This window comes from Pyrgilauda ruficollis, unplaced genomic scaffold (assembly GCF_017590135.1).
Source record: "Pyrgilauda ruficollis isolate IOZ18807 unplaced genomic scaffold, ASM1759013v1 scaffold30, whole genome shotgun sequence".
Taxonomy (NCBI): Eukaryota; Metazoa; Chordata; class Aves; order Passeriformes; family Passeridae; genus Pyrgilauda; species Pyrgilauda ruficollis.
Genome location: NW_024524378.1, coordinates 3,335,794 through 3,407,882, shown reverse-complemented (window position 1 = coordinate 3,407,882; position 72,089 = coordinate 3,335,794). Strand labels below are relative to the sequence as shown.

General features: G+C 37.8%; 2 protein-coding genes across 4 annotated transcripts in view; one reads left to right on the top strand and one right to left on the bottom strand.

The window, feature by feature from the left end:
• LOC121356842 (syndecan binding protein) overlaps positions 1 to 12,737 on the top strand; it is a 15,948-nt gene extending 3,211 nt beyond the window's left edge. The window contains exons 2-9 of the mRNA XM_041473668.1: positions 1,864 to 1,945; positions 4,823 to 4,901; positions 7,409 to 7,518; positions 7,831 to 7,989; positions 8,982 to 9,157; positions 10,358 to 10,529; positions 11,089 to 11,180; positions 12,019 to 12,737. Coding sequence (XP_041329602.1) covers positions 1,864 to 1,945; positions 4,823 to 4,901; positions 7,409 to 7,518; positions 7,831 to 7,989; positions 8,982 to 9,157; positions 10,358 to 10,529; positions 11,089 to 11,180; positions 12,019 to 12,073 — 925 coding nt within the window. The 3' untranslated portion in view covers positions 12,074 to 12,737. The remainder of the gene's footprint in view (positions 1 to 1,863; positions 1,946 to 4,822; positions 4,902 to 7,408; positions 7,519 to 7,830; positions 7,990 to 8,981; positions 9,158 to 10,357; positions 10,530 to 11,088; positions 11,181 to 12,018) is intronic.
• A 3,807-nt stretch (positions 12,738 to 16,544) lies between these two features.
• NSMAF (neutral sphingomyelinase activation associated factor) lies at positions 16,545 to 55,930 on the bottom strand. 3 transcript variants are annotated; one of them, XM_041473684.1, is made up of 32 exons: positions 55,603 to 55,930; positions 50,169 to 50,234; positions 45,688 to 45,777; positions 45,519 to 45,597; positions 45,362 to 45,429; positions 45,240 to 45,276; positions 42,386 to 42,436; positions 40,067 to 40,138; positions 39,655 to 39,702; positions 39,477 to 39,529; positions 38,841 to 38,970; positions 36,965 to 37,036; positions 36,038 to 36,146; positions 33,815 to 33,991; positions 32,783 to 32,862; positions 31,293 to 31,383; positions 31,136 to 31,199; positions 30,964 to 31,015; positions 29,886 to 30,006; positions 29,368 to 29,499; positions 27,558 to 27,600; positions 26,958 to 27,121; positions 25,401 to 25,509; positions 23,910 to 23,968; positions 23,392 to 23,459; positions 21,745 to 21,812; positions 21,390 to 21,513; positions 20,571 to 20,654; positions 19,404 to 19,554; positions 18,910 to 19,012; positions 17,832 to 17,941; positions 16,545 to 16,898 (listed from the first exon to the last, which is right to left on the bottom strand). In XM_041473684.1, coding segments are annotated over exons 2-32 (2,706 nt in total). In that variant the 5' UTR covers positions 50,171 to 50,234; positions 55,603 to 55,930; the 3' UTR covers positions 16,545 to 16,803. The 3 variants fall into 3 exon arrangements, with proteins under 3 accessions (XP_041329618.1, XP_041329617.1, XP_041329619.1); XM_041473683.1 differs by lacking the exon at positions 50,169 to 50,234; XM_041473685.1 differs by lacking the exons at positions 50,169 to 50,234; positions 55,603 to 55,930 and adding an exon at positions 48,991 to 49,167.
• Between the last annotated feature and the right edge of the window lie 16,159 nt (positions 55,931 to 72,089).

Genomic DNA, 72,089 nt, shown 5'->3' with positions numbered 1-72,089 from the left:
ATAACAGACCACGTGTTTACAGTTTAGATCTCTGTCACATTTAGAGCACGCTTTTTTTAAGTTTTAATTGCAGTTTGACAAGATACTGGAGCTGTTGGGCACTGCTGAACAAACATAAAGGCTGTTGATGAATTTAGTGTAATATGAAGAGATGTCTATTGTGTTACTGCAGTATCACATTAGGCATTTGTGTGTGTGGTGCTCATTTAGAAATGGACGTTGTGTCTGCACTTAAAGAAGCAATAGCTCAAGGATTTATGCAATGGTCACTTTTAGTCTGAAATTTTTGCTAAATTGCTGCTTTAATAAGAACCTCTTTTCTTTGAATGAGAAAATGAATCCCCAAACCAAAAACTTCTATTAAAACTTCTGTATTAACTATGTTCTCAGTACCTTCTGTGACTTGTAAAACTGTATCACATTTTGTTGTCTTCTGGTTATGTCCCTGTCCATCCCTCTCACTAAAATGGTCCCATATACTGATGTGGAATGTTTTATTGTGGGTTTCAAAAGTTCAGCTGATCTCAGTGAGAGTGTGAGTTAAGGAGCTCTGGAAAAATGGGCTTTCCTGCTTTCCTGAAGCCTCAGGTGACTGGTTCTAGGAGAGCTCGATGTCAGCATGGTGCCTTTTTTTTTTTTTTTTTGGGTTTTGCTTAGGGTTTGGGGAATTTTTTCCCTTTCGGTTTTTTTTTTTAATTACTTCCTGATAAGTTGTCACAGGGGCTCTCTGAATATCACATGACAGCCAGCCTGGAATGTCTGTGTTTTGAAACTCACCACTGACTCAGTCTTCCTAGTTTATACAGGTCTCTTGCTGCAATTAATGTGTTGTAAATGGAGGTGGGAAGCCAAGGTCTCTTTAGTGGCTTCTTGCTGGATCTCATGATTTAGCTCCAGCCGAAAACTGAGCACCACAAAATTGCTTGCTGAGTCCCTCTGCCCCAGCAGGATGGGGGGAGAGAATCTGAAGAGTAAAGTGAAAAGTCATGGGTTGGTGTAATTAGATAATGTGACAGAAAAGGAAGAAAAAAAAATTAAAATAGTTGGACTATATAAAATGTGTGATGCACATTGCTACTGCTCACCAGTTGCTGACCAATGCCCATGCCTTTGGCCAGGTTTTCCCCCAGTTTATATACTGAGCCTGATGCCACATGGTATCCCTTTGGCCAGTTTGGGTCAGCTGTCCTGACTCTGTCCCCTCCCAGCTCTTTGTGCCTCTCCAGCCTTCTCACTGGCAGGGCATGAGAAACTGAAAAGCCCTTGACTTAGTATAAACACTTTTTAGCAACAACTAAAACAATTAGTGTGTTATTAATATTCTCATCCTAAATCCAAAACACAGCACTAGGAAGAACATTAGCTCTATCCCAGCTAAAAGCAGGTCAGTGGAATATTAGAAGTGTTGAAAGTGTTTAAATATTTTAGACAATAGAGTGGAAGCTTCCACAGTTGAATGTAAAATACTGTCCCTGTTGGGATGGGAGTGATTAGGATTTTCCTCTTAACCCTCATCGTATTTGCATCTTGGCCTCCTAAAGTCTCTCTTTGCTTCCTGTGAAATGTTTTGCTCTGTGTAGGTTTTCTCTTCATTGAGACATAAACTTTGACAGTGCTAAGTATATTAAATAAAGCCTATTAGCCAAAGGCTGCTATTGATAACAGATTAAATGGGTAGTCTTAATGGAATTCATCTGTAGTGACAGATATCTTTACTGCTGACTGGCAGGTCACAGAACACTTGTTTAGCACTTAGTCTGGTTAATTTATTTAAAAGAAAAAAAATTAAGAAGTTAAACTCTGTAAATATCTGAAAGCTAATCCTGTTGTTTGTTTGCTTTCCCATCTGATTTTTCTTTCTAGTCTGCCCTTTGCCCAGGAGGACTTCATCAAAATGTCTCTCTATCCTTCCTTAGAAGATCTGAAGGTGGACAAAGTTATTCAGGTATGGTGGACTTAAAAAAAGATGAGTTTTGCTGACAACAATGTATTTGGTATTTAATCTAGGAAAGGGGAGACTTGCTTTAGTTGAGAACTTGTTTTATTATCTCACTCTGAAAGGGAAAAGACAACCTGTTTACTTTGTAGCTTGATCTAATGTGATTAATGCTTATTTTACCACCTGGATATATTTATTTTGCTTTATCTATTCATTTGTGTTCATTTGTCTTTAATATGTTTGGGTTCTTTGAAGTATAGATACATGGTCTTAAGTAGACAAATACAGTCAGTCTCTTTACATACTTCAGCTCTGACTTGATGACTAAACTAATAAATCTGCTGCATCTCATTCCCAGTGTTCAAATCTATGGCAGAAAGTTTCTGTGGTCATTTGAGCACAAAAAAAAAAAAAAAAAAAAGTAACTGGAATCAGACTTGTCCTTTGGCTATTTCATGGTAGTGACCAGTTCTCACAGTACATCCAAGATTATCACCTTTGTGCAAAACCCTTTATGTGTAAGAATATTGTTAGTTTTATTGTTAGACATGATGAGGACTAAAAATTATCTGTGAAACAAAATAATGAAAAACACTTGGATGGATTAACAAGTCTGTGAGAAGCTTGATCTGGATGTATTTCACAAGGAGTTTCCTTACTTTCTTCAACATTTTTCAACTTTTCCTGAACTTAACCTGCATTCCTTCCTGGTTTAAACAACAGCAAGAAGTTGTGGTGTGTTTTAAGGTGGCTGGTACTTCTGTCCTTGCTGTTTTCATTGGGAAGCAATCAAGCAAACTACAAGAACATCTTCTTAACTCTCCTGTGCTCTCCCAAAATGCAGTGCCCTCGCTCATCTGTGTTTGTATGTGTGGGGTGGGGCTTTTGAAGTTGTGGGTGTTATGTTGGGATTGCTCCTTGTTGTGTCCTCCCACTCAATTCTTCTTATGTAACCGCAGTCCTTTATCTACAGTCTGGTAATGTTGTACTCAAAACTGAGTAGCCTGGAGCCAAGAACGTGCTCCTTTGGCCTTTTATTGACCAACTGCTAGAGTTTATATATTACAGTTGAAAATTGTCATAAAATGTAATCAGGAAGCTGTTCCATTTTCACTGATACTTTTCATAGAATCACTGAATATTTGGGTAAAAGTCCTCTGCAACAAGCAGGGACATACTCAATTCCATCATTTTGCTCAGATCCTTAAATGTCCCAGCCTGACCTTAAATGTCTTCAGGGATGGGGCATCTAGCACCTCTCTGGACAACATGTTCCAGTGCTTCACCACCCTAATTTTGAAAAACTTGTTTCTCATATCTGGTCTAAATGTAAATCTAACCCTCTGTTAGTTTAAAACCTTTATCCCTTGTTCTATTGCAACAGGCCCTGCTAAAAGGTCTGTCACCCTCTTTCCTGTAAGCCCCCGTTAGTATTGGAGGCTGCTGTAAGGTCTCCCCAGAGCCTTCTCTTCTCCAGGCTAAACAGCCCCAGCTCTGGCAGCCTTTTCTTGTAGGAGAGGTGTTCCATCTTGTGATTGCTTCTGTGATCATTTCTTTGGGACCTGCTCCAACAGGTTCATGTCTTTCCCATGCTGGGGATCTCAGAGCTGGACAACATTCCAGGTGGGGTCTCACAAGGGCTGAGTAGAGAGGCAGAATCACCTCCCTTGACCTGCTGGCATCAAAGGCTGGATTATTTCTTTCTCTCAAATAATGCATTATGAAAATGCTGTCTCTTTAAATAAGTCTGAGAGCATTCTTAGGAGAAGAGGGGGCAGAGTGCTGAAAGATGTCTGTATCTGCAATGAGTGACTAAGATTCAAATGACTGCTGGCTAAAACAAACAGACTTGTTACATTGAATATTATTCTAACCTGCTCTTTTTGTCCATCATTTGAATTGGAGCCTGTGCTTCTAAATACACGTGATATTGCTAAATAATGACTCATTCTTGCTGTGAAGCCTTTTTTTAAAGACAACTTCCTGGAGTGAACAGGACTGAAAAGTTTTCTATTTTTAAGTGTTTCCTTAACATCATGAAGTAATTTGACTGTTATGTTGTGTTAGAAAATTTCTGTCCTGTTCAGGATTACATTTCAGTATGCATTGAGTACTTCCTCCCCCTGCCCCCCACCTTTGACATTCTACCTCAGGAAAGTTACTGGAATAGCTATTTCCATCATGCTTAAGAGGCCTCTCTAAGGCTGTGTTTTTCACTGGTCATGAACACACGAGGCCGAAAAATAGAGCTGAGGTATTGAGAAGGAAGGAAACTGATTCACAAGTATAAGAGAACTTAATAAAGTAAGCCAGTCAGCAATACAGAAATAAAGCTTAGTGTGTTCACTGTAGTTGCTGTAGAAAAATCATCTTGGAAGGTCTGATTCAGAAAATATACTAGTAGCACTGGATTGCATGGAACTTGACACCTGAAAAGAACTATGTATCTCACTAATAATGTCTGTAAATGGTGTGAAGAAGTAAAACTGCTAGCTAGCTGAAAAGAGTAATTGCAAAACACTCTGCTAAAGGTGACACCTTAAAACTTATTTGGTAAGCTTTTTTGGACAAATGCTTCCTTTAAGGCTTTTTAACTTTCTTGATGACATAAATAGAACAGGTTGACAGGAAGACCTTTCTGCATTATCACTGTAGCTTTGTCTCTGTGGAAGATAGGAGCTGATCTGCCAGAGTAGTTTTGATACCATCACAGCATGTTGTATTGAAGCTATTTATTTAATATAAAAAGTTTGATTTCATTACTTCAAGATTAATAGTAATTAGCATGTACAAGAAAAAAGAAAATACTGAGTTTCCTGCCTGCATAATTAAGATTTATTTTTTCTTATACAAGATAACATTTGTGAGTTTCTTTGCTTTTAGGCTCAGACTGCCTTTTCTTCAAATCCAGCTAATCCAGCAATCTTGTCTGAAGCTTCTGCTCCAATTCCTTGCGATGGAGGTAAGCTCATGTACTGCATAGTATCCTATGGGTAATGTTTGGAAAGCAGTTATGAAATCCTAAAGTTAACATTACAGTCAAAACCAGCTGTAAATATGTTACTTTATTTACAAAGGGAAATAAATGTTAATCTGTTTATATTTCCATTTTGGAAATGCTAACACCCACCTCTGTAAGGTGCTATAGGAGTCAAAACAACAGTGTTTGCTTATAAAAGGAAGTTGTGGCAAGCAGTCACCCGTCTCTTTTTGCAAACTTTTCCAAGTGAGCCTAGCATAACAAGATTTGATGTTGGTGCCTTTGGGCTCTGTTGGCTCTTACCTCAGACACTCAGTTGTCCTTATTTGTATTATATATGTATTTGTAAGCTTTAGAGGACAGCATGAGTCAGAGTCTTTACACTGAGTTTGCTCTGGGACAAAGACAAATCTCTGTCAACAAGTGCCCAGGAAGCTGGCACTTAATCTTGTTGTGCAACCAACATAAAGCTTGCAACAGATTTTGGAATCAGATGTGTGGTTGGGAAATCCACCAGATCTAAAGCTGAATTATTTGTACTTGTACTTTCTCCTTCTTTTCTCCCATGCACATGTACATCCACAAAGGTGCACAGGTATGATCGAGGTTAGAGCTCTGCTTTAGTAAATTACTCCTGGTCTAAAAGGCCTAAAGCCTTATAACCAGCAAGACCAGCAGCAGTGCTGGAATGGTGGTCAGGAATGCTGGTTGATCAGATATTAAAGGTTGGTGGATGGAACTTTGTCTCCAGTTCTCCTCTGGCTGCTTCTATGTCTAAGACAACTTTAAGGCCGATGTTTGCATAGCTCACCAGAGTTGCCTCTGGTAGATCCTATCTGGATTAGGTACCTGGCCTAACCTCACCAGACCAGATTTGAGTTTGGTTCAGCAGTCTTGGCAGCACTTTTACTGCTGTCCATAGTTTGAATTCTCCTGCATGTATTTGGCAAGCAGGAATCCAAACATAATTTTGACATCAGTTTGTGTGTGAATTGCTCTGGAATTCTGTGTCTGGAGAGTGATTAATCATTCAATATATCCCAAATGAAAGAAGGCCTTACATCACCTATAGGATGTGCCAGACACACTGGAAATGCTTCTGTTCTGACAGAAACAGGAGACTATACAACAACAAGAGTTTTGTGTTCTGCTATGTGTTCCATTATTTGGAGCACTGTTTTAAATGAGAATTTAATTCAACCAGCAAAGATGCATCTGGTGTAGTAAAGAACAAAAGGGAAGAATTGGGTAGCTGCAGAAATCTTGTGCTATGTTGTGTATAATCCTAGGGGCTTGCTTGAAAAACCAAGCAAAAATAGATCATTTATTCATCAAAAGCTTTTTAATCAATATTGATGAAGATAAAAGCTTCTGGATTAGTTGAGAAATATGATCAGACTGCTCTCATGCAAAGCAGCATATTAAAGAGCAAAAAATCTCTTGTTTATACTGGCATTCACCTTGCATTGACCTTTGCTCCTTCCCAGAAAAGTTTCTGTTGCTGGTCAGACATGGATTCTTAAAATAGCTGTTTTTATACATTTATACCCATAAATGAACACTAGAAGCCTAAGCCTTGTGTACTGGGGAGTCTGGTTGCTTCAGAAGCCCTTCTTTCCACTGCCTGTCTGTACAAGCAGCCTTTTCTGTCCCCAGTCATTTAGTGAGAATGTCAGGGAGACTCTTAAGAGTTCTCATAACTGGCACTTGTTAGATGGCAGCAGTTAACGATCTGTGGAATGTCAAGAGCAATATCAAGTTTATTTCCAAAGTTGTTCAGCTCAAGGTCTGCCAAGTCTGTCAGTTCAACTTCCTTTCCTCCCACTCCTTGTGCCTCCCTCTGTTTGGGTATAGAGGGATGTTTTAAAGTCTGTTTTTTGTCTTGTTGAGAGGCATGTATAAAGCCCCTTCAGTTTGAAGCTGTGACAAAATGACAGCTACTTTCTCATGAAAACTCAAAGCAGACTGTAGTGTGAACCTTAGAACCAGGAGGCTTCTGCAGAAACCTTCCCATGCCCCAGATCTGGAATACCCTTGGCACTAATGCCACTTGCTGTTTTGAGTTTGGTAGAAGGCCTCTGTGTGTGTTCTTCAGCACACCTGGTTTGGGGGTGGGGAAGAGAGCAGTTCTCCACTAATTGCCCAGAAGTTCTAGAGTTTAAGGGTGTGTCCTTATGCAGTGCAGTACAGTGTTGGTTTTGGAACATGTCACCATATGTCTATTGTTTGTATTGTAAAGGGTGAATAGAGTAACTGAAACTGAAAGTTCTCCTGTAAGTTCTTTATCTCAGAAGTGCTGCTTGTCTGGTTACTCTTCTGAACCAGGCCAGAACAACAGTTCTGATTCAAATGGATCTTCTGCCATAATTTTCCAATTAAATGATTACAAAAACACAAGATTTGTTGAAGTAATCGTGCATGTGAAACCAAACTCCTTCTCCTTTTAAACCAACTGTTGTATTGATTTTTGTTTTGTTTTCCTCCTGTAGGCTTGTACCCCAGATTGTATCCAGAACTTTCTCAGTATATGGGCCTGAGCCTCAATGAGGAAGAGGTGCAGAGAAACTTAGCAGTGGCAGCATCTGCTCAGCCACAGGGTGTAGGTACCAGTCATGCATATTCTAGAAAAAGTGTAAAGACTAAATTTGTATCTAGCCTTCTAGAGAGCAGATTATTATTTGCCTTAAGTACCGTACTTGACTGAGAGGTGACTTGTCTAAGTTGCAGTGCCTGTTTTAGTCTGTTCTGAAACTGAGCAGTCCATCTGCAGTGTTGGGAGGGGGTGGGGGAGACTTGGTGTTGTGGTTTATTTTGTGTGGTTTTTTTTTCCTAAACATCAATTCATACAAACTGACATATAGCTATTCTTAAAAGTTGAAACTAAGTTGTCTGGCTGTTTTGTTTTAATCAGCAACTGGTAACACGACCTTCTACTAATTACATGGTAGCTCCAGTGACTGGAAATGATATTGGAATTCGCAGAGCAGAAATTAAGCAAGGCATCCGTGAAGCAATTCTGTGTAAAGATCAAGATGGCAGAATTGGACTTCGCCTTAAGTCTGTTGATAATGTAAGTGTAGAAGTTGCTTTTTCCTCTAGAGATTTTACTGCTGGACTATATTAGTAGTGAAGTTAAGATGTGGTCACAAAATAGTCTTCTGTATAACGGTTTCTTATCTGTTACCAGAATTTTAAAGTCCTTCATTAGACTTGTAACTAGATTTCCAGCTTTCTGAACTAGGAGCTGAATTTATAGCTGCAGTTTAATGCCATGTGTTTTATAAGACCTGAAAAATACATACAATATTTTTTGTTTCACTTTAGAGTGTGAGCTTGTCCTTGCATACTTGCTGTGATACTTCTTATCAGTTCAGGACTGCTTGTTTTTACCTTTATGGGAATACTGGGCAGTACTTAATGTTCAGCAGTATGTAATAACTGCCCACAGTTTAGAACTAGCTCCTTTTTTTGTAAAAGGTGCTTAAACCATTTAATATGAATGTTTTAAAAAATTGTACTGAAGGTAGCATATAGGGTTAAAATACTTTTCTGTAGTTCTTCTAATGCAGAAAATGGGATTTTCTTAGAGTAGCATGGTGTAGTGGTGTTTTTTTTTTAACAACCCTCCTTCCCAGAGATATTACTTATAATTTGCTTTGATATGTTTTACTTTGTTTTCAGGGGAAGTTTCACTAGAAATAATTTTGTAACACCTGTTAAAACAGACAAGTATTTACCCCTTTGCTTAAGACTTCAATGTTATGCTCACGTTTTTTTATGTTTAATATTTAGAGATCTAGACAGATTTGCTTGTTTTTAAACTTTGTTCTAGCATTATCTGTCAGACTTTTAAATACATCTAGAAACAGACTGAAATTTCAAAAGTGTCCCTTAAGAACAGATAATTAACAAGTCCTTCTCTCTTGTCTGTTTGGCTGATGTAGAATGTTTCCATTGTGTAGAATGGGAAACATTAGGGGCTGTGTGTTCTGTGACTGATCTTCATCTTTAAGCAAGAACTTCCCCTTCTCCTCCCCTCTCTTTTTTCCCTCTCTTTTGTAGGGTATATTTGTCCAGTTAGTTCAGGCAAACTCTCCAGCATCCCTTGCGGGTCTGCGGTTTGGGGACCAAGTTCTGCAGATCAATGGTGAAAACTGTGCAGGATGGAGTTCTGATAAAGCACATAAAGTTCTCAAACAGGCTTCTGCAGAAAGGATTTCAATGATCATTCGGGACAGGTAAAGCCAGCTGCAGACATGGATTTGCCATTATTCATCACTGAGTAATTCTGAGGGGTTTGGGTCTCCCCTTGCTTGAGCAGGTTTAACAAAATCTGCTTCTCCATGTGCTTCAGTAGTAAAGATCTTAAGAAATGTTCCCTTTTGTGGGGAGCAATCAAAATGGTTCTTAACTTGTAAACTTCCTGGGCATGATGAGGCGTAACATTTTTCCAAGATAAACTAGTGAGTGAGAGATGCTACAAGTTAAATTTAAACTCTGAAGAATTCTGTTCTTTTTTTCAGATACAATTTTTTTCATTTAGTGAAAGTCAACAATAAAAGTAACAAAATGTTTGCTGTATTAATTAATACACTTGCTTTTTATGTAGCATGATAGCTTTTCTTGTGATCTGTTGGTTACATAGGAATTAATGCCAATTTTACTAAAAGCATGCTTGATGACCCAATTTGTTTTTTAAATAATGATCTTGTAGCTAACTGTGTGTAGTAAAAACAGGTCAGATTCAACATAAGGCTTGTAGGCTGCAAGAAGACAGATGATACTTCATGTGACTAAGTTTATGCCTCAAAGCTTTTTCCATGTTCTTTCCTGCTTAAGAACCAAGCAGTTCTGACTCAGTGGAGGGCAGCTGCTTTGATTGGGGCAGTTACTTCAAACACTGAATTAAAATACTGTGGCCACAGATTCCCTGCTGTGTCTACCACTTGTGTGCCCAACATGGCACCCCCTTCCTGTACCTACTGTCTTTTTAAGACATAATTTAAAGGTTTATTGTCTCCAAAGCAGTTGAAAAGTTGTTGGGGAAGCCTTGTGCTCTCAGAAACCTGTAATCTACCTACAGTTGTTGAAACTGCGCTATTTTATCAACCTTGCAATGTTTGTAGAGTACTTAATTTTTAATGGATGTTTGTTCGGTTGGGGTGGTGGGTGGGTGGATGTTGTATAGGATTTTTGTATTATTATTAATCCAGATGGCGAAATATCTGTAGAACAGGGAAAACATGTAAGGTTTATATAAAATATATTTTAATACAATATTAACAAAATGAAGTTAAACCAAAAAACTTTTCATTGTAGAAAATGAGTGCCTTAGAGTAAAATTACTTTTGATAAGCTAAAGATGCTAAAATAGAATGTGTTTTTTCTGTGATTTAGTAGACTGAAGACATTGCTTTTTATTTTAAATGTATTTTTAGACCTTTTGAACGAATTATTACCATGCATAAGGACAGCACAGGGCATGTTGGTTTCATATTCAAGAATGGAAAAATAACCTCAATAGTGAAAGACAGCTCTGCTGCAAGAAATGGACTTCTGACAGAGCACAACATCTGCGAAATTAATGGCCAGAATGTAATTGGGTTGAAGGTAAAATAACTACTATGTAAGGGGTGTAGATAGCTGTGAGCTTTTTATGTTTGTATAGTGTGTTTTGGAGAGTATAAAAACGTTGTGATATATTGTTTGGTGTTCATAAAATGAAAGCTTCAGTCATGATGTAACTTGACTGGAGAGACATGGATGTTTTGGGCCTCTGTGCAGTTTTGTGTTGGTTGTCAGGGCAGCTCATTCTCATTCTCTCTGCCTCTACCTGGCAAGGCTGGGCCCCCTTTTTTTATCTGTAGTCCAACCTTGCTGGCAAAACAAAGAGTAAGCTTCCTCCTTCCAACCTACTTCAAATTTTAGCAGGAATTGTGTATGACGTGTGTGTCCCTTCTCTAGTCAGTTCATTCAAGATACTCATAACCAAACATTTGTGGAGTGGCATTGCAGTTTCAGTGATTTGTCCTGAAGGTTGAGCGCTCCAAACAAGGAGCTGGGGGGGGTCTCAAAGCCACGTGAAATGCATCTAGAAAAAGCTCTTGAACGGCTGCTTTCTTACTCAGCTTGAGTTGTGTTGCTCATATGACTTCTTGTTCCCTGACAGGACTCGCAGGTTGCAGACATCTTGGCAACAGCTGGAAACGTAGTGACCATCACTGTCATGCCTTCCAGTATTTATGATTATATAATAAAGAGGTAGGTAATACAAAGCAGCCATGGTGTTTTTTATAATCCAGTGGACAGTGACTAGAAAGTGTACTCATAAGATGTAATTACAAACTTTACTTGAAGACTGGAGGAAGAGCTGGGGATGCCTGAAAATTTGTTTAATCTGATGTTTTGGTCAAATTGGTGTGTGTTGGCACTGTTTCTACCCCGTTCTGTGATGATCCTTTGCCTTCTTCTCTCTGGAAAAAACCTTTTCTAAACTTCTTTTGACTAAGCCTGAATTCTTAAGAACTGGATACTGCAAGTATTTGTTACCTTTTAACTAAAGTGTTGTTTGTAGTGCAGGTAATTCCTGTGGCATAAAAGTGATTCTGGGCAGGATAGTTTTGGGTTTCTTCCTAATCCTTTGGAAACAATGGCTTTCTACAACTAAATCTGTCCTGCAAAAATATTTTTGAAGTTGCTAGACATTGATAATGCTTCAGGTGTAATTGAATCTTTTTTTTCCTGGTTTTTTTTTTTGGGTAAAGGAAAAAGATACCCCCTTCACTTTGTATCCTCTTTCTACAAAGCAGTTTTCAGTCTAACAGCCACCTTTCCCTCTGCTCTCCTTCCCTTGTGCTTGTACTCTGCTTGCATACATGTCCATACCCTGAAAGATACCAACAACACATAGAAGTGTTGAGTATTGTGGGCTTCTCTTCAGTCTTGTGGTGTATTTTGGTGCACCTGTCTGTAGCAACTTGTCAAAAATAGTGAAGTGAAAGTCCAGCTTCAGGTTTGTATTGAAGGACTGGCAAAGACAAAACTTAAGTGGTCTTCTGTAGTTGTCTTACAAACCTAAATGCCTTTTCCTTTTCCTTAGGATGGCAACTAGCATCATGAAGAGCCTGATGGATCACTCTGTTCCTGAAGTCTAAACTTGCACCATGGATGTGTGTGTACATATATATAATGATGATTCCACTAAACTTGGGCTATTATACTCAGTGATCTCTTTCTTCTGCACATGAGCCTTTCTGGAGGCTGAGAGAAGATATGCTGCATCAAGCATTTGCATCTATAATGGCTGGGAATGTCACCGTTCAACATATCTTGTGTATTCACACACTGTAAAACTTGCAGCCTTACATGCTTGACAATGTGAAATTCCAATTGTGTTATAACTTCTTTTTGTAGGTCTTTTATTTAGCTTACTACTACTATAAGCCATTGCAACTAAAGGAACCAGGTATCACTTGCAAAGCTACATGTTGTTACCCAGGACAATGCTGTGCTTTGTATGTCTAAGACAAATGAGTATTTTTACTGCTTTTTGTTTGCAAGAGTAGATTTGAAATAGCATATTAGAAGTAAGGCTAGTACTAGTTAATTTTTTGTTCTAGTAAATACTGTTTACACAAAAATGCCACCTAGCTGAATATAGCTCAAGGCATCAATCAGTAAGCGTTAATTCAAGTAGTGTACAGATACTCAAATCTTTTTATTAATTGTTATATGAATTGTAACTAATATGCTTCTCTCTCGCCTTAACCATGTTCTTTTAAGGATTTAGACATAACCAAATAAATGACCAAAACTTTACATCTGTGTGTGTACCTACTTAAGATGAGGTAAAACAGGCTTATTTTATAAAGGTCAGTTTCAGCCAACAACTAAGACAGGAAATGCAGTGTAAAATATTTTAAAAAGCTTACTCCTTTTAACATTGAAGTGTTTTAGAAGGGGTAGCTCTGGGCTACTTTAAGATGTGTTGAATGGAAAAAAATTCTTCACTGTGAGGGTGGTGAGGCACTGGAACAGGTTGCCCAGAGAAGCTGTGCATGCCCCATCCCTCAAAGTGTTTAAGGCCAGGCTGGATGGGACCCCAGCAACCTGGTCGAGTGGAAGGTGTCCCTGCCCATGGCTGGAAGTTGGGAACAAGTGGATCCTTAAATCTCTTCCAGCCCAAGCCCTCTTACGATTCTAACTCTTTCCACCTTAAGCTTAACATATAGAATAGCAACCAGCTGTTCTACAAGATGTACTAATTGTAGAGTTGCAATTTCACTGTAAAATGGCCTACAGCTTGCTGGGTGTGCTGGATCTAGCCGGGTTAATGAAGGTAATGAAGTAGGGGTTGAAGTTAATTTTCTTGTAGGAGCAGGTATAGGGCTGTGACCAAAGCAGGGCTGATAACGAAGCAGGGTGTTTGCTGAGCTGTATGTGCACGGTGTCAAGGCCTCTCCTGCTTCTCACTCTGTCCCCTCTCCCGAGGGAGCACAGCTGGGGCCACTGATACAAACTGGCCAAAGGAGAATTCAACACCATTTGACATTATGCTCAGCAATAATTAGGGGGAAATCTTTCCAAGGCAGTTGTTGTTCTGGGCATCAATCTGCTGGAGGAATAGGGGTATGATTATCTTTAAATCACTGCTTTTTTCTTCCCCACTTTCTATTTTCCCTTTGCTTAGTTCTCCCATTCATTGCAATCCGTAAGTTTTTGTAGCTTTTTGCACTTTTTAGTCTCTTGCCCCTCTTGCTGTGGGGCAAGGTGAGTGAGAAATTGATCATTGGGACCAGTCCACCACAACAGGTCAGGAGCATGTTCAACTAAGACTTGAAGTTTAGTGATTGCCTTTTTACTATTTTTCCCCCTCTGCTCTGTTCCAGGTTTCAGCTATGAAATCTAGAATTACTGAACTTCAGTTTTCCTCATAGTTGGCAGCACCATGAAGTCAAAGCAAAGAACTTGTATTCAGCAGAGGTATTATTTTGAAAGATTTATTTAGGGAATCAGTTCAGCTATTCCTTCAGAACTTACTTGGATCAAGAATTGGTCTGGGGGTGGTGGTGGCACCTTAGTTATTTTTTTGCTTGTCCATTTAAGGGACATATGCAAAAGATTCCAAGAGATCACACCAAAAAGAAAAGCAAACACTTCAGAGTTTGGCAGTCTGCAATAAACTTCCTCACTGGCATGTGTAGTTAATTGTAGCTTTTCCTGGGTTGGGAGACCTGCTCTTCCAGGAAGGACTGAAGTTCAGCAGTGAAGAAGGGTCTTGGTGTGTAGCTTGCTGTTTCTCAAATGAATTTCTCTGTTATGGTAAACCAGAGAAAACCATTACAGCACTTCAGGCTGGAGAAGTGATCAAATTCATCCTGAAAACCAATTTAATGGGACTGTTTGGTTACTAAATGATGTGTCTCTGGAACCACTGTGGCAAGCTTACACTGGTAGTAATTGGTAGCTTCATGTAGCATTGGTATAATTCAGCCTCATGGGCCTAGCCCTGTGCCTGCAGTCATCTCTAAGGGCTTTGCCAAGCTCCTCTGCTTAGCTGTGCAATCCCTGGAGCCCAGACACTGATCTCTGCTTCTAACCAGTTTTTACTTAGGAGCAGATGAATCAGCAAGGGCTGATTATAGTTCTAATTGGGCTTTAAAACTCTGTCTACAGCTTAACAAGTGGCATTTGGTTACTTAAATCTTGTGACTCCCTACTAAACAAATCATGCTAAAACTAAAACTGAAAAAAAAAGAGTAAATCAAGACAACAATATGTTGGGGGAATGTAAGATGACAATACTTTTCTTTTTTTTGTTATCAGCCAGGTGGCTGGAACTACTGGGGCAATCTATTGGAAAAAACTGTGATAGAATGTCAGTACAAGAACTCCCAGCTATAGCAGACAGCAACCAGAAGTAAAAGAATAATTAAAAAGCTCCTGTTTTAAGGCAGAAATTAGCTAGCACTGAAGAGTAACTTATGATTAAATGCATTTACATAAATTCACAGAAACTGCAAAAAAATATCCAGTCAACAGGGTTAACTTGACTGTTTTCTTCCCTTTAAAAAGCTATGGTTGCTTTAGGCAATGGAGCAGGGTGAGGGCTCTGTTTTGTGAGTATGCTTTACAGCAGAAGGTAATCTCAGCTGCACTCAACAGCTATGCATACCATGCATCCATATTTAACCAAAAGGGTATATTCTCTCAGGGAGTTTGACCCTGAAGCTTCTGCTTCCTCAGTTCTGAGTTATTTTGATCTGGTTTAGCTCAGCACGAGGCCCCCTAGTGACAAAGGACAATCCAGAATTCACCCAAGCCATTTCCAGGCAAATGTACAAAAATCACATTCTATCATGTTTGCCTCCACACAGATATGTTTGGGAAATAAATAAATTTAAGGGTGAAGAAACAGGGCAGACACCAAACATTCCCCTGAAAGATTAAGATTAGTACAGCAGCTGTGCATGGTCTGGCTTAGTCTTTCACCATGTGTGGCTTTACCACACACACTCATTGATTACATAAAAATACAGTTATCTTCTAAGCCAAGAGAGTAGTGCAGCTGAAATAAATACCACTTTGGTTTAGTAGCCTTACCTTACTGAAAAACAAGGTCACACTCCAGCATACTAAAAGACTGGGGGATACCAGGAACAGCTGTGTCTTGGAATAGGCATTGGGTGTCAAACCCAAGGCAGGGTATCTGACTGAACACAGTTCAGTGGAACACTTGCCCTGGACACAGGGCAACTTCAACACCAGCAGTAGGGAAGACCAGCAGAGAAATAAGTAGATCTTCACTTTTACTCAGGCAGCATTACCAATGCAAATGCTTATTGTAAATAAACCATTTAAATACTTCTTTTAAACCATGTAAATATTTCAACTCTTTCACTTCAGAACAGTTCCTCCCAGGAAAAGACACCCTGAAGTCCTACAGAGAAAATAATCCTTGTGCAACATTGCTTTGTTCCTGGGTAAAGACAGCTGGGGGATTGAATAAACCCAGGAACTGCAGCTCTGTTTAAATGCCATACTGAAATTCCATCCCAAAGATGATTTGAGTTAAAGAAGGTTGGGAACACTAAATAAAACATGAAAAAAAAAATGCTGAAGATTACTAAGGAAAAAGGATAGTAATAAAAATGAGAAAAGAGAGTGATTGATAGACTTTTTATGCTCCAACTTCAGGCATAGGATTAGGGGAATATTTACCCCAACACACATATGTGTAGCTGGTCTGCAGGGAAATCAACTTTAAGCTTGTCTTCTTTTCAGACCAATACATCAGTGCTGTTTTTGAGTAGGGAACAGCAAGAGAGAATTTTTTCTCATTGTGTTCTAAGCCTTTGCAAGTAGCCACAGCCAAGGACTATCTAGGAGCCCAGACTCGGGACTGCTGAGAACAGCAGCTGCTGTGTTCAAAGCAGTATTTACAGTCACATGCATCTCCACTAAGAAGAAATGTTGACTGCACATGACAGACAGCATTAAGCTCCACACACCCTAAAAGGCTTAAATTAAGAATGCAAATGCTTCTTCTTTCAAAGCAGTTCAAACAGCAAGCTAGGATACATTCCATGTAAATCAAACAATGACTGCAAGTTAAGAGCTCTTTAATTACAGAAAAATAAGTCTTTAATTTCATATCAGATATCATTTTACACAAGCAATTTCAGTATGACAGTCCATGAAAAACAAATGCATACTCTATGGAAGTTAAGGGCTCTCAATGAAGTCAACATAACATAGAAAGTTGTGGTTGAACAAAGCTTCCTATCTGGTTGAACTTCAGCAGCCATCATTGCACAGAGTTAAGTTCCTTTAAAAGGTTTGGTTTAAAATTAGAGTTCATTTAAATGACTGGAGGGAAAGGCACTTAGTATTGCAGTTTCCAGAACATGATTTGTTTGTCTTCCCCTCCTGTAATAACACTGTTGCACTGTTCATTCATCCACATGGATGTTACAGCACCTGGGAAACAAAATCACAAACAAGTAAATCCAAATGCAATTAAGTGTGGTACTTGAGATGACAGAACAGATCATTTTTTGAGAGAGTTTAGCATAGTCTGAGCATTGGATTATACTGACACCATATATGCTACAAGGAATTTTAGGGTCCTAGGTAGCTGCTCTTATTCACAGTAAGGATCTCATGCTCCATTCCCTCAGCTCACTTTTGGAACTAGAGGGACATCACTGCTATGCAGAATGCAGATTGCAACTAAGGAAAGTATTCAGGGAGAATGAGCTTTTTCACTCTGCCATTTGGAATTTTCATGTTAAAAGTGTATTCACATTTTGTAGCATATGCCTCAGAAGCCCACTTCTGAAAAGTCCCCAACTACAGAATGATCTCTCCACAGGTCAAGTTCCAATGTAAAACTTACAGCAGAGAAGTTAGAAACAACTGTTCTTAGTTAAATAGCCTTAAAAATTTGACTTAGTAAAACTAAGGTAGTTTTTCTCCACGCATCCTGGTTGCTGATGTACTGAGACTATACAGATACATTTAATCAGCCTATAAATCCCCATCCAGAACAAGTTTACTAGAGAAGTTTACTTAATGTTGTTAGACTCAGTGTGGCAAAAGATACAGTACAGTCTATACTATATCTGAGGGCCAACAGGTAGAAAAACGTTGACTTTTGCAATGTTGTGTGAAGTAGAAAAATTGAAAGTAATTTCCCTTTGGCCAGTCTTCTACAAAGCAATATTCCTCCGTTCTTACTTGAGTTCCTAGGAGGCTCACATGCACCTACTTCTAATTCTGGTATTTCAGGTAAAGCTGACATCAGGAACAGCCAGCTGGCTGAGCAGATGACTCTCAAACTTTTCAGTACTAAAAGAGCTGGAAAATAGGAATCTCACATTCAGTTTGAGAATGGGAATAGTTCAGGCATACCTGTATGCCCTTTGATTCTTTCAGTAATTTTTCCTCCAAGAAGGTCCCAAACCAGTAATTCACCAGACTGAGATCCTGATAAGATGGTATTTCCATCCCATTTGAAGCACCTGCAAGTAAATCTGAAATTAGTTCATGTCAAGCTTTTGCATAATGACAGCCAAACACTTCACAACTAGGTCAAAAAAAAACTAGAGAGATATGAAACCAAAGAAAACCATCTTTTAACACAGTCTTTCTGGAAAGATGATTCCCAAAATCTTTTAAAGATTCATTACCCAAACTTGGTTCAGTGACTGCCCTAGACCCAGCCAGGCCTTCTGCTGGCAGAGTATGAAACATAGTTCCATAACAGAAGAGGGCCCAGTCAGCTATGCATGCGTGTGACATCCCAGTGCTCTCATGAGCCACCACTTTCACTTCTGCCACTTCATATTCCTGAAACCATCACTTAAAAAGCAAAGATGACTTTCAGGTAAATAACTAGTGAAAATATATATGTGAACATGCATGTGTAATTATGTTTGCCCACAAAAAAATGAAGTGTATTCCATGTAAAGCTGTATTTTTACTCCAGTAACTGAGTAAGCATTCCATCTGTTTATCTGACAAACCATAAATAATTGTATACTTTTCAGTTGGTGGAGAAAGGTGAGCGGTCTTTGATTTTAAAGCCAATCCTTTTTTAAGGCTATCAAAATAAAAAGAAAACATTAAAACAAAACCTCCACAACAAACCCAAAAAACCAATATTCGTGATGGAGGTGATTCAAATAAGAAAACTCAACTTGTTAGACATTTCAGTAGCCCAGCTGCTGGAAGAGCTGGTTAGCTACAGCTGTCATCATCTCTTAAAGGACATGAAAGTTGTTGTTGAAAAGGTGTTTACTTAGAGAGCTGTTTTGATTTTGCCCAGTTTGGAAAGCTTGATCATAATGCACACAACATGCTACAATGTCAGTCTTTGCACTCGAAAAAGTGATTCAATAAAACAAAGTTCCCAGTATTACGGCCCTTCCCACGCTGCTGTCACCAACCATCTCCACCCAGCTCCGTAACCTGCTTGTTCTCACATTACCTCTGTGGCTCTTCAGTGCTCACAGAAGATACGAGCATTCCAGTTTGTACATCTATTACTTTAAAACAACAGTCCTCCCCTGTGCTCAGTAGATGTCTGCTGTCTGGACAAAAGAAGGAAGCAAACAAAAGAAACAACAACAAAAAAAAAGCATGTTCAGACATTCAGTTCTAGTTGCCAAAGCACTCTGTGATCAGCATGTTGGATGTGACATTACCTGACCTACTTATCTATAAATAATTCACTGGAAACTAAGTCTCTAAGCAAGCAAAGACAAACAAGATTGGTTTAGAGTCTAGATCACTGGTCTACAGCCTAGCATGGCCTTGTGTACAATTAAGTTCTTTACAGAGGAGATGTGTGACAATCCAAAACATCTCACTATCCCCCTTAAAGCAGTAATTCCAATAAGAAAGATATATTACATGATATTAAGAATAAGATTCCCTGTGAAACTCCCAACAGTGCATATTAAAAACTGAAATCCAACATACCAGGACTAAAAGCAGCATGAAATACAGTCCCAGAATGATGTGGCAACTGGTGCAACACTGTTGCTGTAGTAACATCCCAAACACTAACGGTACCCTCTTTGGTTCCAGATGCCAGGATGGTATTTGCAGCATTGAGGTCCATGGTATTTACCTAAGAAGTTAAATATCCTGTGATTTCTCCTCTTCTTTCATGTGAGGCGTCTTGAGACAGGTTTTAAACATACACAAAACAAGCCCATTATCCCTAAGAGGATATTTTATTTATGAAAAACTTTGAATTTAATTTTCAACATCCTTAATTAGGTACAAGTATGAAAAATTCAAACTATAAGAAGAAAAAATAGGTCACTTGGAAGACATTTTAAAAACCTTTTGCTTTGCAGAATCAGAAATGCTAAATGACATTTTAGATTGCTTTTAGTACCAATACTCTCCATCTAACTGCTAGACTCTACCCTTAAGGGTAAAATTTTTAACTTTTAAAAAACTTCCTACCCATCAGCTGTTACCACCTCTCTTTGGTACAGTTCTTAAATGTTATCAGAACAGTTTCAGTATTTGCCAATGTTGTGACCTATTAAAAAACTAACTTTTAGGAAGGTTTAGAACACAGTCATTCTATATATCTTCTTAGAGTGATGTTAGAGTCTATAAACAAAAGTATAAAGTTACACATTTATGATGCATTGCACACAATGTGTTTGTATATTTACAGTGAAATTCACTAAGATATTTACCATGATAGCATGGTAAACAACTCAGGATTTCTTTTTCATTTGCTTGCCTTACATTAAGAGCAAGCTGTAACAATCAAAACACTTGAAAAAAGATTAATCTGTTTTCAATACCAAAGAAGCAAACAGAAACCACCCAATCCTTCCTGCCCCCCCATAGAAATTCTGTGCATACAAGCTGAGCAAGACAAATTAAGAAACCTCTGTTTACACTGGTGCTTCAGTCCCAAGAAATGGACCTTTCAACCCAGGAAGCAGGGAACACTGCTGCAGAACCATCAGACAGTGAAAACCCCAAAACAAAATGCCCCTACACACATTTCCCAAAATACACCCCTCTGCCCCTAACCCAATCTTTGTGCTTTACCACTAGATCATGATTTAAATAATCAATTAATTTTCTTATTCTCAGATACCCTATCAATATACTTACACTAACATCATGTTCTAACTGTGCAAGCAGTTCAAAGTGGTGTTTTTTATTGCTCAAGATCTCTCCAGGAACACAGTGCCACACCTACAACACAGATAGTTATGTTTGTTCAAGGAAGCAGTAATATAACCCCAGATGTGTTCCTTCAGTGCTGAACTCTCACATTACAAGGGGGGGCTGCTTGTGTTCACTGTGGGCCTTGCCTACGTGGCAGAGTACAGCAATGGCACCTGAACTCCTTTACCCTAAGCAGAACCACATGGTGAACACAACTCTGCTGACTCCAGACAGCCTACAAAGCCTACCTAAGAGTGGGTATATCACTGTACTAAATGTGTACTTACCAAAAAATCACACACAGCAGGCTTTGGGAAAGTTTTTCCTGTCTCTAGCTTCCAAATTATCTTTCCACCTAACTGTAGGCATGCTCTTTAGATTAGCAAGTTTCTGCTCCTCTTAGCTGAAGAACGTAAACTACAAAATTATTAAACATTTTAGAAATCTATTCCACCCAAGAAACACAATCGCCAAAGTCACAAAACATTCCAGTTTCTGCAACAAATACAGTTTTCCTTCAGAATCCTCATTTTTTACAGTAAGTGATAATGAATGAAATTTCCTAAAAAATAACACTTTAGCTTTGAAACAGGTGAGCTAAAGCTAAATAAAGAATAAACTCTGGAAATAAATTTACTGTGATACTAGCCAGGTTATTACTGTATACAGCAGGTACATCTACCCCAAAGCATTTGGCTGGCTGAGTATTACAAAGTGCTGGCTATAAATAGTCATGCAACTGTAACAATCCCATCTACAAACCTTCACAGTGGAATCCCAAGATGCAGAAAACAAACGCCCATCACGCCAACAGATCTTGCTGACTGCATCGTCATGGCCCAAGAGGACATCTTGCTGTCTTCCAAATGCAATTGAATAAAAATATCTAACAGAAAAAGGTTATAAAACATGACATTTTGTAAAATTTAAGGGTTTTTCTTCTAAATAAAGTAAGTATGTTTCTGTAGTTTCTAACAGAAATCTAGTGGGAAAAAACAGAAATACAGACACTATTTTAAAAATGTGATGATTTTCTGTATCATTATCTAAAACCATAAACACAGTGACCAAGGCACTCCATGCAATTCAATAAAGTCAACAGGAAGTAAATACACACATATGATTGTCCCATGAAGAACTTATGACAGTGGTATCTCCTGGTAAGATTAGACAAGATGACAAAGCCTGTAAGAAAAAAAAAAGCAATACTCAATTTCTTACCCCAAATCCAATTCAAGTACATTAACATGCTTCTGGAGAACAAGAAGCATTTTTAGTATTCTATAAAAATAACCTGCAGATGTTAAATGAACACTGATCAAGAAAAACCTTAGAGGTTGGACACTGAACATCAAGAATACTTAATCTCTATAAAATAAAGGTAGCAGAAACATTTAGAAATACATGCAGAACTGATAAATCTTTCCAAAGAAACTGGTATTTCAAGCACATGGTATGCAATTCCTCACTCAGAAGTAAGTGGGTCAGCTCTTCATCTTGTAAGCTGTTCTGAATTCTAGACACAAATATCTAACAGAAACTAAAAATGCAGATTCTTTTGATGTTTGTTCTCCATCACAGGTCCTTATCAGCTCAGGTCTTTCAAAGAACAAATACAACTGTCTAATTCTTACTGCTCTCAACAAGAAACATTATTTACAGATACCTGCTCAGTTACATTTCTGTCACTAGAAATGGCATAGAAAAAACCAACAATCACAGCCCAGTGCTTCTACCTGGTGTCATAACTGGTCATGTTTTAGGTCTTTTTGAAAAACAGTAAGCTGCTGGACTGTAAACACTACTCCTTTTAGCATTGCTTGAAGTGTTTAGATCAGCACTAAAACTATAGGGGAGAAGTATAAGAGTATACAAAGCCTCCTCATGAAAAACAGAATTTTGGCTCAGGAGTCAAAGAGCTCCATTTTCACAGCGCCAAGAAGCAATGTTCCCAAGTTTTCCTTTGCTGAAGATTAGGAATTGATGTATCTAGATTCACCTGCTAATGTGTCCTATGGCAGACCACAGGGTCTTGATCCTGCAACTTACTTGGGGACCTTCTGTCTGGGCAACACATTTGCCATTCTTGTTCCCCCTAGAGATGAGAAAACTGCTATATCTTGGTGTCTTGCACCAATAAAAGACTGAATATGGCAACTAGGAGTGTATCTTTATGACCCAGGTCTGGCCAAGTGCTCAAGCACAGAAAATCAAATTCAGAATCTCTTTCCCAGCTCTTTTAGCAACAGGGGGAAAGTGTTGTTCACAAGTTGCTGAGATCATTGCTCATGGAAGAAGGATGGCTCATTTTCACCCAGCACAGATTCCATTCCCTGTGCTTGGTTTTCCTCTGCTGGCTGACTCACAGGCTTCAAACACTTGGGTACAGTAAGGCAATGCTGGATGTGAGCATGTGGTGGAATTTAAGCTTTGAAATTCTGGTCCCAATGGCAGTTCAGAGTTGCTCAGGAAGACATCCCTGCTCATGCCAGACTGTCTACCACAAGCTGTTCCCTGGACAGCAGGGCAACTCAGAACAGAGCCCGTGTAACCATTTAATGCTTCTTCCCCATATTTGCAGAATGTGCTCTGTTTCTCTGGTGGCCTGAGAGAGTCTCAATTCACTCTGCTGAATTATTCACACACAATACAACTGTGTAGGCAGGGGAAAGAAAAGAGGCATTGATGGATGCTAAGAGCCATCTCACTGAGCAGCTTTCAGAAGATTCCCAATTATCTCATTCTTATTTTGACAGCAGCCTACCATGTTTGAAAAGGACACACTTCTCTGGATGGTTTTCGAATCTCTGGAAAACATCTTCAAAGTTGAATCTGGGGATAAGGGACAAAATAGAAGATAAAAAGACAATTTTATATTCTAGAAGCTAATAATTTTGCTCCTGCTTGAGTATCTTACTATGAAAAGCAGACACAGGTTTCCCATAGTCTCTGAGAAACTCTTCATAAGGCTTGGGCCTGCAACTACCCTGTTTTGTACCAGTTACAGATTGTTGTCCACAGTTACCCCATGCTCATCAAACTCTTAAGAGAACTCTGGTATCTAAATGGACAAACTTTCATTATTACCATTACTGAAATTATCTTCCAAGCCTAGATAATATTGAAATACTTGAGTCAGTCATCTAAAACTGAGTAAATTCATATAGTTAAGCTATTTAATTACATCATATATATATTTCAGTTTCATGCCATTTTGTTAAAAAAACAACATTAATCTCCATTTACACTGCAGGTTGTGGCAAATACCTGTGCAATACTTACCCTGGGATGTAGTGAAAACAGAAGACCCATTGCAAGTGACTGCTATTCCAGTAATTGCCCTGTGTAATACAAGTAAGCTTGTGGGTGACTTCATAGGTTTTGAAACTTAACCACCATACTGTAAATAGACTACAGCTGAAATCTGTTATTTGAGCTCTGTAAGAGCTAAGACATTCAAGGAGATTAATAACACTACAGTGGTGTGTTATCTGCCTAGAGACAAAAATATAGCTTGACATATTATGTGAAATACCACGACAGGATCCCTATAGTGTTCTGTAAGAACTCCAACTTCATCAGAAGGGACTTGCCCGTGTGAAAAGATAAATGGTTTCACATTTAGTTTTTCCAATTCTGGAGTAGCTACAAATAGTCAGGAAGCTGCCTACAAGCAGATACTGAAAACCTCAAGTATCAGGAATTGGAACGTGCACATTTTTTCTCTTTTAATTTGACATTGTAGTGACTTTGGCAAAGTCACTACAGGAAGAAATTTAGACAAAGATTGGAACGTGCACATTTTTTCTCTTTTAATTTGACATTGGCAAAATCACTACAGGAAGAAATTTAGACAAATCTTATGTCAGGGAATTAGGAAGCACAGAGCATCCTGCACAGCCAAAGTTCTGTTACACAGCTCTGTGTCTCATTATTTCTCAGCAGTCTTCAGGAAAAAAAAAAAAGTAATAAAAATAATCTGAAGCTGAAATTTGAGTCTCTTTTCAGGATCAAGATTTCTCTGATGCTAATAATCTGGTAACAGATTTCTCACTACAAATATTGCCTTGTTTTAGGGACATGATAATGTTTTCTGAGATTCGATTACAGTCACCAAGAAAGTAGCTGGACCCAAGGTAGTAAGAAATTCTCCTAACCAGCCCAGTCAGTAGGAGAAGAGATGGGGCCAAAGGAAAACCTGTTCTTTAAAATATAGCTGACATTGAAAATACCTAAAAATGAACAAAGTTCACCCAGGAAGTGCCCCTACTGACTCCTGAATCCCTATGAATCCACCAGAACAGCAGTCTGGTACGTGGATTAACTGAAAACCTATAGCTGGAGACTTGGCAAACTGCTCATGCAGCAGCAGCTTGACGTGTACAGTGGAACAACTCAAGTGTTTAACCTTTCAAATCTGATGGGATGAAGCTGTGTCCTCCTGGCATTATAAAAAAATTAATGGAAGTCTTTATCTGGCTGCTGTTATCAGTTTTAGAGAAGAGTAATCAATATCTGCTTCAGGTACTAAAATGATAATGAACTTATACAGATCTAGAGCTAAGGAAAAGCAATAGCAAAAATCAAGCTGACAAATACCTTCTCAGGATTCATAACCCATCATATACTCAAGTTCATCTTGCATAATCAAATCACTAAGTCATCTCCCAAAGAAAAGTATTTACCTTAAACCCTAACCCATCATTCAGATTGATACACAGATCCCCCACCCAATTCAGTGGAAGAATTTTGACTGAAAAGAATAGTACCTACTCTTTGTGAATTTTACACTGCGTATCTAATTTTAGTTTGGCAATATTGTTCCAGGCAAGTGTTATACTTTCTTCTGTCAAATCTTCAAATGATTCTTCATTTGGAGAAACTGCAATAAAATGCCACAGTACAGTTCCATCACAAATAGAAAATAAAAAGACATGTTTCAAATACCTAGGTAGCTGACAAATATGAAATTACAGAAATCATGCAGAACTCCAGGAATAAGATCATTAGACTAATGCAAAGAGTGACAAGATCACTTTTTTTCCCCTAAATCTCTTACTGAATTTGCATAGGCTTACAGAGTCAAAAATACGACTTTTCTCACCAAATTAGTGCTTTTAAACTGCAGACTTTATGGAATGTAATTCCAAAATGGAAAACAAACAAACAAAAAAGAAAACTTAAAAACTCTGCTGCAATGTTTTGATGTTCTTTGAAATGTCAAGGGCTTTTCAGATGGAAAAGAACTAGAAAAGCCATTTACTGCTACAATGATGTATATGCATTTATTATTCTATTGCATTATGTTAAGAGTGTCACAACTTCATTTCCCTGTTGCAAATGTTAAGGGATTAAAAATGCAACAAAATTGAGACCATTAGATGTAGATTGTAAAGAGGTCAAACCCAAGAGAAACTGTTGATGAGTGAATTAATGACTTAGGCAGCAAATCTATTTAATACATGACCATTACTATCACCACATACAACTCTCAAAGCTCCTCTTGCCATTGGATGCTACAGGTTGCCATGCCAAGTAGCCCTCATTGTCACTCCTCTGCTTAAAAGTGAAGGCCATCAAATGGTAAGTGAATTGGAGGCAATCAAATGAGAAAAATCTTTCCAAGTGATACCTGGGCTGAATCTTCAGCCCAATTTATAGTTACATCACTATATACATTATGAAGACAACAGCATCTTAGTTTTGGAGAAGTGGTTTAAGTCCTGCCTTGAATGGCAATTGTAATGCCTGTGAGGGTATTACAATCCTTTTTAGAAGAAAGTTATTCAATCCACACCATCCCTACAGTATAGGGGAAGTATAGGGGGAAATATATGTCCTTTCAAATTTTCATTCAAGTCATGGAAAAGGAGAACAAACTGAGATGCTTAATTTAAGTTCTTAGGGTTTACTTTGATCAAGCTAATTAACTGATTACCCCTAAGACATTCCTGTTAAAAACCCAAACAGATCTTTGCACCATTTAGAATGCCTGCAGATATGGTCATTGAAACTGCTGTCACATCAGCTTGAATTTAAAGTGTCAGGAAAGGCTAGGGATGATTGCCCTCCCACAGCTTCAGAAGCACAGGTTGAATAGTTCCAGAGGAGACCACTGGAACAGAAGGTAAAATACAGGGCAACACCTGTATTTTGAAATTTGAAACTGGTCTAGTTTTGTTTTTCTGTAAGATTTAGTTCATGGATTTATCTTGAGTTGGATTACAGGGAAAGTAGCCAAGAGAGTTGTATAATGAGATCCTGTGGGAGAAAGAAACTACTCAAAATTACAAATGCTTCACATTGTTAGTTTATCTATTAAACATTTACCTGGAGACTCGGCTATGGAAATGCTGTGACTAGATGTTCGAGACAAGCTTTTCAATTTCTGAATTTTCCTTTGAGGATGAGGGGTTGTAAACAATTGTTTTGGCGTCTGTCCAAACTCCAGGATTTGTGTCAGCAGAGCTACTTTTTCATTGGGGTCCATAATACTTTATAAAGCAAGATATATAATTAGGCCAAGGAGGCAAGAACTTTTTTCCCTCCCCTTCCCCAAAAGCATGGAACTGTGTGTGCAGTTATTACAGCACTACAGGCCATCATATATTCTTATAGAGCTGATTTACTGCAGATTTACAATCATATAACAGCTTCGTAACTTTGTTCATGTAAAATAACAAGTCTCAATGACTGAAAAAATTAAGAACTTGCAGAAAAGCCAGACTGAAGAAATGCTTAAGAAACAGTCTTTCAATGCAAGCTAAAACCGAGAATATGATGCTGTTTCTCTTCATATTTGGGAGTATAAAATGGAAGAGGAACACCATTCCTGTACAGAGCCCTTTTAGAGCTGGCAGAGAACCTGAAGAGATACTGAGAAACTTAGCTAACTGCTTTAACAAAAACATTCAGATTCTTGTTAATTACCTGTTTAAATCCACTCCTCCTTCATAAGTTAATGGGTGAAACACTGGAAAAAAAAGTTTATTTGTACAATGTAGATATACAAGGCTCATTTTGTTTGTCTTCCTACAAACAGAGCTGCATTTCTACTCACAAATAAACTATTTCAGCAGGCATTAGAGTTTGAGGTCTTACATTTTAATCCTGTTTTTTTTAACCTGAAAAAACTTAGAACTTCCAAGAGATTTTCAGAAAGTTTCAGAAGGAATCAGTACTTTCATAGAGGAAGGCTCCTTACTTAAGCTTTGTTAAATACCTACCCCCAATAAATAAATAAATAAACAGATAAATAAGAAAGCAAGCACAGTTGCATAACTGGATCTTTGGTTAATTTTCAGACAGGGAACAGAAAGTAATAAAGAATGATCAGAAAGATCTGTGTATTCACCTTTCCAGGTGAATTGCCGTGACGCAAATGACTTTGAGGCCTCTGCTTAAGAATATTTACTTTGACCAAAGTTCATTCATACACAGATCCTTTCTGACTCTCTTATCTACTTAAATGTCTGCAATTCATTATGCTAATAAAAATCCATACTGCATCAGAAGCAGCACATTATGCATAAAAAGTGCTCTCATTAGTGGTCTCTTTTGAGTGGTAAAAATATAGGTGACATAATTTATATGCTGATTTACTGTATTTAAAGTCTGTGGTACATTGTAATTGACACTTATCCTCACAGTATGACTGGATGCCAAATCCTACATTCTAAAAAATAGCCAATCCTATGTTAAGGACACACAGAGAAAGTACACTGGAAAGAAATGAACAGCAGGAAAACAACCCAACCCACCCCCAACCAAACAGCAAAAAAACCCCAAAACCAAACAAACCCCAGGAAAACAATCCTTGCTATCTCAACTATCTTATTCTGGAGTTAGAAAGTGCTGAGCACCAAAATGTTGCTTATTTCTACCCTCACCACTGTTATAGGAAGGTTTTCTTTCTAAACTTATTACATCTTTAAGTGCAAACTACTTCAACATTTCCTGTTACTAGAAGTTCTTCAAAAGGATCAGGGTTTTTGGAATAAATACCCTAAAATTCTGATCTGTTACTCTTGTTTTAAAGAGGGCACATCCTTATTGGGTAGTAACATACACAGCTAAAATATCAGACTGATGAATAAGTTAATCATTGGTAATACTATTAGGTGTAAATGAACACAGCTTCACAGCAGTAACATAAAAACATCCCCCTTTGTAAGGGGGATCCCCATAGTGGCTAGAAACATGTTCAGAGTAAGGCTGCAAACAGTGAAATGTCTCACATGCAGTCACATGTACGTATAAACCAACCAAGGACAAACCAACACACACTTTTCCCTTCATTCTTGTTCTGAAGACCTGGAACCCATTAGCCCATTCTTTCCCTTGCCAATTGTCTCAGGGGAGCTTGTTTTGAGATTCTCTCACTGAAATTACAGTGGAGGAAGGCTAAATACATGTTCATTTGGAGACCCTGCAGGCTTCCATTTTTAATTGGGAAACACTAATTCCATGCTATATTGCCACACTGTGATGTGCAAGCAATTCCCAGCAACGCTACAGAATCATTTTGTCCACCCTCTGAAGCACATCTTCAAAGATGCAAATCACCATGAAGGCAATACTGCTCAATAAGTCACTATTTCCAATAAGGATCAAGCATTCAAAGCACAGTTATAAACACTCAAAACAAAATAAACATTACAGCTATGTTGTGATTTATCATTCCTGCCTAATTGAGGCATCCCTTTTTTTTTTTTTGCTAGTTCTATAAATGTGTATTTACCATTGTGAGCTGCAACTGCTTCACTTCCTTTCTGCTTGTAGCCAAATATGATGTCAATCCATTCATGAAGATGCTCTGATACATACGGACTTTCTAAAGCCTCTTGGCTCTTCTGAAGAAAGTCATCAGGACCTGACAAGATAAAGGTTAATTAAAGGAGAAAATATCCCGTTCAGTACTGGCATTCATCTATCTTCCTCCTCATTCTTAAAAAGTCAATAAAACACCCCACACTAAATATCAATTTTCTTATAAAAATAAAAAGCACCTACTAATTATGTCAGTGCTTTAAAGAAAGAGTTCATTTAGAAGAAACCGGAATGGACATTTTTGAGGAAGAACAATGATTCCAGCAATCTTGAATTAATTAATAATACAAGAAGTTTTAATCTTGAATTAATTAATAATACAAATCAATCTTGAATTAATTAATAATACAAGAAGTTTGGTTTGAACCAAAAAGTACAAGTCTTTAACTTAAAGAAGTTTAATAATACAAGAAGTTTGAGTATTATTACCTGATGCCCAAGGTGGAAGCTCTACATCTTCAACCATCTTTCCACCTTGTCTTTTTCCCAAGTCCAACTTCAAACTATTTACTAGAAAACTAGAATCATTTTCATAAAATTCTGGAATCAACTGGAATTTTAAAAAACAAACAAAAAAAACCAACTAAGTTTTGATATTAGCTTAGCTTCCATCACTTAAACATATCATTCAGTGGCAAGAAAGTTATTAAAGTTCATATGTCAAGTCCTAAAGTTGGGCAGCCCTAAAGTTTCCAGGTTTTCCCTACAAGACAGTTCTCTGAGCTAAACTGCTAAAATTCAGAATGGCACATTTTTAACAAGTAATATGTGACACATGAATCCATAACATCTACGAGTATCTTCAGAACTCTCATTGCATAGCTACGCTCTCATTTTTAGGACATCAAGTAAGAGTCAAGGCTAAAATCTAGAATAACATTTAAATTATGACAAATTTCAGAGGTTAAATCAATTATTTAAATACCACCATATCTAACCCTTAACTCTAGACTATTTTTTTTAAAGCATCACTGTATTAAATAATGTTTCTTTGATAAAGAAATTCAACAGTATTTACTATATGACAGTTTATTCTTCTCAACACAAGTTAGAATTTCTAAAGGCTCAAAAACCCAAGATACTACTTCTACAGTTTAACTCTCTGGATGTAACATTGCAATACAGCCAATCCTTACAAGATTCCAGCAGATAATACATAAAATTGTCTTTTCAGCCTTAATCTACACTCTGGTGATTCCCATTTCCATTAACATTCACAATGATACTTCTGTTAAACTAAAAGCCAGAAAGCAGGCACAGATGAGCAAACATGGAGTTTACATAGAATTAGTATACGGTTAATAAAGGATTCATAAAATGAAGTCATCAGCCTTACAAAAAAACCAAAAAACCAAACCCACACAACTGAAACGCACAAACAAAAACAAAACCAAAAAGCAACAACAGAAAACAACCTAACACACTCCAAACACTCTCAAATCAACAGTAGATGAGAAAGCTAAGCACAGATGAGAAGATTGGAATAATTTTCCAGCCATTTATTTACCTCTTTGAAATCTGTTGCACCATCCAAACAGTTTTTCCAGGTTTCTGCAATGCTAGGTAAGACAGATCAATCACACATTTGTTAAAAAAAAATATTTTTAAGTCTTTGCACTCCCCATGGATGCATACTTGAAAACAAAACCAGCCTAGTTATAGACAAAATGTAAACAAACCTGTTGAACATTCTGTCAGCATGATCAAACTTTCCATTCTGCAGACAGAGCATGTATTCTGGAGCTAAGGAGAAGGAAAAACAGCATCAGCTTGCTCCAAACCTTGTCTGCTTTGGAGGTAACTGTCTGCTCAGAGAGCATATAAAAGGTGTCTTACCAACTCTAACGAGATAAAACAAAACATAACCCGGAGAAGAATAATGGCTTCCATACATGAACTTGGGCTCTGGCATTTCCTGGTAACGTGTCTGCAGCATAGGAAGGAGAAAGAAACATCTGTTTCAAATCAGCACTGATGCTTTGCCTCAATACTGAACACATACACACTGTTTCTTTCTAAAGGCACAGATTAGGATCACCCACCCTCAATTTTTCTTCTAATGATAAAATAAACTCTTAAGTTCTAATATCCATGCAGCTTTAATCAAAGCAGTAAATCAATATGGCAAAATGGTTGTCAAAACTGATCATCCAGAACTATCAGGTTTTCAGTGTTTTTTTTCCTCTCTCACTTCAGCATATAACTACAGTGACTCCAATTCAAAGAAGTGCAAACAAATGCTTCCTTTTTGTCTTTCACATGAAGATTCATAAGAGTATGGAAGAACATATGACTTCCATCAACCTGGGAGATTCCTTCCTGTCTGAAGCTCCTATGCATTACTCTAAAACATATCATAATACAAACAGAATGACTTTTACTGCAATAAGCATGAAGCCAATAACAGTTTGAGGAAAGTCAGATCTTAGAAGGAAGACTTTATTTACTGTTACTGTAAACACAATATTGTTCATATTCTTCTGCCTTAAACAATCTTAGGCAGCTATATGATTCTGAAATATTTTAATCTTTTTATCAACATAATGGATTTATATTATATTTTATCAATATAATGGAGTTATTCTGGCAGTATTTTTTTCTAGTGTTCCATAAATTATTTTGCAATAATTAACTTTCCACAGAAGACAATAATTTTACACAAATAATTAAAAGCAAAGTAACTGAGGACCTTCTAAGTCTCTAAGTATGTGTTTGACAGCTTATGAAAGGAAAGCCTACCTACCTTGAGAAATAGAAAAACTTCGTGCACTATTGTAAGTATATAGAATTTTTAAGTTGCTACTCTGACCTCCATGGATCCAAATTTCCTCCCTTTAAAGCACTTTCCCTCAAATGCAGTATTTTTCTTAAATGGAAATATTTAAGATTTCTACTACTCTTTCTTACTTCTTTCAAACATGTGTTTTACATTACGCACTTAAATCCATGGGTTTTGAAGTTTCATAAACCCATGTATGTTTATAGCATCCCAGTGCTACCATATATATCTCTAAAAATTTGATTTCAGAATATTATTTTAAAAGTAAGGCAAAACTTTCAAAAGTATACACATATGAAAAGGAAGTAAGAGAGAGGAAATGGATTAAAATAATTTTAAATTAGTACTGACAAAACCAGTTCTGATGAAATTAAGCTGGAAAATAAATGTGGAATGGTTTTAGGTATGTTTGATAAAGTTTATAGCTAACTTTTAATAGAATAATTCCTAAGACGTAATTCCCAAAGCTTGCTGGACAAAGCTCCTTTTATTGCCAATATGTACAAGGCACAAAATGTTCAGCATATAAATATCAAGATATACATACCACAAGTCTATCCAGCCTTTCCTTATTCAGGGCACCAACTGGTTTACTAAGGTCACGAAATGTTTCAGGCTTTGTCAGATCTTAAAAACAAACCAAATGCTTGGTTATAGACTCCAAGCATTCTACTAGACTTTAATGTACTCTAATCAATATTTAAAAACAAACCGAAAAACCCCCCAGCCTATCCAAGCAGCAACAAAGCAAACAAAAGCCAACACAGAACCCCTCCAGTAATTTTCTCCCTCCCTACTAACTTCAATCCCATAAAGTCTTACTGTAAATAGCTACTCATCTTCCTGCCAAGTATGTATAATCTCAAATCTCTTGCTTAAGAACTAATAGTTAATCTATGGGGCAGTTATTACAAGTAGTATCATGTAATCAAGGTACTGCTACCAAAGGCACAAAAGCAGCTGGTATCATTTTCTTCCTACTCATTAACGATTCTGTCAGGCTACAGTTAAGTCTCACCATACAATCAGATTGAAGTGTTTGAGCAGGTGCTGATGAATACCACAAGATTCCCCTACTCTGCTTCTTGCAGAGGGACACAGTCCTCAAAAGGACAAAATCCCAACACAAACTGCACTACGACCCTTAATCAAGGAGCCTATTTAGGCACAAGCCTTGTCAGCCTCTTGCATTCAATCTGCAATGCTAAGAATTTTAAAAGAACACCTGGATTCTACACACTTCAGTGCATCCAACTTGTTAAAAAAGAAAAAAAAATAATTTTACTGCTTCTTTTCCATTTATAAGAATCACAACATATTTGAATGCTCAGTACTGCTGATCTGCAAAGCAACTAAGCAGATGTTTGGTACATACTCTGTATCTGAGGAGTGCAATACTTAACAGAAAAAGGTGAGGCATTTTTTCCCCTAAGCTAAAGGAGAGGGGTAAGGCCACAAGAAAACACCACTAATGCCAGGTTCATTTTGATGTGACATGAAGTTTATGCAGTGTAAAAGTCCCTCTGCCCCATTTCAGGTTGGTCATGATGCACTAACATGCTTTTTCATATACACATACCTAACACTGAACTAGAGTAGTCTGCTATGATCCAAGGAAACACAGGATACTGGGAGAGATCGTTGCAGCTTCTATCAGCCAGATTGTTGAGATGGAGAAGATACTGGTAATTTGATATATGTCCTCGCTGCCACTGCAACACATAACTTTCAGCTGTGTGCTCTGCAATATGATTTTCTAAAATAAAATAAAACAAAACATTAAGAGTTGGGAGGTTTGGAGTTTAGCCCCAAAATTATACTGTGATTAACATTGTTCAATAACTAAGGGCACAGTTTCTTAATAGAACAAGTCAGAATTAACTGGCAACTTCATGTTGCCATACCTACCACACTTCACATATTTTTTAATATCTCTGGGTCTCAATTGCATTTAGCCAAAAAAAAAATAATAAAGAAGGAGTGTGGAAACCAAACACAGTAAGAATGGATGCATATTTACATAGGAATGGAAAAATATTTGCAGACCATGAACATCTCTCAGCAATCTGGTAACCTTTAGGATTTCAAGTTTCTAGAAGCAGTTCTGCTTGAGTCAAGAAAAAAACTAAATATATTTTCCTACTGCCACCAATGACACCCACTATCAGTAACTTGTGGAAAGAAGTCATGTATGTACATGAACAGGACTTAATTTCAGATCCACTGAAACAGAGTAGAGGAAAAGAAAATTGGCTCACACTCAAAAAAGTAGGAATTACGCACTGGAGTTCTCTTTGAAGTATAGGCAGGAGGTCAGTACATTCAAAACGCACTACCCTACTTATTAGCTGTAATGTCAACACATGCTGCTGGAAAACTGGGTTATTTATTTATTTTTAAACTTTCTTCCATTGATTCTGTATGCAGCACCTGGGCAAGTGCCTGAAATAGTAGAATTGAAGGACTGCAACCATAGCATGATGGCAAGAAAGAAACTTGGATTAGATTATGGCAAGCCTCTACTTTACTCTCTATTTCAGCATAAGATGGAAAGACATTTTCCTGTCTTTTCTTTACTGGAAAGACACAGTCCAATCTTTCCTTCACTTTAGGACTTTAAATTCTACAAGTAAAAAGCATTAGCATGTACAAAGAGAGGCTCTTCTACTGCCAGAGAAATACCAAGGTGCTACAAACACTTTTAGGGAAAGGGCTCACCATTTTTTATTTCTAAGCCCCAACATCATCAGCATTTTCATCTACACCTTGAAATTTCACCTTAGAAAATTATCCAGAATAAGTCTGAAGTAGGGTAACAGCATGCAGGTATTTTAACAACAGAGAAAATGATGTCAGAATCTATTTCCTTTCCAAAGAAAAATATAAAATACTAAAACAGTTCTAAAACAAAGTTATCATTGCTTTGTGGCCTTTCCATGTTTCTTTGTGAAGCAGGAGGGAAATGTCAACTGATATTTAGGTGAATTCATTGAAACAGAACCAGAGTCCTGGTACAACAATAAAATAGCATAAAATTTACATAAACATTTTCAATATTGGCAGTAAATATGGATTTCAATATTTCAAATTATAGAAAAGGTCATCCTTTTTCTTCCTTTTTTTTCCAGGACACACACATTTTAGGAAGTTTCTGTTTACAATCTGCCAAAAAAATAACCATCACTTTCTAGGAATTAACGCGTACAAAATTTAATAGAAATGAGAATTCATCTGTTTCAGAATGGTAATTTTCGTCAACTACTCCTAAAACTGAGGAAAGTTCGGGCACTTATGTGTGCACTGTAAATCCACCTATTACAGGAAGTTTTTCAGTGGGGTCTTAACTGAGGACTTAGGGGATCCACACACAAGCTAGTCTATATTTTTTCAGCAAAACACAATTTAGCTGAGTGGATCTTATTTATCCCTTACTTTGAAGATAGTGTTTTGTGGCTTTGTTTCATTTGTTTGATTTTTGTTTTGTTGTTTGTTTTTTTTTTTTTTTTTTTGAAGGGGGGAAAGAGGGCTGTTAAATGACAGTGCATATCAAGTGGCTAATTAAAAAAATTAGTTTTGCCTCAATAAAGCCTCCTCAGCTTTCATATTCAGCTTTTCAAACACAACCAAACTGGTGCCATTTCACAACATTCGTTCTGATCTTTGCTCATTTCTATTAAAAATTGTTACAAGCTATATATCTGTTTATTTTTCTCATTCTTCCCACACACCAACAGAGAAAAATCCAGGCAAATTTCCCTTCAAAAGGTACTACACACTACATTAATAAATAAATACTCCAAACCTATATATTTTGCAATAAGGCGATAGACCTCATCTCGATCCTGATAGTTGTAGAATTTCAAGTAGATGTCAGAACATAGATCGTTTTCTGTGCAAAATACTTCAAGTCCCTGAAATGTTAAAGGGGGGAAAAACAAATGAGAGCAACTATTAACAAGCTGTAGTACTTGTGGTTTTTAACAGAATGTTCCAGTTACTAATAAGTCTTATGACTCTATACGGGGTAGCAGCTTTGCCCACAAAATCTAACATACTAAATTTTCTATTTCCAAACACAACAGCATTCAGTTTACACTGAGCCAATAGATTGTCTCTGTCTGGACTAATTAAGCCTAGGTGATCGATATTTAATTCTTTGCATTACTCCATTTGCTTAGGCAAAAAAAAGTATATTTGGTTTAAATGTGTTTTGAGACTAAAAAATTCTGCAAGATTGAAATTTCAGCACTAACACTGAAAGCACACAACTGAGGTTTCACTGCAGAACTCTTGACATTCCTCAGTCACGTACAGCAGGAATCATCGCTCCACATTAGTCTCAATATGAAGCAGCGACAAAACTTCCTCCATTAATCAATCCAGAGAAAATACACCAAGAGAGAGAAATTCTTTCTGTCCTGTGATAGGTGCTTGAGATAAATGGAATTAATTGCTCCCTAATGGTACTCCCTTCTCCTATGCTGACTGCTTATGAAAGAAGTTTTTCACCCTTGTCAGAATTCACTCTGTTTTCATCTTTTTGAAAACACAGGAAAAGAGAACACTTAAAGAACCGGAAAGGATCATTGAGTACTGATCACTATTTAATACAGAGTTTTTAAGAATTTAATACAGAGTTTTACCTAATGGTGCAGACTGTTTCAGCTGGTTCCGTTAAGAAACCATATATACAGCAAGACAATAAAATAAAATAAATACTTGAGCTTACCAGTGGCATCAGCCCATGTCTTCTTTTATAGATGCGACGCACATTTTGCAGTGTTATTTGTACTACTGGTTTCTGCGGGGGATGAGGGAGGGGAAAGAAAAGATGGAGACATTCTAGTAGGTTTATGTTCTTCTACCTTACCCTCCTCTGAAAATCGAAAGTTTTTCTTGACTACAGATATTAGCAATATAAAAATAATATCCATCCACGTCATTCTAGCGGTGGAATAGTGATGCTAAGCAGTTATGTTAGAAAGAGGAAGCTTGTCTTTGCTGTTGGTTTTTGCCTGAGCAGCAGAGCAGTTTAGGAGTAAGTAAGCAGCAGTGTATTATCCCCGAGTCTGTCGCCAGCAGCAGTGCTCATGCAGCAGAGCAGCAGAACACGATGAACCGTATTACAGAGAAGCCATCAGGCCGCTGGGCAATCTGTGCCACGGGTGCCACCTGGCGGGTGGAACCAGAATGGCACCGTTATCCCCCTGAAACTCCTTTCCCTTGCTTGGACTTACTTCCAGCACTTCCGAATCATAGAATAATTCAGGTAGGAAGGGACCTTTAAAGGCTTTCTAGTCCAACCCCACTGCAGTGAGCAAGGAGGCCTTTAACTAGACCAGGTTACTCTGAGTGTGGTCCCACCTAACCTTGAATATTTCCAGGGATGGGGCATTCACCACCTCTCTGGACAACCTGTGCCAGTGTTTTACCACCCCAATTGCAAAAACCATTTTTTTCCTCTATCTAGTTTGAATCTATCTTGTTCTAGTTTACAACTATTACCCTTGGCATATAGCAAAAGGCCCTGCTATAAAGTCGGTCCCCCAGATTCCTCCCTCCTTTGTCAAACACGCTTCCTCCAATTCCTTTTTCCATTCTCTGTACTAGTTTCAAACATTCCTTCCTCTTGTTACAGACATGAGCTCTCTAATTCAGTGTTCCTTTCAGAGCACTCAGAGCTTTCCCTTTATTTTCCCTGTGTCTGAGTCTCCAGACTCCACAGTCTTCTTCTTGTCTTTTCCTTGTCCTTATGGCACTCAAATCAGGCAGATTCCTTTCTTTCCCCACAGGGTACCAGCGGATGAGAGCACTAGAGGAATGCTCCAGTCCTCAGCCCTGGGGTGGGAACTGGCAGTTCAGCATTGGGATTGGAGGATGGGTCTAGCTTGGTACTTCATCCCTGGCCAAACTGTTCTCCACCAGTGTGCAGGACCAGTCATACCCAGCTGGAGCAGCACCAGGGCTGCTGATGTAAACTCACATGCTGACAAGCAAATTGGGAAAAAAAAATTAATCTGAGAATCAAAGTCTTCTGGTGATTGTGCTACTGTCATGTCCATACTAAAGGTATTTCACAGAATCATAGCTAAGTCAGTGGCCTGCTGAGATGATCACTTCTGTTTCTGTGACAAAGTTCCAAAGCAATAATCCATCTGCAACACACACTCAGTTTTCCTCCAGAGAAAGAAGTGGTCAGTTTAATAGAAAACCTAGCTAAGAGCTCCCAAAGTAAACCACATGTATATAAAGCTCTTACTAAATTGGAACAGTATCAGACTAAGATTGAGAAATTTATCTTAAATGAAATGTAATAGATAGTGATCTTCAAATATTAATAGAGAATGAACAAAGGACATTTTGTGCTTTGTCAGTAGGAGGTAAACTTTAAGCAAGTTAGCACAGAATGAAGCCTCAGAGAGAGAGATACACTGAATGCAGCAGAGATCAAAGGAAAGCTAATGACCTTCTAAATATAACTGAAAATAGTTGCCTTGGAGATGTGCTCTACGTGCATTTCAGAGAAAAAGTACAGAGAATTAAAACTGTCCACTAGCAGGGCAGCGTGCTCACATTGTAAGCAAGACCATCTATGAGGCACTTACAGGATGTCCATTAAGAGGCTGGAAGTACAAGTTAGCATCACTAACGCACACATGCCCTGGATTAGTCACCAGTGGTGTCACCATTTCTGCTTTACATTCCATATGCAGCGTTTCAGAAATGCTTTGAAATCTACAAGTGAAGAAAAGGAGTAAGTTTACCTCCAGTTCTTACTTTGGTAGAGGCACCCTTAAATTACTTAGAAAGGTTTTAGTTAGCTTATAGCCTTGGGACATCAGAATGGGGACTTCACTAAGCCTATTTTACACAGGAATAAAGTTCTTTTTTGGGACCACCACTTTAACAGGCACTCCAGGAATACTGCTACATTCTGTTCCAGTCTCAGGGCAGTAAACCAGTTGATTTCCCTAGAACTATAGTTTCATTTGGCATACACTGGTGCCCAATTGCAACAAATTCACAGAGAAATGAAACATTTTGGAGACAAAGTAACACATTCATCTTCTCAACACAGACTTTCCCACTCGACATTCCAGATGCTTCAGAATACTAGGAAGCTAACTCTCTGAATTAGATAACTTACACTAACTCAACCAGCCATCTAACTATCAGTGCAGTAGACTAATCAACCAACAAGATGAAAATGATTTCCCAGTAGAAAGTGATTAGAAAAGTACCTGTATTTATCAAATGAAGTTCTAGCCAAGCGTGATTGTAATATAGCAGTTATCTAATGTGGAAGGAAAGAAAAATTAATATGGTATCTGATTCAAATGCAGTGAGAACTTAATTATTAAACAGTGCTATCACAATTTCATTATTAAAGAGGGATATTAGAAATAATCTGATACTCACCATGGCAGCTTGATCTCCCATCTTATCTAGACAAGAAGCCCTGTAAAGCTAAACAATGCACTTTAAGTGAAATAGCACAAAGATGTCCCACACAGCTCAGAAGTCCACAGAAACAGGCAGGGCTTTAGCACTCTTGGTGATGGCACACTAAAAGATCTATTATGATTTCTTTTCAAAGTAGCACATATTTATTCACTTCTACTGCCATGTTACTACTTTGCTTAGTACCACCCTGCATACTGAAAGCTAATATGGGTCACTTACAATAGCTGTCAGAACTAGATGCTGTGTTCAAGTCCACATTTTAAAAATAGATACTTCAAGGTTTTCACCTTGAGTACAAATACAGCTCTACACTAAAAATCAAAAGATGCTGTGATGAACTATGCAAGGATATCAAATAGCCACATACCTGATGTAGAGTTCGCACAACATCTCCTACTTTCCAAGCAACATCCAGTTGGAATAAGTGTTCTGCTCTACCCTAAAATTAAAAGTACATTTACTATGAATTAATTTCAAATAGAACTCAGTGGAAAAAAAATATCTTCCCTTAGGAAAGTTCTCTGTGCAGTGTTGTCTAATACAATACAGCACAATAGCTCTGAAGTGAGTAAGTTAATATAGTGCAAACATCAATAAATGAAAAGTAGTACCTATTCTGCCTATTTTAATATCTATTTTAAACACATGCAAGTGTAAAACTAGCAAATTACATGTTACATTTTAAACAGCTACTGTATTTCTTATAGATGAAAGACACCAGCCCATCAAATCTTTAAAGACTAGGCTAAAAAAGTTAGTCACTCTCATCTACATAAGTAGTTTTGAGCTGAAAAGATCCCAAATCCAGTCACAGTCTATTTTGACTAGTCATTCACAAAAGCCTCACTGACACATCAACCAGTTTATGTGGCACACTCATTTTTCCCCTACGAAGTTTTCCCAGCCTTCTTAAGCGTCATTTTATAGTAGATATTCCTGCTTTTACTTAAGTATATTAAAAGTATGTGTATGGATCAACTGGCACTAGCTTTAATCACAACTCAAATTTAGCAAAGGTTGTTGAATACTTTCATGACCCCTGAATGTAGTATAAAACTATATCAACATGTTTCTGTAGCATTTTGTGATTTCTCAGGCTAGACTTAAAAAAAAGGCAACAAAGTAATCAGTAAGACTAAAGAAAGACATTGGTAGAACTGACAGCAAGAGGAAAGCACGCTTCAAAAAGCAAATGGAACTGGATTATAGGGAGATATTAAATTCAGTAGCAATTTAGATAAAAGCCTTGCAACATTTCACCTAGAGCATCGTTTTCCTTCAACAGGAAAAAAATACAGCTTTCAGAAATCCTAGTGAATGGTCTACAAGTATTGCTTACAGCCAACAATGTGACAGTTTTTGTGAGCAGTTGTCTCTAGCTCTCCAGCCACATTCAAAGACAAGAGCTCAGTGTTTTGTAATTGATCTGAAGCAATCAAAGAAAGACATGGAAGATAAAATGTATTACTCAATTCCAGCACTCAGTATATGGACATATATGGAACTCGCAACAATTCAAGTAGAAGATATTTAGCAGCAACAGAAAAAAAAATCAGAAAAGATTGAAGGTTAACTAGATTTCTTGTTTTAAAATGCAGAGAAAAAGCTGAACTTCAGCAAAGTAAGTTGCGATGGTTAACTGTCAGAAAAGTTTTAGCTGTGGATGAATCATAACTTAGGAGAAAATGAAGTGAAAAGCTTTCCAAACAACCCTTCTGATTCTTTCCTTTTCCACCGTGTTGGCAATGAGATGGCAATGAGATAAGGTATTTGTCTGATACTTAATAAATCTTGCACATGGCTGCAAAACAGATCATAGAAGGACCAGAAGACAAAATAGGTTCAACACATGAAGAATTGTCAGAATAAAAAAAAAAACAAAGAAAAAACCACAACACTTTGAAGTCCTAGTTCAGAGGCAGATCTAATCACAAAACCAACCCAAAGCACTTGTTGAGAGAACAGAGATCCTCTCTGGTCTCTTTGCTGTTCACTACAGCAATACAGACTTACAGACTCCATTCTTAAAGTTTCTCACTTAAACAAAAACATTGAGAAATATAATTTTGTCTTTTTCAACTCTTGGGCAAAATGTGAATTAACTCTGAAAAATGAGAGTTTTGCATTTGTGTCTTAACTAATCTCACAATTTAAGCAAAGAACCCTAACTTGTATGCCTTGAAGCCTCCAGGCTCAGAATCGGAGCAGAACAACCCCATCAGCAGAAAGCAGCCAGGAGCAAGCTCCAGTTTCTGCTGTGAGCAGCCTTACCCATCATTTCTTTGAACTGAGAAACACTCAGCTGGGAAATATCAATTAGCAATCTCTCATCTGAGCAGAATCTCAGCAATCTCAGGTCTGAGCAGAACTGAGAAGCCACTTAACCAGGATGCAGTGTCCATTGTACACAAGCAGTCATCTGATAGGTCTGACTGTTGAGCCCATGGAGCTGCACATCAAGGTAAACGGCAAGTGTCAAATCTGCAGCATGTCCTCCAAGAAGTGTAAGAAAGCCATCACAGAAGAATTCAGACATGCTCTTCCAATATTTTTTTAAAAATACCTTATTTTTAAAGCTTCACTGTCATATTTCTCAAATGATAATTATCTTACTCTTTCAGAAATGAGAACATAAATCCTTATGAAACTCCAGTTTGCTAAGAGCAGTGAAAAAATATATACTTACTCTTACTGTTTTATAGGGTGCAATAACATTTCTCTCTTTAATGAGAAAGACCTGAAAGAATAACAGATATTACAGATTCACCCCTTAAAAATAACAAAATTAATCAGAAGTACTGGTAAATACAAAGCTAAGAACACTATTTAAGCAAGCAAAACACTGGGTTGTAATATCCTGCTTTAACTACCCCAGATAAACTGCAGAAAAACAATGAGCTTTTAGATCAGCTAAGTTCAAGGAGGGCAAGAATCCAATTTCGTTCAGAGGCTTACTTATACAGTTGATTAGTGGGCTTTTATCCTAATCATATGATCTTCAAGGAGCTACATTCAGTGAGGCAGATCCTCCCCCTCTTTTAGTGGCTCAAGGTTCTGCCCAAACAGGAATTACCCCAGACTGGCAACACACAATATACTCTGTGCAAACTTTCTCAAATGAATGCCTTTCTTCTGCTGCTAAATGTTTCGCTTCAAGCTCCAACCACAATGAACACCAGATTTCCCCCCTCATCCAATACCATGCTTTTGAACAGTTTTATTTCTCTGGTGCTAGCCTCATCTCTGAGAACATCTTTCCTCTCCAAAACCCACATAAAAGAACTCTCCTTCTTCAGAACATTCTCACAACTCCTATAAAAAGACCTGATTGGTAGCACACTAATTTGTACGCTGTGCCTTACTATCCACCATCTAGAAGGCAACAAGCCAGAAATAAGTTATGGTTTTGCTGTCTGTAGAGAAGGCTCAAATTTGCTAAATCTCAGGCCTAAGCTCAGGACTGGTTCTGAACTAAACAAAATACACTGGACTGCTGTCCTGGGGTGACAACTGCATAACCTACTGTGTTCTACTCCTGGCCCAAGAAACTTAGATGATCACAGGTCCTTTCCCAGTGCCTCAGTTTCCTTCCTATAGGTAGCACACCTGCAGTTCTACACTCCCAGATTCATTCAGAATCCTTCTGGCTGCTACACACAGCCTTCCCCATTGCCACCAGCTGACAACAGAGCCAACCTTCACCCCATGACTGCTCCAAGAAACATCCAGTTAGAACAAAGCAAGCGGCAGGCTTGGAACCCGTACGCTCAGCATGCCTCTCTAAGTGCTACATTAAAAAACAAAGGTAATTAGTGTCTTACATCTGACAGCATCATGTACAGACCTGAACCAAGCCGTGGCAGAATCAGAATGAGAAACCTGCTTCACATTCATTGCTCTACTGCAGGATAACTATACTGAGTACTCTATATTACATAAGAAGTAGACATAATGGCTTGGTTTTCTTTAATTCATTGCTCTACTGCAGGATAACTATACTGAGTACTCTATAATGGCTTGGTTTTCTTGTAAGCTGAGCAAAATCTTAAGCATACTGTATTAATTTCCTGTTTTTGGAGGATTTCCCCCAGTTTTATCTCAAGAAAAAATACTGAAATAATATCAAATTATTATTTCCATTTACTATATTTTAAAGCCATTAGTTCTAAGTTGTCTGTTACATAAAGAGAAGCTGCTTATCCAGCTATGTACTAACAAATTTTTCTAATTCTAAAAGGAAAAGATGTTTAAGATGTTCCAAGTATTCCCTATGTGTGGTTTCCTACAAGGCAAAAATTTTACTTAAAAAGCCATATTTTTAATTAGATAATTATTAATTACAACTAGTCATAATTACAACTAGTGACTACCTTACACCTGGAAGACCATATGCCTTTTATACAAAATACTAGCATTTATGGTGCCACCCAAGCATTTCAGAACGTGTCCTCAGAGATAGGAAGATGACATGAAAGCAACAAATGGGAGGTGTGGGGGGTGCTAACCACACTTGCCATCTTAAAACTTAATTCCTCTTTCTTACAAGATGTTTCTTATAATCAGTTGCTCTTCAGAACATAGAGTAATGATGTACTGTGGAAGCATTGCCTGGAGGAGTTAGAAATATGTTTTTAAAAATCACTCAGTGCATAGAAAACCTGCCAACTCAAGAAACAGATTACACAGTATTTTTCACAGGAGCAGTTTCAAAATGAAATTAAATATACTGGTTACTACAACAACAACCACAAACTCCTCTGGCATAGACAGTATTAAATGCTTGAGCTTGTTTTTGACTGCAGCAGCACATAACTTAGCAAGGCTATCAATTTTGGGCATTGGTAAAGACATATTTTAGAAATACACAAGAATATTTAAAATTGTATTTCCTGCCTTAACTGTGTTCTATCCTGAAAGGAACACATTAACTTTTTTTTTTTTTTTTTTTTTTTAACTTTTACAGCTTTGGAACACCTATCAACTGCAATTTATCAAAATTTAAAGTGCACCCCCTTGGTTAACTCTAAGAATCCACAACCACAACTCTTGACTGAAACTTTAAGACAGTAGCAGGACACCTTCAGAAAACTGCTTGGTGGACAGCACAGTCCAGAGTTTTCACAAAGCTGAATCATAGGGACCAAGATAGCTTTGCCATTACCCCAACATGCTGCAGAAAGTAGATGAAAGCAGTGTAACAATAGCAAACTAAAGATAATTAATAATAAGTTTTATTACCATCTATTCTCCTTTTTCATTCAATTCTAAGGTTTCCCTAAGCTCCATTATAAAATGTACAGGGCAAAAACGTTCAGTTTATTGAATTAATGGCTTAATGAAGTCATTAACAGTTTGCAATTTCCAGCATCAACAGTTTCACATTAATGCTAAGTTTTTGACACTAATTAGTTTTGTTTTCAGTTAACTTCCCACCCTTGGATTACAGCTTTGAGGAAAAATACCATTAAAGAACATAAGCTTGCTCATTTATGTAACCTCACCCATTTATACATCAAGAATCTATTATATGCATGTCTTACCTGGCTACATACAACAGAAATCCCTCCAGATGTATTCCTAAAATGTAAATAAGATATTTGAAATGATGGGAATTTGGGCTTTAAAGGAAGTTAAATACATACAGTACCCTAAATTTACCTACCTTGTGAAAGGGTTACTTGCTTCACTATCTTCTGGGGCTTTTATACTAACGCAATCCCGCAACGGTATCTGCAACAAGTCATAAAAATACAGTATTTCTTAAAAGCTTTTTAAAGAGAATTTTTAGTTACCAAGAAATTTAAGTTTGCACTGCTTACCTTGATAATAGGCTGGATATTGTCATCTGGTTCAAAAATAATTGACTTTGAACAGATTTTTAGGGAGCCTCTGAATTTTCTAAAAGGAAAAACAAAAAGTTGTGCATGAATTCATGATCCATGAACTTAGAATGACTCCAGTAAATGAAGGTAGGTAAGAGTTTTGTACCTTTCATCTTTGCAATCTTTATTTATAATATGATTAGCTGTGTGCTGTTCAAAGTAATATTCTTCCAGGTTCAGAAGAAGTAGTGAAAACCTATAAATTAAAAATAAAAATTTTTTATTCTAAGAGAAAATACCATAACAGTTAGTACTCTTAATAAAAACATTTTGGGTGTTTGGAAAGTTTTCACTGATCTCTTTGCTGTACCTCACATCCCAATAATGAATTAATTTAACTTTTTAAAATAACAACCTATACAGAAAATTTGTGTACATGTGAAGAAGATCACCCGATGCTCTTCCAACACATATAAGGTTAGATATTTGATTCTGATGTCTTAGATGGAAACTAATATAACCAGGCTTACTGCTTTAGCCCTGATCAATGTATGCCAGGCAAAATATGCAATGACACAAAAAGGAAGGGCAGGAACTAATCACTTAGAATAGATGGAATTAGATTGTTTTGAAGCGAAGCCAAATTAAACTGGTCTAAAATGTTAAGTGAAAACACTGGCACAGATTTTACAACATGAGTGTATCACTCAATGGATGCCCTCTGAGGAAGCATTACCTTCCTCACCAACCACATTTTGTACTTTCTCCACACCTCTGTTCAGCCCCCAGGAAGCCTGTTCATGGTCTAATGTGATTAACAACAAACAAACAAAAATAGGAAACTGAAGTCTTCGAAAGTATCGAATTGCAGGATCATAGTAATGCCAGTGCTGGTACCAAGTAAATGCAAATAGGCCAGATTAGGGGGAACCTGAAAATGCTTTCTCTACCAACTTAAGTGAAACTGCTGCAAATGATCAGAACTCAACAACTTTCTAACAGGGTGAACACTCGGTCACTGAGTGTTTCAGCTGTAGAAAATGCCAGTGGATACTGGCACAGCAGGAGAAGCAAAAACAACTTCAGTTGGAAGTACAACTTGTTTGTGTGCAGTGCTGATCTGATCTGCACCAAGTACATAGTATTTATTTACACCCACATTTTGAGCTTTTTGTATTTTGCTCATTATGTGCTTCACTAGAAATGCCTGTGAAAACACTACTAAACACCAAGTGTCCCCAGAGCAGTATTCAAACAGCAGTAAATATGTCAGGAGTTCACAAAATGAACTGAGTGAATCGAACAGCCTGTTCATTAAAAAAGCATTTTTCACAATGGAAAAAATAACATTCTTGAAAATATATCTTGTGCATTTAAAGATTTTGTTGTGGTTGTTATCTTAAACAGAACATAACAATACAGGTTTTACTGCAACTACAAGTAACAGTGGCTCTATATACTCAAAACTTTTGGGTTTGTGGTCCCAAGATACTTTGTCTTACTGCTCTGCTGCTTATTTAAAATGGCCTTATCTTTACTTTCCTCTCTTGAAAACAGTTTTTTATGATCCCATTGTGCTGGTTTCAGCTTTTGGTTTTCTTTGCAGTATCTACTATTCTTTTTTGGTTTTCTTTGCAGTATCTACTATGGGGCTTTGCTCTGAATGTGTGCTGAAAACTGCTGATCATTCCAAGATTTAAGCACTGCATGTGCTTCAACTGAGTCGAGGCCTTTTCTGCTTCACCCCATTCTGCCAGTGAGGAGGCTGGAGGTGCACAAGGACTTGGGAAGGGACACAGCCAGGACAGCTGACCCCAACTGACCAAGGGTTATTCTGTGCCATTATACTCAGTAACTGTGGGGAAGCTACTATGTTTCATATCCTATTATATTCCATTTTTCAACATATCATCCAGCTGGAATCATCCAGGACAAACTGAGAATTTCTGATTTTGCAAACTCAGATCTTACAAGTTCTATCACATTTTTAAAGCTTTTTAATAAAGCTATGTTAGGATGTATAAAGAGAAATTCACCAGTAAATTGCTCTTCTTTCTAGTATGTGTAAGCGTACTACGTATACTATACATATAATTATTATTATTATTTAATTAATAATAAAAGTCAAGAACAAAGGTAGCACCCAGGTTTGTTTGAAAAAAATCTATTATTTTTCATCAGAAAACAGCCACTATTGACATAGAGAACATGAGCTTCAGAGAAATGGCATTTATGGTCCCATAATTTTTTTTTTTCCCAAGAAAACTGTGATTCTTGTTCAATAGAATTAATTTCTGAAATTCTTCATGCTTGGGCTCTTTCCTTTATCTCCATCTATTCTTTTAACAAATGCCTCACATTTATATTCTTTCTAAATGCACCTGTTGACAGCACTGGTATTTACTAGATTTTTTAGTTTTTGGTAAATGCAGGCATCCCTCATGTATTCAAGACAAGCCATGTTTTTATATCAAAACATTGGCTGTTATTCCCAGTAACTATAACATGCTCAACATAGGCCAAAATACATAAACCAAGAGAGCTCTCCTTGAAATTTTTCATTATAACTACCTCTATGAAAGTGTTGTATCTTTGTATACTTGTCACTTATAAATGAATTCACCTTCCCAAAACCAGAAGCTGTTGGCAAGAATTTGAGGTATTCTTTCCCTAGCACAACACTTACTGCTGCTGAATCAGATGGTGTCACATGTGAAAAAAGGCTGGAGGTGCACAAGGACTTGGGAAGGGACACAGCCAAACCAAAAAAAAAAAAAAAAAAAAAAAGAAAAAAAAAAAAGACATGCACAAAAACTCAATATAAACTCTTTATATAGGCTAAATAGGTACTGTGGGGAAACTGTAGGTTTACTCCTTTTAAAATACCATGTTTGCTAGCAGCATCCAGTTTATCCTTTTGTTATTCTCCCTGTGTCTCTTCCACATGAGTACTCATTTTCCACGCTTACAGAGACAGCATTGCTGTAGAGCTTCCTGTCAGAGACCAGCAACCTCCTGTGCAATGATCTCCTGCTCACTGACCTCAGCTTTGCTGTCTGGAAAATGGGTTGTAATGCTGTGCTGGAAGCTGTTAAAGCATTTTTCTTCAAACACTGTCCATCATACAGGCTAAGTGCATTTTGCATATTTATCTTCCCCTCCCACTCTCTACAGAACCTTCCATGTAGTTCTGAAGCCTCTTCCTAGCATTTCTACACTTGCTGCTACTCTACTTGCAAGTCCACTTACTCTCACTGCATTTTCCTATACTTTCAGGCTGCAACAAGTCACCTCTGCAGGCAGACAGAGCCCAGATATCAAATCTCCACAAATGCAATCACGTCTCTACTTCTCTCAAGCACCCACTGCAATTGGAACAAACTTACTGTCTGTCCCAAGACTGTCACAAAAACTGCCCCTTTTAAAATTAATACAACAACATAAGTGAAAGCACAATTTTCAGACTTACATCTCACTCCTGGACCAGTTCAAGTTACTGCTATTAAGGAACTCTGAAGATTATGATGTGTGATCTCTGGAATAACCTTCTGGAATTTCTCAACTCATCTTAGTCTTTACTATTGAAGTATTTAAATTTAATTTGTCTGTGTTAACGATCCATAGAGTTGTCAAAGAAAAGTCAAGTTTCATCACATGTTACTAGAGTACAGTCAGAGCTGTTATCTTCACAGAAGTAGTATTTTCACATAAATAAACAGAGCCACTGATAGTTACTGTATCAACAGGGTCCCTCTTGAGAACCATCACTGCACATAATGATACTTCAGGCTTGCCAGGAGGTTTAACAAGTATCCTACAGATAGCAAGGGTACAGATCAGTCTCTGGCATGTTGCAGAAGTAGGCAGTGTTGTGAAGGCCTGAAAAAAATAGGACATCAATCATAATAGCTACAAAGTTACAGTAATGGGGATCTTCAACATGCAACTAAGCAGTTGGGCTTTGGGCTATCTGCCTTACAAAGAGCTAAAGGAAGTATTCCAAAGACACTTGTGAGAGCAAGATGACCAGCACACCAAATTTATATACTATCAACTGCTATGTGGTCCTACAACATGAATTTGTATGCATACATTTAAAATTAAAATTTAGCATACATTTAAAATAGTAATTTAATTCTGCACATAACAGGAAGACTTAAAATAATATAAAAATCAGCAAGTAACAGTAGGCGGAGAATGCATGAGATACCCTGTATAAGAAACTGGTTAAACCTGTAAGAGTTGAAAACTATATTTTGGTTTTCAGCCACTGAGCAGCTGTACTGTTCCCAGTGCTGTGTAATTAACAGCACACACTGTAAGCCTATGACTTTATCACACTAACCTGGAATAGCAACCTGGATCAAAAAAATCAATGCCAACAAAAGTAACAATAAGTAAGTCTGTCCCCAGTCTACCCTTCCTTGCCTTCAAGTCTGATCCCAAGACCTAAAAACCCCTCAATCTAAGCAGTTAGTCAGGTAAATCAAAAGTTTTAACTGGGTAAGGTACAGAAACGCTTCAGTATCTAAAATGAAAAAGAGTTTTGATTTTTTTTCCACTTTTAAATTATCCGCAAGAACCAGCATCTAAAAAAACCCAACCAAATAAACCAATAAACAAACAAAGCCCAGTTCTAGTTCTTACATATTTGTAGGAGATCCCTTCAGTTTCTATTAAACACCTTGCGTGATGCTCTAAAACTTTGTATTCCTGTAATAGAGTAATAAACAAATATCATAAACAGAAAAGGATCAAGTTTGAGACATTTTTCGTATTACCAGCAAGTGATTTTGATCCATTTTCAAAATTCATAGCCCAATTTTTAATCGAAACTTCCCAAGTATAAATCATTAATGAGTTTTTATTAAAAATCTACTTAAAGGTAATGCTATAGCTTGGAAAGCAACTCAAATATCTGTTGACACAAAATCCTTTGAAATCCAGCAATAATACTCACACCTTAAAGTTTATTACAGGATGTTTTTATGCTTACGCCCTAATAAAGACAGGTTTATGCCCACAAATGTTGTGGTCACTATGCTATTCAATGGTTTGCTACACACTGATTAAGTTAGTAAGCCACAGGCATGTCTTCAGGGATCATTGACTTTTTTTTTTTTCCTACAATGAACTCGACATCCTAGGCTATCCAAAAAAAAAACAAACCAAAAACAACAAACCAAACATATTATTCTGGAAATGACACAGAGACAAATTAGATAAGTTTTTAAAAAAAGTTCAAACCCCATGGAAGTAGCTATAAGGGTTGAGAGTCTGCAAGATGTTGAATGCCTTACACTATAGCCTCTTAATAGTCCAGCCTTTAATCTCAATGTCTCACTAAGAGCAAACAAACCTTCAGAGAACTTCCAAGATGACTGTATTTTCTTACTACGTGTAGTATTTGAAAAATGGAAATTGAAGGGGAAAAAAAAAAAAAGAAGCAGCTTCAGTAACTCCGCTGGGCCCACACACTTGTAATGCCTCAAAAACTACTTCCAGTTGTGAAGAACAGGCAATTTTGACTTAAAAATTATCACATTAGCAGACAGGCCATAATGCAAGCTTCTATTCAGCTGTGGAGTTTTCCCAGGATAGTTTTGTACATAGAAGGGTACATGGAATACCAGAAACAGTACCATGAGAATGGGTTGGGCAAAAGAACAAGGTCGTCAGGAACAAAACTTTACTCTTTGGAACGCAGCAAACCAACACAGCAGCTCTGCTATCAAGAGATGCTAGGAAAGAGGCAGTTTCACTTTCCAGGGTGAAATAAATCCATAGCCACCACTGCCACTATGGCAAATCCTTGAACGTTAGAGTGGGTAGAAAGGCACTTACACTGTTACACCTCAGGTTTAATGCAAGTTCTGCATCCAAAAATCAACAACAGCAGCATCTTGGAGAGGGAAGAAAGAAGAACATGCTAGATAAGGGAACATCTTTTATTATAATAACTCACACAGCTGGAAAAACCAACACTACCAATTTAAATAACACAAGGAGTCTCCCAGATCCAAAATGAAAAAGATTTTCAGCCACAGTTGTGCCTGTCTGTCTGAGGGTATATCTTGGTGGGGAGCTACAGCAAGGGATGATTGGTACAGTGTAGATACACACATCTTTACAGCCCCCCAGATAACTTTAATGGAGGCTTTAAGAGCTTTTGTGCTGGAACACCTTCAATCCCCACACAGTGTTAAAAGTACACAGAATCTGGTAAAGAGTTATTATTTTAACAGTCTATAAGGAGCTGTTTGAGCTTAAAAGGTAAGCGCCTAGACTTAAGGGAAAAAGTAAATTAAAGCATGCCAACATAATTTAGCTTGAAGACCTATTTCAATTTCCTGTCTTTTTATAGTCCTAGAAAGATTATATTAAGAATAACTGAAAAATTCATATGCCAGTCAGTTGGAAGGTATTTTCTTATGAAGGGAATCAGTATTCCTTTGAGAAGCAACTCCAGGTAGAAAAAAGAAGAAGGTAACCGTCTTGCCAAGAAAAACGGAACTCACTTCCTTTTTCAAAGAGCTGCCATATAATTGCCACTCAGAAAAGGTCTGAGGAATATGAGTCAAGAACACACCCAAGATGCATAAGAAAACTTGGCACTAAGTAGCAAGAAAACACTTGCAAAACTTCAGCTTGTATGATGTCATTCCCAATACACAAGGTTTGGGAACCCTAAGGCACCCAAACATTCCTAGCATTGTTCTTAGTATGCAGCCAAGAAGCCAATCACCCTTTACAAACCACAACCTGTAGTTTATAACTCCTACCAAGATGCTACAAAATATCCTCCAAACAAAAGTGTGCTGCATCAGGTTTAGTCTACTTGAGAATTTTACTGTTCCTCTGCTTGATGTGCACATCCCTCTATACTTCAGTCTGAAAAAGACTCAAACTTTCAACATCTGGGGGGGGGAAAAAAAGAAAACAAAACAAGTCCACAGTTTATTTTATACACCAATTTCACCTACCAACTGAAGCATTGGACTTAGTCAAACTGGACACAGGAATGACCATGCTGGGACCAGTGCCCTGGCAAAATCCTGTTTATACCACCCAGGAAAGGTACCAATTGATCCTGCTTTAAATTCATAATCTGTGATTGAAGCCTTACTATTTTTGTCCTTTCATCAGAAAAGCACATGCTAGAAATCTGCTTGGACACAAGGGTTTCAAGTGGCTGATCCAACACACCTTGCACAATGACTTGACCTGAAACTGGAAGTACAGTCCTGATAACAGAAGGAAATTGTCAGGGATGAAAAAGCAGGGCTGCCCAACCTAGCAGCAGCACACAGCTATGCAAAACCAACTCTAAAATTAAACCTCCTCCCACCAAGAACAAATTATCTGTAGACCAGCTGTAGGACTCATTTGCTGATCTGTGGATAAAAGATTTCATTATGCATATTTTGTCTCAAGACAGTAAGATAAGGCTACAGATTAAAAAAAAAATGAAAAAAAAAATATAAATCCAACACCCAAGCAACCATCATACCAATCTGCAGCACCTACACGCTGCCCGTAGGTTGCTTCATGCGAATGATGTTTCCAGCAGAAGAGATGAACCCCTCACATAGGAAGCCAAGCAGGGTGCAAGACAAACCAGCGGCACCATAGAGAGAGACCCCGTCCCAAGTGTTTATGCTTGTCTGCATTTGGGCATACTGCCAGCAGAAGTGAGAAATCAGTTTATAAAGAAAGCAACCATCTGAGCCAAAAACCACATCATCTAATTTGATGTTTTGTAACTAAAATTGTTTGTAAAAAAGGATTGCTGTTCATGAAGGATCAATATTTTAGGGATTAAATAAACTGTCTTGGACACAGGACATTTCAGCATTTTCTTGTTTTCTTCTAGAAAATGGCATATAGTCACAAAAGAAGGTTTATGTAACTAGATATTAAAGTGGACTAATTAGTTAAGAAGAAATATTTTTTTTCAGATCACTTAAAACTAATCTGATCTTCCTTCCCTCCAAAGCAACTGCATAAGAAGATTAACTTCTTACTTACCAAGTTTCACACTACTCTTAACTGAAACTTTTATAGCTCAAGGTTTTGTAGAAAGCAACGAACAAGAAACAAAAAAACCAAAAAAATCCTAAACTAAAACACACATCAAATGCAGTTGCCACAAGTTTTAAGAAGTCTTGTTCGTTTCACTAGGAAATATCTACCCCAAGGATACAAAGATCAAGCAAAGCTTTCAAGCAGAAGTTGGTGTCTCTAACAGCTACTCAGCACCTAGACAAAAAAAAATTCTCAGAACCTGTCCCTTCAATTAATTCATAGTAAGCTGGTTTTTTGCTGTTTTAAGACAGAACTATAAGGACAACATGCAACAAAAATACAGTGTTTCTGATCTGATAATTCCAAGCTTAAAATATTTTAAATCACTTAAATGCTTTTAAGATTTCCTAATTGAGAAAAGCACAGGAAAAGAGGGAGATATAGCGTACAAAACGTATAAATTTACTTAGATTTTATACTAATATCAATTGTTAGGTTAAGGGGAAGAAACAGAGAAATCAGCTTGCAGATACAGGAAAACCTGCCAATGCAAATGAGAATAAGACTGACCTTTCATAAAGTGCTCAAATTACAAGCTCAAATAATAAGATCCTGATATGCTTTCAAGAAGGAGCAAAGAAAAAAGTTCTCATCAACAACTGTAGATCAGTAATACTGACATTGATATGCTGAGTTTTTTCTCAGGGCTTTTTAGAAGAGATTTGGATCCTATTTAGGTTCTTTGGGACAAGTCTGATTTTTGGCCTTTTTTTCTCAGCTTTTCAAAAAAAATCTATTTACATTAAATCCATAACACAGCTCACACAGTCATTTTACTTGCTTTTTCTACAATTAAGATGCTTTCTTTACAACTAAAAATATTTATATTTTCCTTCTACACCAGAAGTTCGTCCTTTCTGCCTTCAGCCCCTTACACACATCTGAAACCACAGCAGTCCCCCCAAAGCAGCAAGATACACAAGAAGACAAAACATGATCCAGAACACATCTGTACTTAAAAAAAAAAAACAAAAAAAACCACCAAAAAACCAAAACCAAAACAAAAACAAAAACAAAAAAAAAAAACAAAAAAAACAAACCCAAAAACAAAAAGCAAAAAAAAAAAACCCAAGAAAAAAACAACACTTCAGAGGATGTGGTAGCTTCATGGGCTGTACAGCTATGATTCAGAATTTATATGGACAGAGTGAGTCCAGCTCTTCATCATGTGGTTTTCTCATCAACAATAAGCAGTGCTGTGTAAGCAGCAGAGACCTGCAGCAGGAATTTGCACAGGGCTCACATGGGACCAGCCTGCTGTCTCCCTGGTTCCCGTAGCAGGGGACACCTGGGGATCCCTGATCCCCCCAGAGAAAGTGGTGTCCTTCTGCTGTGTGACCCACGCCGACCTACTGCTCTCACAGAGATTTCCTATGTGGAAATGTTAGGCTTGCAAAAGATTTTAAAACTTTTTGACAAGACAGATACAGCTAAGCCAGGCAAAAGGAAGTGGGACACTACCTAAAAATAAGAGAGTAAATTCAGGATACACTCAAGCATGTGTGATAAGCCTTTGTTGTACGTTCAGAAACAAAACAAATATTATAGTCAGCAAACAGGAGCGCGCAAATTGAATTTAATGCTTTAAAGAGACAACATAGAGTCGGTAATTCAAGGGCTGACAGTACACTGACTATAGTGTTCCGGGGAAAAAAAAAAGTCAAAAATATCACAACAAACTACAATGAAGCACAGCTCCATGCCACAAGCGCAACTGAGAACAAACTAATAAACAAAAATTTACAAGACGCTATTTTTCATGCAATTTATACAAGGCAAGCAGCATTCCTGTTTTCCCAGGTCCTTTCTACACCCTTTCCAGCCTTAACTCAGGGGAACCATCAGCCACCTGATCTCAACAGTAACAACAGCGAGGGCAGCACGGCGCCGGGGCGCTGCGCCGCGGCCTCTCCAGAGGCCCCGCAGCCCCGCCGGGCCCTCCGAGGGGCCGGGGCCGAGCGGGGGCGGCCGGGGCCGGTGGGGCAGTGCCGCTCACCTCTCCTTGGAGTACAGCTCCCGCTCCAGCCGCCGCCTGCGGATGAAAGCCATGGAGCCGCCGGGCCGAGCCGCCGGTGCCGCCGCCACAGCAGGCCGGGCCGGGCCAGGCCGCGCCTCAGGGAGGCGGGGAGAGCGGGCCGGCCGCGGCCGCAGCCGGGCTGGAGAGCCCGGCCCTCCCCGTTTGTACCGCCGGAGAGGCGGGGGAAGGCGGCGCAGGCAAAAGGCCGGGGAAACGGAGTCAGTCGGCACCGGGGGTTCTGCGCCCTCGCCCGGGCTGCGGTGGCTCTGCGGCCCTTCGGGGCCTCCGCGGCGCACAGGGAGGGAAGCTCACGCTGTATTACATTGTGAAACAGCTTCGTTACGTGGACTGAAATAAAAGTTTTAAACTAGTGCCACTGCAGTGAGATCATTGTGCTCGTAATGCGTGTGACAGAAGCTGTCCGGGCAGGAGGTGCGTTCAAAGCCTGGAGTCACAGAATGTGCGGAGCTGGAAGGGATCCAAGTCGATGCCTGCACAGGGCATTCCCAGGAGTCACACCACGCACTGACAGCATTGTCAGAACGCTTCTTGAGCTCTGTCAGGCTTGGGGCTGTGACCGCTTCCCTGGGGAGCCTGTTCCAGTGCCCAACCACCCTCTGGCTGAAAAACCTTTTCCTCATACTCGACCTAAACCTCCCCTGACTCAGCTTCATGCCATTTGTTCAAGTCCTATCATTGCCTAGAAAGACTTCTATAGAAAGAGGAGTTAAGTAAAATCTATTAGTTCATATAAAAACCCTTCAGTTCATAGAACTGTCCCTGAATCCGAACAATTTGTTATGAGTTTACAGACACGATCTCTTGTGCAGTAGAAAAATTCTGCTTTTTGAATATTTATAAGTTGGAAAAATGGATTCATGGAGAGGATATAATTTTTCACATAGAAACTAAAAGAATTACTGGCTTCTAGACCTCAAGAGATTGTCTGATGTACTCTCTGCTCTCAGATGGATTCAGGTATACATTGATCAGTGTTACTCAAATATTTTCAATTTGTGGACACAGATATGAGAACTGTTGTATTTACAGAACGCAGATTTACTTTGGCTAATAGTCTTTCAGGGTTCTCTTCAGGAGTACTTTACAGAATCTAAGGAGGCAATAGATCACAGTTTGAAAACCACTTCTATCATCTGCATGAACTATTTCTCGAATCAATTTGTAAAAACACTGTTTGAAGAAAATCTGCAGCATTTGAGTGTAGCTTATACAAACTTCTAACAGCATCTGTGGATATATGTTTGTCCAATAGCCAACCTGATTTTTCTTTGCTGCATTCCTTGTCATATTTCCAGTGGAAATCATGGAATCACAGAATCATGGAGGGGGTTGGGCTGAAAGGGACCTTAAAAATCATCTAGTTCCACCCCCGCTGCCATGGGCATGGACACCTTCCACTAGACCAGATGGCTCAGGGCCATCCAGTCTGGCCTTGAACACTTCCAGGGATGGGGTGTCCACCACTTCTCTGGGAAACTTGTTCCAGTGCCTCACCACCTCACAGTAAAGAATTTCTTCCACACATCTAACCTAAACTTTTTCTCCTTTAGTTTAATGTCATTACTCCTTGTCCTTGTGTCTACGTTCTCTTGTAAATAGTCTCTGTCTTTCTTGTAGGCTTCATCCAGGTACTGGAAGGAAAAAATTAGGTCACCCTGAAGCCTTCTCTTTTCCAGGCTGAAGAATCCCAATTCTTTCAGCCTTTCCTCAGAGCAGAGGTGCTATATTCCTACAATAATCTTGGTGGCCTCCTCTGGACTGGCTCCAGCAGGTTGAGGACTAGGTCCTTCCTGTGTTGAGGACCCCAGAGCTGAATGCAGTACTTGAAGGTGAAAGGTATTTATGTGCTTCACATATGTTTTAATAAATATTTTTGTATAAATGTATACTTATTCATATAATTGTTTATATGTGAAGACATGTATATCACCCTCTCATAGACTAAACATTTTTTTTTCACTTTTCTTATAGACTACACTCTTAAATTATTTATTCTTTCAGCTTTATTCTGCCAAAAAGTCACATTCCAGTATGACTTTTGCCTTTATCTTAGGATATAACGTATCAACACCAACTAGAGTGCAGTAATTATGCCCCATGTGTTACACATGAGAGGAACATTCATAAATACATCCCAGTAAGAACTTGCTTGTCTCATTGTGACAAAAATTTTTGCTCAGAACTGATTCTAACATGTCATCTAGTTCTCCACTTTTTCTCCTATATATGTAAGTTCTTCTCAGGTATAATATTTTGCCTTAGCCATGAGGATTTAATCTTGATTACTTTAAACATTCATCCTAGTTAAGAAAATAGTTTTGAAATTTGGTACTGTCTTCTAGCTTTCACAGTGGTGAGAATGAGGTTTTTTAATATATCTATATTCTGTTTCATCTTGCGAATCAACAATGAAAATACTGAATAAAACTGAAATGACAACAGATCCTTATGGATTCTCATGGCAGGTTCTCTCCAAGTTTGATTTTTGTAAGCAGCATGCCAATTGCTTGGTGCTTTTATAAAAATTATGTTTCTTTTGCTTTTTGTTTTAATGAAACTGTCATGGGACAGTGTCTAAATGATACTAAACTCAAAACCTATGATACTTACTGTTTTTTCTACCAAATCAGTGAAATTGATTGCAAAAAAGGGCATTAGAGTAGTGTGAGGGCAGCTGTTCCTGACAACCTTATGGTAACTTCTTATTCATGAATTTATTCTATATTATTCCTTGACATCAAAATAAATCTGGATTGCTTTAGACCAGCTTACCTTAGATAGATGAATTTTATAATTTTCTTGTCTCTTTAAACCTATATAGTCTTTTAGAAATTCAGAGATTGTTTTTGGTATATTATTTAGTAAATTTCTTTAGGCCCTATTAACTTGATTACATGAAATTTACATAGTTTTTATCTCATTCCTTCTTTAAGCTCTATGGTAAGATAAATTTAACTAAGTATCTGGGCACTTCTAATGTATTTCCAGAATATTTTATTGTTGCATTTTATACTCCTTTTTGCCTGTCACTCATTTTGTACTGTAGGCTTTGTAATTTTATTCTTTTATTCATATTCTTTTATGTTACCCTTCAGTTATGTCCCCTTATTGTGACTTCTTCAAATCTTTGAAGAGCTTTTAATGTGATGTTAATACAGTCTACTTAAGCTTCCTTTCCTTCCTTTTGTTCACATCAAGATAGCTTGCTATTGTATGTTTAATTAAAAATGAGTCTATTGTTCTCTGTAGAAAATCTAGGTTAGCTTTAAATGACTGAGCTCAGGCCTAGGCTGTACAGAAAGGAGGTTAATTAACTCATACAGAATGGCATGCTGTTATGATCAGCCTGCTTTTAGTACCTAGACTAGCTTGATTAAAGTTAGCTTAACTATTTCTACATAACAATGCAATCCATAGTTGGCAGTGCTGGCATGCTTTTTCTTCCTCTTTTTCCCAGAGCAGGGAAGTCTATTTTGGTCAAATGTGTCATGATCACTTTCACTCAGTTTACTTTCTGCCTTTAAAATCAAAGTGAGCTCCTCTCTGCTTGTCATGCAGTTCCAGTTGGTAATGCCTCTGTACTGTGTAGCAAAAGTTCATCCCTAAAATGCTACAAGAACTTGATGAACATTTTGTGTCCTGCCATATTGCTCTTCAGGCTGGTATTCAAGTGATTGACATCCATTGTTATCTCATGGGCAAGCTTCTTGAATACCTTCATTAGTTGCTCAGAATACATCAGAAAAAAGCATCAACTTCCTCCTTTTGAGTACAGCTGTAGTCTATTATAAAAAATAGACCTGAATCATAATGTAATTTTGCTTCCTCCTTTTAATTTTCAGCAGGAACAGTATCTTTTGTCTATTCCTGAATTCAATACACATTGAATCATCATCCCCTGATTTACTGTGCCCAATTTCCCTAGCATTCTTATATACAGCTATCACTCATGATATGCTACCATATCTCTGGGGTACTACTAAACCTGTATTTTTTCCATAGTCTCACTGGATCCCTGGCATTTGACTTCAAATATTCCAAGTTGGTTTTAATTTTTTTTTTCATTTTTGGTTTCTGGCAGATATTCCCCATGGTATTTAACTACAAAAGTTTTGTCTTTCGGGTATCTAAAAAGCTTCATTAAATACAATGCTCAAGTGTTTCTTGTCAATCCATTCTATTCTATTGGGCATTTTTAAACATGTTCAGAGTAGGCTTAACCTCAACTGTTGAAGTCAGTGGTGAAGTTTCTGTTGGGAGTATAAAAGACTCCTGAGTGTAGTTCAAGGATTCATCCAATAATATATTTTTTCTGAAAGATATGTCAATAGCCAACCAATGGCACATTAACCAAAGGCAAAAGTAGTAAAGAGTACTTTAGCTTGTTGTTAGTAGAACTAGTCAGAAAACAGAAGCACATTTTTTTCACGGGGAAAAAACCAACATTGTTACCTCTCATTGTAACCATTGTTACCCAATGACGTTTAAACCATTTAACATAAGTCTGCACTTTTGTAAAGAAAACATTTTTTGAAAGATATGAATGAATAGTTTTGCTTTCAGGAGACATTTAGGACAGACTAACTTCTACAAGAGAAACACTGGCCCTAGTTTTCTGTGACACACACAGTCTTTTCGCTGTGTGTACTCAGAGCCTAGAATAATAAATAAATCCTTAACTGGTACATCTTGCTTATACCACAGTAACGATAATAAAATCAACAACAATTAGACGTGTCATGGCTTACTTGCTGCCCTGATCTGAGTGACAGCCTGGAGGTACATGCAGAAACTCCACGGGATTAAAAACAATCATGTAAAGTTTACCCTCATGATAGAATTGCCAGTTCCATTCTGACCACATTTAAACTAGTTTGTAATCATCTTTCTTGTACTAAATTCTGCTAAGATTTTCTGAGCAAGTTGTAAGTCAATTTGTCTGTGTACACAATGTGTGTTGGATTTAAAATCAATTTTAATCAAACTAATGTTCATCAATAAAAAAAAGTGTAATTCACCATTTTCCATGGAGAAGAAAATAATCCTAGAGGCAGATTTAAAGTGTCAACATTTAAAGATGCTCTATAAGTCAAATTGTAAAGGCGAGGATGACAGAAACTTGTACAATTATTTTACATGTCAATTTAAATTGAAGATTTTATGCAAAATAAATGTTTCTAGTGAAATCCTTCTAAACCACACCCATTCTGAAATACTGTACTTGATTATAATTTGGTTTGGTTTTAGTACTCCTTGAAGGAGTACATCTCCTTTAGGTCTCTGTACTCCTTTGCTAACATTACTAAGCTCGTTTTCATAGGTTAATCTCTCTACAATTTGAGGGTTCGATTTTCAGCTGCTGGTTTGGTACACACTGCATATACAGATCCCTGCATTTCATTTTGGAAGCATCCTGAAGAGGGCTCATAAAGTAAGGCAGAGTACATGGTAATCCAGAAATAATCTGGTACATTTTTATATACCTGCACTGCTGAAAAAGAAAATAATACTAATTTAGTCTCTTTAAAGGCATGAAAATTTTAAAGATCAGAGACAAATTTGTAACAGAAAAGAATAGATTTACTTTATTAAAACAGATTTGGAACACATGTGAACTATATGGAAAAAACAACCGAATGTGTTCATCAAGTAAGATACTCCCACACCCCTTCAGTGTTCCAGCTACTTTATGGAGCTGATGGCTTGGCTTCCCTCCAACACCTATACATACTTCATGTCATTAGATGCATGAGTCACTCTGCTTTGCTGTAGAGCTGCTAAATGTGGTGTCACAAATGTTCATTTGAAAAATGGATGAGCCCTTGAGTCATATTTCAGTATGGCTGGTGTTTTAAGAAAAGGCCTTTTAGTAAACTTGTTACATATAGTCCACAGGACGATGGAGCTGCAATTTATATCATAGTAATGAAAATAAACATGGATAGTGATGGTGAGAAAAAACCTGAAAAGTCTCAGGGAACGAGGGAGCATCTATTAAGGATAGATATTCTATGCAAATGCAGTATTCAAAAAACCTTACAGACTAAACAGGAATTTCCATTTGATCCACCACTACAACATGTCACTTAAATGTAAATTTAAAAAGTAACTTGCAATGTCATTGGGTTTTCCCTCATTTTGAATGGGCACTGTTAAGTTGTTGGCAGAACATTAGTTAGCTGATGAATACATTGTTTTATTCCTTTGCTCATGAGCAAGTGCATGTGACTAGACATAAAAGAGTATATGTGTATAAAACTCAAAGGGATGTTTAAATCCCACTCAGTAAATGGTAAAACCACAAGTCTCACTTTTATTGGTCTACGGGTTCAGTGTTCTGGCAGAGGGTGTTTTTCTTAGATGTAGGGGAGGGAAAATAAAGCAGAAGGATTGAGATGCAGAGCTAAACTGTTTAATTAGCTTAAATAGTTGGCCTTTAAAACTCTTAAAATGTTTCAGCTAAGAATATTTTAAATGCCTATACTTTTTGCATAGGTAATAGTCCCAGATTTGTTAGGCCATTTATGTAGTAGCTACTTCAACTCCGTGTCCAACAGCATTCTTGCTTGCAAAGAAGAACTAAAGAATAATATTCATGCTTCCATTTTAAATCAGTAAAAAATTTGCATAATTTAGATTAATTTTCAGACATGCATATGAATGAATTATTCCTTTGACATATATTCTTGTGTATTGGTTGACTTTATCCTGCTTTCCCTAAACCAGAAAAGATAAAGAGCAAATCTGTGTTATCGTAAGTCCTGTCTAAAAGATAAGACTCGTGATCAACTATGGATATACAAGATCAGCACAGCTAAGGCCTGCATAAACAAATTAGACTGTTTTTCATATATTGAAGAACATACAACAAATATATAAAGGCCTTACCTTCTTCTTTCCCAGCTAGAAAACTTGGCATGCTTTGTATGATGTATAATAGAGAAGTCCTATGACTATATTTCTGAATATAAGACTAGATTTTTTTCTGAAGTAGAAAATGCTCTCTCCTCTGTCACCAGTCAATAGAGTTATGTATATATATTTATAGCAGCTGGTGATGTAACAATGAGTACAAACAACTCTTCTGTTCAGAGCAGGTGTTTAGAAAATAATTTCTTCAGCAAATAATTGCACTTGAAGCACTAAGGATGAATTTTTCTCATCTAAATTTAGCCAATATGCAAATTAAGCCTTTAGTCTAAGGTAGTCTCCCATGCTTCTACTGTGTGTCATGGAGAGAGATGAGTGATTCACTGTTCTTACCTTGGACATCACACCTAAGGGGAATAGATTTTTTTTCCTATAGGATTTCTGCTCACTCTGGGGAGAGTCCAGATGACTGTCTTAGGTTAGATATTCAATTTTAAGGTACTACAGATGACTGAAATGAGCTATGTCTGCATTATTTGTTAACAGCAATCCCAAATTTGCTCTGAAGATTAAAATTGCCCATTGCCGTATTCACACATATGTAGCACATTTTCAGCATTTCAAAATCTCTGCGACCATGTTGATCTCTTAGTAATCAGACATGCCTGGATAGGATGGACACCAGGCAGCATTGTGGAGGGAAAGTTCCCTGGACATGAAGCACACTGCTCATATAGCTGTTTTGTAAGTTGTGCTTTTAATTGTGGTGGAAACATATCTGCTATCAGCTGACTGGTTTGAAGGAGAGAGGAAAAGCAGTCTTTTGCATTTTAAGAGGAGCAGAGGTGAAATTCTGGGGTTTTGTGTGTTCTGAAAAATTTCCAAAACCAAGCTAGAGCTTCTGCTCAGTACTCATAAGCATATGGTAGTTTTTGCAGGATCACATTTAGAATTCTGACTTGCTATGATATGAAAGAGAAAAATTCAGTTTTTGATATTGCTGCCTCATTATAATAGCTTGACTTCAATAGCCTTCTGTTCAAAGAATTGGAACAGAAAAGGGTGTGAGAAACTACTTAGGACTACATCACTCAGCAATATGCAGAAAATAAATTGAACAACTCTTCATGCTGTATGGCTTCTGATACTTACCTTTTTTTTTTTTTTTTTTAATTCCTGAAGCGAAAGACCATTAATGGAAAAAGTTCAACTTACCTGATCTTTTAAAAGGATATTGGAAAGAGGGTTTAGACAATGATGGAGTATTTGGCTTGTCACCCTTGGATGGTAAACACTAAAGACTTCACGTGCTGCAAAGACATACTTCACGTACCCAAGAATTTTTAGAAATCTAAAGCAAAAAGGACCTACACTTCCTCTGAGATTGTGAACCTTGAATCCATGCTTCAAAGGAAGCATATATGCTCAGCAAGTATAAGGGCCAGGCATTAAAGGATACAGCACTCTGACAACTTAAGCAATGAGCTGTGGTGGTTTTAGAAGACAGGAACAGAAGAAAAAAGACAGGAGCATGGTTTTTCATCACTATATGGATCTATGTCCTACATGTGGCTGCATTCTTTTAGCCAGTTGTACCTGTGTGTTGGATGGTTTTGACTCTGGTTATTTTCCTTCATCTGACTGTAAGGATTTGTTACCTCTTTATGCAAGAAGAAAGTTATTTCTTTGGGAGAAGAACCATCTCTTGTTTGTATTTATATAATGTGAGACAGGATATTGTGGCCCATGACATTAAACCAATTACAGCAGTAGAGCTACATTAGTCACTGGTGATGGCACCTGGATGATAAGAAAGTCAAGGAAACCAGCAAGACTCCAGAGGTCTAAATTAAGTGATGAGAGCATAAGCAAATGCCATTACTAAAAGGAAATATTGTGATGGACAGGGTAAGATTCTACTAGTCAATTACTGACAGAATTTGATTGACATTCAGGTTTTCCTCTACTCTGACCAGTGCTTTTCAATCAATCACAGTACCAAAACCTTTCCAAAATTTGAAAGCTTATCATTTTGGAGTGATGTTTAAAGGAATTGTATTTTTTTAAAAATGTATTTCAATATTTTTGCCAGAAAATGCATATATCTTTACAACAGGTGTTTCTCTGGTCTGTGCTGTTATTTGTGCTCTTGTCACTATTGTGGGTCTCCAGATATTGAACTTTTTTCTCCCCCACCTTTTTCTCAAGATATTTAGAAAGTAATTAATAGACAGAAAGTTATCGCACATTTAAATATGCTGCAGTGTCTAAATATATGAATCTCCTGAACTTAGGACACTGCCACCCAACACATGGAAGTGCTCTAAAAACTAGGAGATATGTGCAGAGCTCTCAATTTTTACAGGGTTTTTCTAACTGTAAACCACAAGCTCTTGTGAAATAGCAACCCCACAAAGGTTTGTTCTTGCTTATATTTCACCAGAAGCTGTAACCACAAGTGCCAACTGTCTACAGATGATACAGGAATTAATTTGTAAAGGAGGAGATGCAACAAATTATCAAGAAAATACTTTTACAAAATCGCTTGTGGTGTTATTTCTGCTATTGGGACTACCAGGTAACAAATATGATTTGTAGTGATATTTTGCTCTGCTCTCAACCACAGCAAGCCCTGACAGACCAGTAACCTTGAATCTTGTTTATTGCACACCAGGGCATGAGCTGGGACTTTTAAAACACTACTATTTACTGTTCTGTCTGTGGAAGCTCTGCCAACTTCTCCCTTCACTCTCTAGTGTGTTTAGTAAAGTGTTTGCATTGCTTTTCTTCCAGTTCTAGGCCTTAAGTTTACCTGGTGGCTAATACACATCTCTGTCTTCTGGTGGGAAATCAGTGTGATTGAGCCAGAACAAACCACCACCTCAGATTGATGCTTCTGAGATTGTTTCCATCCTAATAAATCAGAAACTTATTATGTATTAATCTTCTACATTGGTGATTGTTTGAAATGTGTTTACATTTATTTTAGACAGACAAAATCTGGGGAAATAATTTCCAGAAATATTTTCTTAGAAGTTTATATGACCTGTGCTTGTTTATGCAAAGTTTGATCTTATAATAAGTGGACATATTAAAACCTAAACATTTTTCTTGGTCCATCCATTTCAATCCATTTAAGATTCTTGTTTCTGACAGAGATAGCTACTGCAGTTCAGAAAACAAAATAAAGATTGATGCACACAGTTTATGATGTCCTTCATTAAAAAACCCTCTATCCAAGCCTTTGGATATCACCGCACAATAAGAAACTGTTATGAGTTTTCACCTTGGAGAGATCTCCTATTGAGTTCTACACTGCAAAAATTTCAGCCAGAGGTGAGTGAAGTGCTTCAAACCTCATAAACTGTGAAAACAGAGGAGACCTTGAGGTATCAATGTGTGGAGGAAATTTTGAAACTAACTTTAGAATTTTTACTTGAAAATTTCATTCTTGAAATGCCCTAAATGTAGATGATAAACTGCTTGTGAAGCTATTTGCCTATTTATATCAAAAGGGCAACATATTAGCTTTTTTAAGATTAAAAATAAAACAAAACAAAACAAAAAAAAACCCTGGAAAAAATAGGAGTGCTGTTTCATATTTTTGGTCACTTGATGGCACTAAACTAACACTGTATACATATTAATCACCAATAGCATAAGAATATTTCCATGCCAGTGTTTTGTTTTCTGTTTTTATAACTTGGCCTGATCAAAGTGCTTTGTTTGGTTGAGGGCAGATTTCAGACACAATGAAGATTAAAATAAACAAACATAAACCCAAGAAGCAGTAGTGAAATCTGGCTGACTGTGTTCCGTCTGTCGTGTTAAAGTTCATGACATACTACAAATACCACAATGGAATGGAATATGTAGCATTTCTGAGAAAAAAAAAGAAAAAAAAAAAACTCAGCTTTTTAATGTAATGCACCAAAGACCAAACCAAGCCTTCCAATATAAAATCTGCAAACTTTTGACAGTGGCATTTACACCAAAGTTTGTGGCCATCAGGTGGCCATGCACATGAGGCAGAATATGGGATATCCTGGACTTTTCCATATCCCAGTGTCTTTGGGGAAAATGCGAATATTTCAAGGCTAAATGTTGGGTTTATTGTGTGAATTGGAAGTGAAGCAGGGAGAACTTTGCTTGGATGGTCTCAGCTCTGTAATAGGAACCCCCTGCTGTGATATATGTGTGAAGAAGGTATTGCAGAACCACTGTGTCTCCTAACAAAGGCATGTCCTCACAGACTCTCCAGCAAACTGTCTGTGTTGTGTTTATTTGTACTGAAATCTGAGAAATCCTCAGTTAAATGTATCTTTTGGGGGGACTTTTCAGTATCTAATAGAGTAGCAAGGGAACATTTTTATTTAATTTTTGGAAGTTTTGCCCTTTCAACATATTTTTCTCTTCTATAAAGGAAACAAAACTGCATTTTTAAAACAATCTTCACAGATCAGCAACCAGAAATACTTTTGTTGGCTCAAGGAACATATTTTCTCCTGATAATGCTTTTTCTCTGGATGTTTTAGACTTCTTTTTCAACACAAAGTTACTTGCATTTCAAAATCCAACTTCAGTCCTACCTGGACTTTGGCCCTTCTAATTTTCTCCCTGCAGAACCTCATAACATCCTTGTAGTCCTCCTGAGTTGCTTCCCCTTCTTTCAAAGATCATAAAGTCTCATTTTTTTCCTCAATTCCAGCCAAAGATCTCTGTCCATTCAGGCTGGTCTTCTTCCCCACCCTCTTGTCTTTTGGCCCTTGGGGACAGCCTGCTCCTGAGCCTTTAAGATTTCCTTCTTGAAGAATGTCCAGCCTTCCTGAGCTTCTTCTTCAGGACTGCCCTTCAACAAGTCTCTTATACAGGCCAAAATCTGCCCGCTGGAAGTCCAAGGTGGCAGTTCTGCTGGCCACTTTCCTTATTTTGAGAACTGAAAACTTAATAATTTTGTGATAGCTGTGCCCCACATGGCCTCCAAGCATCACATCACCCAACAGTCCTTCTGTGTTCACAAACCATAGGTCCAGCGAGTGCATTGCCTAGTTGGCTCCCTCAGCAGCTCTGCCAGGAACTTTTCTTCCATGCACTCCAGGACATTCTGGACTATTTCATCTCTGCTGTGTTGTATTTCCACCAGATATTTCTTAAGTTGAATTTCCCTATGAGAACAAGACCCAGCGATTGTGAGACTTCTTCCAGCTGCTTCTTATAAATATTATAAGAATATTTATTCTGCCTCTTCATCCTGATTAGCTTATCTGTAACAGAATCCCATGAGGATATCTGCCTCCTTGGCCTTCCCTCTGGTTCTTATCCACAAACACTCGACCCTATCAGCACCATCGTTAAGCTCTAGACAATCAAAACCCGTGCTATGTGTTTCCATTCTTACTACCCATTACATTTTCATCTATGTGCAGTATGGTACTCATCCTGAAAGGGAAAATATTCATGATTTCACCACTTCTGGAGCAGTGAAATATTTATGTGCAGGGGTTTTTTTTCCACTGTGTTGTGGTTTAACCGCTGAAGAGATAAGGCCATGATGTACTTCACTCTCTCATGTACTCATAAGCTCCTATCTTCAATTATTCTGCAACTACTGAGAAATAGATCAGAAATCACAGAATATTCTGAGTTGGATGGGTACCCACAGGGATCGAGTCCAACTGTGAAGGGGCTGAACCAACAACCTTTGTGTTATTACCCCCTGCTCTAAAGAACTGAGCTAAATAAATATGATATTTTTGGGAGTTTTTTTCCTTACAAAGGAAGGATTTTCAACTTTCTAGCCAATGAATCCATTGTCAAAATTTTGGTTGCATTTGTCATCTCATATGATCTTAACCATGATAAGCTTAAGGAAAGGAGTTGCAAAGCATTGAAGCGATTTCCACAGTATGCAAAACCAATTTCAGCTCCCCTTTCTACTCATGAAAGTTAATGGCTTTCCACAGGAGGTAAATGAGGAAAAATTTGGCTATCTTGGTTTAAAAAATACCTTGTTTTCATGGTTATCTGCACTAAATTTAATCCAACTACAACAAATGAATCTGTTCACAAAGTTGGATAAATGTGAGCTAAGCTAATATAAGCTGTGTGAAAAGTCACCCTGTTCTATGCAGTACCAAAAGCATTTGAACTTCATATGAAAGTATAGAAATATATTAAAATCCTCTCAGAAATAGTAGATGAAAGTGTCATTTTTAGATGCATGTCTATTTTTATATGATAAATAAAATCATAAGATCTCAAATTGGAATTTGCAAGCTTGCTGCCAGAGAAGCAAAGACAAATGAGGAAAAGCTCAAGAAAATGTCCTTTCAATATCACACACTGTCAATTAAGTTTTTCATTGTTGCATTTCTTAGTCTCTTGTGCTTCATATACACGTGCTGGAATCACATATAAGAAATCCAAATTTTTTATGGGCCTGGTAAAAAAATCATCATAATTTTAATTCCATGTGAAGGTTTGATTATAGTTGTAAGTATGCAGCTCAGAAACTGCCCTCTCCTTATGTTGTTTTCAAATAATCTTTTGCTCATGTAGGGTTTTAAAAACGTTACAAACTTAATCAGTCTGTAAAAATTTTAATCAAAAATCTAGCATTCAATGGAAAAGTTGCTAGAGGGACTTTCAGGAGGACAGACACAGGGAAACTTAGTAGCTCTGCCTGGTGGAGGGATGAGTGCACTGCCTGAATGGTGTGGGCACTGCTGCCTTGCCTCTCTGTGTCTTCATGGAACCTTGTGATCCCTATTCAAACCATTAGGATACCATTTCTACCTGAATCAAAAGGGATGCAGAAATGCAGAAATGACTGTGACTCAGCCAGAAACATTCCTGGAAGCTCCTAGGAAGACTTCCCATATCTACTAACTACATTGCTTATCCCTTTTAGCCCTGATCAGCCATTAGCTGCCTAACAGGGCAGACCCACAGCTCTGCTGCATTCAGTTCTGTCTTCTATCTTATAATTATGTACACACAGATACACTAAGATGTATGCATGTGACAGATCTATAGCCTAACTAACTCTAGGTATAGGCCATCCTGTTTGGACAATGTGCAAATGAAAAGGTGAATCTTCCCTTCAAAAAGCCTACTAATTTTCAAAAATTCACGTATTATATTTTAAAATATAAAATTTTTTTTAAAAGGCATCGAGTTACAGACTACAGACAAATTATTAGTTTATGAGGACTGAAGGCTGAGTTGAATACAAAGAGAAAAAAATGTTGGGAAGCCAGATACTAAGCTAATGCAACTTGACATAGCTACCTTAACATCAGTGGAGTTCTTCTGATTTACACCAACTGAGAATCTGGCCCATTAAAATATAAAAATAAATCTACAAGTACCTACTAGATTTGACCTTTGTACTTTGAAATATAAAGCAGACTTTTTATCCACCGGTCTGTGCAGTCCTTGGTTAAAATCCACTGCGATTAAGACATATTATTTTTCGGCACTGGAAGGTGCTAATATTGTTCATTGAAAGAAACAGAAATGTGTTGTGAATTCAAAAGAAAAATTAATAGAATTTTAAAAAGTCATTAAAATAAAGAAGTCTGTGGAGTTCAAATGAATCACATTCCTTCAACCCAAATTAATAGCCGTGTTCATGAAGATCTGCTCAAGAAATGAGACTTAATTTATCTGTCTTCCCTTAGCCCTTAAGTGTGGTAAAAGGAGCAAAGATTTTTCTTTCACCTCGTTGGTAACTGCTCATGCTCCTCTTAATCTCTCAATTCCAGTCCTGAATAATGTGTGAAATTTTGGAAAGACTTTGTCTTTAGCAAAGAACTGCAGTATAGTTGTGTGCATTGCTGGTGGCCACCCTCTCTCCAAAGGAAGCCTTTGCAGCTTCTGTGCCTGTCAAGAACCCCTGTGCCCTGCAGCCCCTTGTACAAGCTGCCTGGGAGGCTGTGGGGTCCCAGAGGAGACCATGGCAGAGGGCAGACAGGCACAAAGCCTCTCTAAAATTATGGAATCATAGAATCATTTAGGTTGGAACAGACTCTTCAGATTGTTGAGTGCAATTGTGTAACCTGCTACTGCCAAGCCCACCACCACTAAACCACGTCCTTGAGAGTCCTACCTTGAGTGTCCTATCTACCTACAAGTATTTTGAATAACTCCAGGGATGGAAACTCAAGGACATGGATTGGGCATGTTTATGAGACCAAGCAGAGTGCCAGATTTCAGAGCTGAAAATAGGTATGGCTTCCCAGTTATTGTGGGTTAAACTTGACAAAATGAAAGTTTTGACTTTCAGTCACCAGTGGAAATCAGAAATAATTAGATCAAAATCAAAAATCACAGTTAATGACCCCATTTGGAAATCTGACCAGAGGATGTTCTCACCCAAATAAATGCATACATCCGAATGCTGCACACTGGAAGCCAGGGAAGTGTGTAACACACACCCAGCTACATAGCAGGAGTCATGGAGGAACTCACATTCTGCTCAGCCAGTAATCTGCATGATTACTCAGTAGCCTGCTGGCCTGATTTTTCCTGTGCCAACTGGCATGCTCTGCCATAAGGTCAGACTTAGATTTGGGGTGTGGAGTCATTAAGGACCGTTCTCAAAACGACAGTGTCAATAAGGGTGAGAAAACTTGGCTCCCTCCACCCTCACCCTCCTCCCTCTGCAGTTCTCCCAAACTGTGTTAGCAGCTAGCAGCTTTTTAACTTCAAACATATCAGCATATCAAATCCAAATTGTGTAACCCTAATTTTATTTTCATGCAGCAAAAGCATTGTTTTGGTAAGTTGCAGTGCCTTCTATATTACAGCGAACAGTGTGAGCACTCACAAACACAATGACAATCGTATGTTAGATCCTCAGAGGTACCACACTGGCCTGAAGGAGACCTGAAGGACAGGAGATACCTGGTGTAGACAGGATCAGGCCAGGCCACCTCACTTCAGAGCAAGAGAATGGTCCCTGAACAGGTGTTGTTTGGCAGTTCAGCCATAGTCACAACCACTGCAGTATCAGGGACAAAGAATGGATGTTGGTGTTGCCAAGTAACATTTCTGTGAACTGAAATGCCACCTGACAGAACACAGCAGGTACAAACATAGGAAAGGCCTTTATCCTACACATGGTTTAGGCAACCACATAATGCAAAGACATAAAAATAAGCCATGATATCAAAGTAAAAATCTAGCATATGCTTTTCATTACACTAATTCTTTAAAAAAAAAATCCCTTTTAAAATAAAGTCCTAAATATTTAACAAGCACATCTCATTGATATGCTGTATTATGCCTAACAAACCAGAATCCAACAACAATAAAACCCAATGTTTTATTGGACAGAATGCATAATGCAAACTTTTCCATCTAGAGAGGTTCCTTTTTTTCTCACTGGGATGAAGTATATGAATAATAAACTAGGGGGTATATGTAAGAGACCAGTGTTCTTTCTTTCTTATGTAAGTTAGAAAGGCAGGGAATAAAAAAGAAAAAACAAACAAACAAAAAAACAACAAAACAAAACAAAAAACACACCAAAAAACAACAACAACGCCAGGAAAAGCATCTTCTAACTAACT

Coding starts and splice junctions, on each gene's coding strand:
- NSMAF (XM_041473683.1), bottom strand. CDS start 55,655: ATGGCTTTCATCCGCAGGCGGCGGCTGGAGCGGGAGCTGTACTCCAAG. Junction 45,430..45,518: donor ATATCCAGCCTATTATCAAG/GTAAGCAGTGCA, acceptor GACTTGTTGCAG/ATACCGTTGCGGGATTGCGT. Junction 19,013..19,403: donor TCATGCTGCTTTTAGTCCTG/GTATGTTGGATT, acceptor TCTTTTGTCCAG/ACAGCAGACATCTACTGAGC.